The sequence below is a fragment of the Nilaparvata lugens genome, chromosome 6, assembly GCF_014356525.2.
Source record: "Nilaparvata lugens isolate BPH chromosome 6, ASM1435652v1, whole genome shotgun sequence".
Taxonomy (NCBI): domain Eukaryota; kingdom Metazoa; phylum Arthropoda; class Insecta; order Hemiptera; family Delphacidae; genus Nilaparvata; species Nilaparvata lugens.
The window spans coordinates 39,049,299-39,121,387 of record NC_052509.1 but is presented as its reverse complement, the minus strand read 5'-3'; the positions used below and the strand labels follow the sequence as shown (position 1 = coordinate 39,121,387).

At 34.0% G+C, this 72,089-nt stretch overlaps 2 protein-coding genes across 2 annotated transcripts; both read left to right on the top strand.

Annotated features, from left to right (window-relative positions):
• Positions 1 to 14,759: 14,759 nt before the first annotated feature.
• On the top strand, positions 14,760 to 48,041 carry LOC111063399 (mitochondrial-processing peptidase subunit beta). Its single transcript, XM_039430769.1, has 8 exons — positions 14,760 to 14,891; positions 28,408 to 28,626; positions 29,565 to 29,736; positions 30,528 to 30,684; positions 42,867 to 43,048; positions 45,156 to 45,439; positions 46,550 to 46,753; positions 47,655 to 48,041. The coding sequence occupies exons 1-8, from the start codon at positions 14,823 to 14,825 to the stop codon at positions 47,793 to 47,795; spliced, it is 1,428 nt and encodes a 475-aa protein (XP_039286703.1). The 5' UTR covers positions 14,760 to 14,822; the 3' UTR covers positions 47,796 to 48,041.
• Positions 48,042 to 54,821: 6,780 nt separating this feature from the next.
• Positions 54,822 to 62,493, top strand: LOC111061424 (CDP-diacylglycerol--inositol 3-phosphatidyltransferase). The gene is made up of 2 exons (XM_022349113.2): positions 54,822 to 55,073; positions 60,133 to 62,493. Exon 2 carries the CDS (start codon positions 60,152 to 60,154, stop codon positions 60,803 to 60,805), a length of 654 nt encoding a protein of 217 aa, XP_022204805.1. The 5' UTR covers positions 54,822 to 55,073; positions 60,133 to 60,151; the 3' UTR covers positions 60,806 to 62,493.
• The last annotated feature ends 9,596 nt before the right edge of the window (positions 62,494 to 72,089 follow it).

Below are 72,089 nucleotides of genomic sequence, written 5' to 3'. Positions count from 1 at the left end.
GTATCTGAGGACAAACTGTTGGCATACTCTTTCATTCATAACTTCTAGTTTCCATTTCAGCCTTATTTGGAATCTCTGCCTATCTTAACCAGTCATCGTTTTTTATTTTCAATTCATTCTTATCTGCTAATTTCTCATGATAGTCATAAATTATGGTTAGCTACTATCTACCCTCTTGAATAAAATCAACATACAGTATGAGTAGGCTAATTTTTAGCTGTTATAAATGCTTTATAACATTCAGTTATCAGTTATAATGCATAAATATAATGATAGATTAATATGTTTAGTTATTATAACATAAAGAAATGAGATCAATACAAAGATTCTACATAGATCAAGTAAATCTCATCTATGAAATATCTAGTCTTCTGAGTATTTATTTATTTGAACATTTCGGTGTAGAGCCAATCTTCATAGCGAGTTATCATAAATTTACTATTCCAATATTCAATAGTTTTCTATTGTGTTCTTTACCGCAACGTTCTACTCTCAGTGGAGCTCATGGAACTATAATATGATATGCATAGGCTATCAATATGTATATTTGAGAAATCAAAAATCTTCGTTTGGCGTCTCATATTCAGAAATGTTCAAATTTATTATGAATTCAATTTCATCTTAATGCAAATCTCATATTGATTTTTGCATTGCAAGCTATTTGACTAGCTTTGTAATAAATTTTACACTATTCAATTGATAAGCCTTGCATTTTATTGGCATTGTAACTTGAGAGCTATGAATAGCAAAAATAGAATTATTCATATTAAAATATTAGTAAGTATTGATGGAATCTATTTATATCGTGTCTCCTGTTTTAATTTATATATATATATATATATACTGGATAAATTGAGTTATCCAATTTCCTTCAGAGGCTGAACCTTCAGCTATATATATATATATATATATATACTGGATAAATTGAGTTATCCAATTTCCTTCAGAGGCTGAACCTTCAGCTATATATATATATATACTGGATAAATTGAGTTATCCAATTTCCTTCAGAGGCTGAACCTTCAGCTATATATATATATATATATATAATATATATATATATATATTATATATATATATATATATATATATCAGTATATATCTCAGAGCTAAAGGTTCGGCCTCTGATGGAAATTAGATAAATCAATTTATCCAGTGAACATGAGCTTCATTTATATCTTTATAATTTGCTGATAAAATTAATGATTGAGTGAGCATATATATATATTACAACATTAAATCAAAATATTTCTTTCATCTGTGTATCCTTAGACATGTAAATGTGATATAGTTCTTAATTAGTAAAATACATTTTTTGTACCTTTCAAGACTTGCACAAGTTTTATATTAATTTCAATATTTATATAACCTTTTGACGAGCTAGCTTTTTAAATCTTGTTTCACTCGAAGCACTGAGGGCGCCCTAGATTTATATATTCTCGATAATTATCACTCACATGCTGAAATTCACAAGATGATGGTGGCGATCCGAATTTCCTGTCATCTTGGGTTTTCTGGTGGCTGAGGTCGTCTTCTCCAAGGGAATAAATAAATATCTGAATGACTTATGCCTTAATACAGCATCACTAAGTCTTATGAAAATTAATTGATGAATTTAACTTAAAATCTTTCAAACGTACAATTTAACAAAAAAGGGACTTCTACTCTATAAATTTAGTGGCATTCCATGGTGGCATCTGGCAAGCAAGCAAGTGGGCTCTGATCTACCCCTATTCTCTATGAATCCTATCATACATAGAGTTTGCATACATTTAAATATTCAACTACTACGCCATTATATAATCAAATAGTCCATGCCAATCTGCTAGGCTATTACCTATATCTTAGGTATTACATTTTATAATTACTTGGATTACACCTTATACATGAACTGAGTAGTGATAACTTATAAATTCTTATCATTTATATAAATACTGATGGTTATTTTTGAATCGGCTTGTTATTGCCGCCCATCAACTACTGCAATTTGATTGGTTCATCTAAAAATTACAAATGTATCCATGCACCTAATGAATATACATACTTCCTCAATATTTTTATTAATTTTATGTATTTTGTACATGCTCATTTCATACAATAAATTTTTATAAGCTTTTTAAGTTGTTTTTCCATTTACAATAGCATGCCATGTGGTTACCAAATCCTCTAGTTGAATGCTATTTGTTTACAACAGAAATTTGCCAAAGGTGTCTGGCTAAATTTCAAATTATACGGCTTGATCGATCATTTAGGTTGCTGACCATTAAGTATTATAGCCTAACCTCGAAATTCCAATATTTTATATAATTCAATAAATAGCAAATAAAGTTATTTTCTATTTGGCTGTTCTAATTGTAGCCAGGATACCCGTTATTATCTAATCTTCCAGTTGTTGCTATCGCACCCGGCGATAATAGAGCAGCTGTTTGCTCAAGACCTATAAAATCCTTTTATTAAGCAATTTTGCTTGCCTATCAAAAATAATTTATTACATAATGTCCCCGAATTTGAATTCAAAATATTTTGAGAATCAACTATATTTTTAATACAAATTCTTCCTTCAACACATCAACATAACCTAAAAATATCCACTGAAAACACTTTCAAAACTCCACAACAACTTGCAGACTCTTTCTGCATACACCCCCCTAACTCTAATCAATACAATAACAAATTCCTCCTTATCAACATAAAAATATCATAAATATAACATCTTAATTCCATTTCTCCCTTCTCTAACAATAATACAACATTTTCAAATCTGCCGCTTGGCAGTGATACCAACCCACTTTCCAAACAAAAACATTGATTCTTACACAATAAATCTCTTCTAAATACTTTCGAGTAACATTTTTGGGCTCATACTTCATTTACAATTTTCAGGTCTCTTATTCTAATAATATTCTCTAGATACAGGTACAATTTTTTGTTTGCTATTCTTGGTTTTGGCTTCATATGGTAACTGGTTTCATTTGAGGTTTTTTGGTAACAATGTGTTAATGATAATGATAATAATATAAAACATCTAAATAAAGATATATAACATCAACTGATAGAATAAATAACATGAATAGTTTTTTGGGAACGTTCACTTTATCGACATGGGTTTAACAGGCACTTTATACGACATTTGTTTAACAGGGCTCTGTGCTTTTGATTTGGTGGGCCTTGGCTACGTTTACACTTCCTTCATCATTAAGTCACAATCTCTAGATTTCTATTTCTGGTGGTTCAGAATTAACCTAACTTCTGCAATTTCCACATTTAAAGGTAATTATCCTATTTTATTCTACATATCCTATCTTGTGGCCTTTTTTAAACGATGCTTAGAGAGAAAACACATAATTAAAAATTGTTCTTCGGTTTGTTACAGGCCTCTATCGGTTGGAGCGAATTAAAAATCAAATTTGGTGACACGAGGTGAAGATTCAATACTAAATTTATTCAGGTAGGTCAGTATTTGGTTGATAATATTGTTTTTATTTGTCTTCTTATCAAATTTGCTTCAAATTCTATGATATGATGTAGAAGTTTTGTGGTTTTCCAGTATCTTCTTGTATTTCTGCCTGTAGATATTGATGTAGGCAGTCTAGGCTATCTGCTATCGATTGATGAGGCTGTCCTATTGATAATTCATCTTCATAAATTTAAAGCCCTGGTATCTGGTGTACTTTTTTAAACACTTCATTTGTCCGGTTTCTTTCAACTCATTCAATGTTTTCCTTCCATATCTGCATTGTGGTTTTAGTTTGTTTTTCCCTTCATTTTCATTTAATATTTCCCACTCAGTTTTATTATAAATCATCATAATCATAACAATAAGCAATTCAACAATGCAGGATTTCCAATTGACAATAATACCTTCTTTTAACAATAATACAGCTTTCATCATCACATTATTAACAAGCATTAAGTAATAACACACATTATTAAGTAATAACACAGCCATAATAACAATCATAATACAGTTACCCAATACATTTAATATCACTTTCATAGCATATCCTTTCCATAGATAACAATCAGGTGCTTTTATTTTGACTAGATTACTCTTTATTTCTTCTAATTCCACACAACATTTTCCATCCATCAGTTTCTCACAGTACTCTCCATCGTTTTCATTCAGGTAACCATCATTAGTTGCAATGTTATTCCGTTTATTTATTTCCCAGTAGTGGTCACATTGATAAGCAGCTTTTTTGAACCATATATGCCATGGATGTATGCCATCTCGGTCTCCGTATGTCGGTCGTTCAGTGTCCGGGTGTCCTTTCTCCAACTGTCATCCAGATCCTTGGCGTCCCTTGGCTAGTGTATCCATTTGTCTATTTTTAGTCCAATATTGTTCCAGGAAAGCAGCACTGAATTCTTGATTATGGATCTGGAAAAACATCGGTCAATCGGAGTCGCCACATATTCCAAGAGGTGGGTGTTAGGGATTGTACCAATTTTACTTGATCTATAAATTGTTTAGGTTGAAGATAGCGGTCTGTATTATCAAAATGGTCTAATCCATTGAAACCGTGTAATAAATCAAACGTTGCTATGGGGATAGGCTCTACATTCTCATGCGGAAATTGATGTACCTGACTCTAGAGTTGTATCAACTTCTCTTGGGCCTGTTTCCAATGACCAGTAGCTTCCGTTTCATTATCTACTACTTCGGCATTTAATTTAGATAAAAATGATTGCTGTTCCCCAACGGCTGTCTCCAATGAATTAAATAGTACTTTGTTTTGATTGATATCAGTATTTAGATGAGTAGATTTAATATTCTGTTGTTGATTTATGGAAATAAGTTGACTATTGTTCCTATTTACTATCAAGCTTATGTCCTGTGTTTTAATTACTATTTGCTCTTGAATTTCTTTTTGACAATGAGCTCCAATGCTTGTTGCTATTTCCTGAATTTGCGAGGTGTTTCGTACTGTTAAATTATCTATTATTTCATTTAATTCACAAGTAACAGTATCTATTTTTGCTGCCAAGCCTGTTGCAATTATTTCCTGATTTTCATTTTGCAAATCTATCATTACCTTTAATTCTTCCCTATAACTTTCTGCCTTGCTGTCAATAGCATCCAACTTATGTTCTACTGCTTGTATGACCCCTTTCATATCCCTACTCATCCTTACCAACATATCCTACAATGACTCCTGCACTTCCTTCATTTCCACCTTTATGTCCTTCTTCATTCTGGCCATTGTATTTCCTAAACTTTTAGAAAATGACTTGAGCATCCCCTCTAATATAATCCTCCTTCTTGCTTCTTGAGAGATTTCTAATGATCTATCACTGTTCCCAGGATTCATAACGGTGACTGGAGATATCTGGGTAGTGGACTCAATTGCGCCCCCCTCAGCTTTGACTACCACTACTTCCGCCGTTGGCAGTGTGTCTGCTATCTCACTTTGCGCGGACAAAGAGAGACTCATTTTAAAAGGATAATGTGTCAAAATTTTAAAAAAGTGAAAGTTTGGCTAACAAGGTCTTTATAGGTCCACAAGATAGAACTGTACAAAAGTGAAGTGTTCAAAAAGTTTTCCACCAAGGATAACTCACATAAACAAACAGGTACGCCAATTTGAAGCTTATTTTGTTTTATGTCCTATCTAGATCTGTCAATTTGCTCTGTATGCCTGTATTTATAACTATTCGGCCTTCTTTTACAAATAATACTAGCCTACACTGAAATAGATCAAAAGTCAATTTCCAACTAGCTTATTGATTGTAGCCTATAATATTTTCAAACTGGCTTATATTTAACTTATTAATGACATGATAAAATTCAGCAATTTAGGCCTATAAAATATTCTAAAATACAGTTTCAACAATAATAAAAATTTATAAAAAATAATTTCTTCTTTGCTTGAAGCCATTGATTCCCAAAAATAGTTTTCTACAATGCTTGTGGTCCTGAGTAAATTCTCATTGACTATCAACCATTCACAACAAATCTCAATCTGTATTGACTTGTCTGTAATTATCTGTGATACTCAGCCTTGATTTACTCTCAATAATGATTTTATGAGCTCTGTTCTCATCACCAGGCCCACATTGAATGCAACATTGTCTCATCACTAGCCCCATGTTGGGTGCCATTGTGTCACATTATTTTTTTCAATAATGGGTTGCCCTGCTTGGCTGCAGAAAATAGAGCATGAGTAATAATATATATCACCCTTGTTGTGTTTTTTAGAATATATATAATACCAATTTCTTACTGGCTCGACCAGGAGCTCCCACAATTCTCTGCTCTAGCCGGTTACTGGTTATAATTTAGAACCAAAGCCTGTTCAATAATTTTTCTTCACACCAGCCAATGTGTGCAAGATCACAAACAAATTGTATTAAATAATAGCAATATCGTTATAAATTATTGTAATCTATTATTTAATGTAAAAGTATAAATAAAAATGCAACCAAAAATATATTATTTGTGTTAAATTGCAAAGGAAATATGCATGTTTTGAATGTTATATAAATGTATCTCTAAAAAACTCAAGGAAACGAAATCCTTGTCCTTAAATATGGAATTTATTATTGTTATATCAGAATATTATGAAATGTTATTCAAATCAGCAAAAATAATCTTAAAAATACAGTATTTGTAATCAGCATTGATAAAAAAATAAAAATCACATCAAGTGTAACCCTGTTTGTACACAACCTACCAAGCGTACAAAAGGAATTGCTCGAATCAAGCGGTAGACAATTGTTAAGTCACCAAAGTTAATCATGTTCTCACCCAAATATATGTAAAAGCCCAGACAAAGAGTCAAAACCTGTACCACCAAATAATGAAAATCTATATTTGTTTCGAATATCGCTAGAATCCTGAGAGGATAATATGTTGAATTTTTTGTTGTATTTGTTATAGTTGTGGGTCTGCTCATAAGCTACCCTTGAATGGAAGTTGTGAATTTGTTTTAATGAAGGATCCAAGGAGACCTCATTAATTGTATTTGGATTGTATTCAATGAGAGGAACAATCAATTATCTATTTTTCTCGTAGCCAAAAGTGTACGATATATTGTGAAGTTTGTAGAAGTCAGGAGATAAAAATTGTGTATTCATCACAATATCAGATTTTTCAAATAGTCATTGTTTCGACTCGTCTTCCAATAACCTATTTAAAATATCCTGAGGGCTTTTGTGTGATAAATCTTTTGAGTAAATCTCATGAAAGGAGAGAATTAACTAAAAAAAATCGTAATTACCCTTATAGAATGAAAGATCTGCCAAACGAATAGTTAGCACCCGAGCGATAAGGCTTCCTTATCAACAGCTGGGTATAAGATAAGAGTACCGTTCTGTACTATGCATTTTTTCAGAGAATTATTCAATAAAATAATAATTATTTTGCAAATTAAGTGCAAATCATTTATGAATTACTCATTGAACTTTTGGAGGTTACACTGTTGTTTACAATTGATCAGATGTTTTTGTAGCAGCTCAGACACAGCTGACTGACTCAATATACTATAAATGTCATACCAGGTTCTCATGGGATTTTGAGATTCTTCAAATCGTATTTAATGATATTGGCTAATTTATATAAATCTCTTGAACGTATTATTTCCAAAGATTTGATTATCAATGCTGTATATCGCTGTCTTAACCAACTTATTTGGTGAAGAATATAGAAAACTATTATTTGTGCTTAAAAGAGAATTTCAACTGTAAGCTTCAAAAAATTATTTAAGATTGTGTCTTTAGATATGAATTTAAAAAGAAGTAATAATTAAGTTTGCTCTTTACTATAATGCTATAAAATTTGATATACTTATTTGGGCTTTTTAGGGTGGGGTGGTGTGGATTTGAAATGAGGAAAATTGAAAATTCTAAATACAATCTTTACCTGGCTCAGTCAATTCCCTATAGGATAATTGAAGTCTGAAACCAAAAACTCACTCCTACACTGTCCAAAATCCAAGAGACTAAGAGAGACTCACAGCAACTAACTCTGCAAGACATGGCTGCCTGCATATATACTAGCACCACAATTTTCCACCCCTCATCACCCTTCGCCCTCTAGCTCCGCCTACACTCAAACTCTTCAGCTAATATTCTGATTACAAACTGGATTCATATATCAATTTAAATTTACTATAATGTTTATTATGTTATGTCATTTTAAACTATGGCTCCCCTTCATTATTAAAACAAATGATATCATACATTTTATCAATATTTAAACTCTGAAGTTTGGATACTGACATTTTGAATACATTCTCATTGAATTTGATTAATACAGTGATCAATCTTATAAATCTAATATGGAAAATACTTCAATAATAAATACATGAAATGAACAAAATACAATGTCATACAGTGCATAATTACAATTGAATTGAATAAATCAAATTAATAAGATACCAATTAATTACCACTTAATTAATTAAGCTTAATTAAATAATAACTATATCAAAGACTTATGGAGAATAAACAAGGATAAAGAGAGGGCTCCAGTGCTAGTAAAATTCAACTCAATGGCAATAAAAAGTATTGTATTGAGAAGAAAGGGAAAGCTTCAAAATGGAAACAGTTTTAAGAGTGTTCAAATCAAGGAAGACTTCTCTCAAGTGACCAGAGAAATAAGGAAAAACCTCTTCACGCATCTTTTGAGGTTGAAAAGCGAGGGTAAAAGAACTATCATGATACAAGACAAGCTAAAAGTCGAGGGAAAACTGTACACACTCAATGACCTGGAGCAACAAGAGGCCAAATCAGCCAAACGGGCTAGAAGTGAAGAGCCATCTCCTAGAAACCAGGATGAGGGAAGTAAGATTTCTTATGTAAAGCAGTCTGTGAAGAAAGGTAGAAAAGGGGAAAATAATAGAGGCATCGAAAGTTTCCTAACTAAACGCGGTGATGCTTGCAAAGAAGTGAATCAAGCAAATGAACAAGGACCTATGAATCAAGACAATGATTTGACTGAGAAAGCGGGGAAAAGAAAAGATGAGAGTCAGAGAGACGCAAATAACCAGACATAGCAAATACAGGAAATTAATAGGACCGGATCAATTCAGGAATTATTAAAGAACAGCTCTAATAAAAAAGATAAACTTATACAAAAGAATAACAAAATATTGAAAAGGAAAACTTTATACATTGGAACGTTCAATGCAAGATCGGTCTGTGGAGAAGATAAGCTAATGGAACTTGAAGAGGCCATGAAAGAAATAAGTTGGGATATTTTAGGATTAGCAGAAATCAGGAGGAGCTACGAAGAAGTAGTAGAAAGAAAAAACGGACATATATTCTGTCATGCAGCGGCCACAAGGGGTCATAGGGGAGTTGGATTCTTCGTCAACAGAAAACTAAAAAATGGTCTTTCAGAGTTCCAGGCTGTCTCTGACAGAATTGCATTCCTGCGAGTGACAGTCAGAAATTTGAAATTATTCATTATTCAAGTGCATGCACCAACATCGGACAGCACAGAAGAAGAAACTGATGGATTCTATGAGAAGGTGGAGGAGGTGATGATAATGACGAGAAATGGAGAGCGATTGTTAATAATTGGAGATTTCAATGCAAAAGCTATTAGGAGAAGTTATGGAGATAGGAGTAGCAGTAGATATGGTGATGTGGAATCTACAAACGAAAAGGGAGAAAGACTTCAAGACTTCGCACTGATTAACAATCTGAAAATAATGAATGGTTTTTTCGAAGGAAATATAGAGGAAAGATGGACATGGAAGTCTCTAGTAGGTGGTTTGCACGAAATAGATTATTTCATTGTTAGGAAAAACAATGATATGGTCAGAAAACTGGAAATAATTGAAAATTTCAATTATGATTCAGACCACAGATTATTGATGAGTGAAATGTTACTCCACAAGAGAAGATTTTACATCAAGTCGAAACAAATAAAAGTAGATGAGCTGAATGGGGAAAATTTTATGGAAAATCTAGAAGTAGAATTTAGGAGGAGACACATAATGGAAATAAGTGGTATTGAAGAAATGTATGAAAACTTGGTGCAATCCATATGCTCTGCTTCTGACAGATTGGCGAGAGAACAGCGAGCGAACAGAGAAACAGGGAGAAGAAGGAGTAATAGGATTTCATCAGAAACAAAACTTCTAATTGAAAGGCGAGAAAGACTGAATAGAATTGTAAACAAGACTGAGGAACAAAAGAAAGAACATCAAAATCTAAGAAAAGAAGTGAGGAAGAGAATAAGGGAGGAGTTAAGAGAGTTTGAGGAGAACATTATAAACTCGATCATTTCAGCAACAGGATCGACCAAAAAAGTGAATCAACAGCTTAATATGAATAAAAGAAAATGGATTCCCAGACTTAACACTGAAGAAGGAATGGCAACCGAAAGATGGCACATAGTGGAGGAAGTAACTGCATTCTACGAAGACCTTTATAAAGCAACAGAACAAGATGAAAGATGGGTAGCAGTCAATGATCGGCCTATCGAATTTCACGAACCAGACATTCTAGAGGTAGAAGTAGTAAATGTAATTGGAAATCTGAAAAAAGAAAAAGCTCCAGGAACCGATGGTATCACAAATGAAATACTGAAAATAGCATTAGACAAACTAGTGAAACCACTTACACTACTATTCAATAAAATTTTGAGAAATAAAGTGATTCCTAAGGACTGGAAAACCAGCATGGTGATAATCTTGTTCAAGAAAGGATCCCGATTAGACGTAAGAAATTACAGACCAATAACTCTCTCATCCGTACTATACAAAGTTTTCGCCTCAATTATAAAGAATAGAATCATGATTAGAGTATACGAAAACCATCCTACTGAGCAGGCAGGATTTAGGCCCGGCTTCTCCACAATGGACCATTTACAGGCGGCTAATCAGCTGATTGAGAAGTGCTCAGAGTACAATAAACCTCTGTACTTGGGGTTCATCGACTATCAGAAAGCATTTGACAGTCTCAGTCATCGCAAAATGTGGGAGGCGCTAGAAGAGTCTGGAATAAGTAGAGATTACATCAAGTTGATGAAGAGCCTCTATGATGGTGCAGAAATTTTTATCGAGTTGGAGAGAAGAGGAAGGAAGATCAAGGTAGAGAGAGGTGTTAAGCAGGGCTGTCCACTCTCCCCTCTTATCTTCAACTGCTGCCTGGAGTATATTTTTCGAAGGCTGGAGTGGGAGGACCAGGGGCTTCGAGTCAACGGCTTCAAACTCACCAACCTGCGATTCGCCGACAATGTAATGCTAGTGGCAGAAACCACCTCACAAATGAAAGATATGTTGAACGAACTGATTTCCATCAGTGAGAGCATGGGCCTTCATCTTAATGCATCGAAAACAAAGATCATTACTAATGCCGAAAAAGAGTTAGTGGAGGTATCCTGCGGTGAAATTGAATATGTCAAAGAATATGAGTACTTGGGACAGAGACTCTCTTTCACAAATAGAGCTGTTAGCGAAGTGAATGCAAGAATTAAGAAGGGGTGGGGAAAGTACTGGTCATTGAGGAATATATTTAAGGGCAAGTTTTCCAATCAGCTGAAATCCAAAGTGATGACAATGCGTGTATCCGGTAATTCTCTATGGGTCGCAAACATGGGCGCTAACAGAAAGATTGGACCAGAAGCTGGAGACAACCCAAAGGAGAATGATGCGCAGCATACTTGGAATCAGACTTAGTCAACGAGTGAGAAATAGAGAGGTGTTGAGCAGGATGCAGATTAAGTACCTACAAAAGGAGGCCCACATCCTGAAATGGAATTGGGCAGGACATGTGGAAAGAATGTTGGACGACCGCTGGACCAAAATCTGCACGGAATGGATCCCAAGAGACCAGGTTAGGAGAAGGGGACGACCACCTTGCAGATGGCGGGACGAGCTGATTCAGCGGGTTGGCCATGCATGGCCCACTACAGCCTGAGACCGAAAGTGGTGGACCAGAATAGTGAGCAGATTGTGAAAAGACATTGAAATTTACAACATATTATTCCTGTGAACTGTACCAATATAGTTGAGGATAGTCAATCTCAAATTTTTATTACCTCATACAGAGAGGCTTTTGTTCATTATGGATGTTAAATAAAGCTTTATTATTATTATAATTAAGCAGGTTTCTTATACCTACTCATTGTCAACATGTTTCAATCAAATATACCTAATTTATTCTATTCACAAATTTGTCCTTAGCCTATGAATTCGGATTCAACTAACATAATTAGCTTATAATAATTATTAAATTATAATTCATTGTACAACATTATATTTGTTGAATACTTTATACATATAGCCTAATCTACTTCATGCCCTAGTTTTTATAAACATGTACTCAGTTCATGTTTATGGTTTTATGTGATCACCATTCAAATAATTGATCATCAAATAATTGCTTCAATAATATTCATATGCTGACCACGTGGTAAAATTGTAGCATATGCTAACCACGTGATTACATTGTAAACTACATATCTATATTAACTTCTCTCCTAACTATATATCTATATTGCTATACACAATCTTCATTTACCTGCCATCAACTTATGCTATAGATATACAAGGGTTAGCACAAAACACAGTGGGCCATGTGGTTTCTATTGTAGACGTGTCTCTGACTGACGTTTAGAATACTGTTAAGTTTCTAGGAAAGAATGATTTTGTTTCAAACTATTTTGAAAAGAATAATGACCCCAATCATCTGGCTAGGTAGGCTATTCAAATGCATTCTCAATAGTTTCGAGAAACGGTTCTTCTTATTATTCTAGCTCTTCGAGCATTCATATTCTTACAATACAATATGTTCAGAGCACGTGTTACAACAAATAACAGAAATCTACAATTTTTAAATTTTAGGAGAGCACGTGGTCGCCATTTGTGGCTCAAACAAAAATTTGCCAAAGGTGTCTGGTTAAATTTCAAATTATACGGCTTGATTGATTATTAAGGTTGCCGACCAGTTAGTATTATAGCCTAACCTCAAAATTCCAATATTTTATATAATTCAATAAATAGCAAATAAAGTTATTTTCTATTTGTCTGTTTTATATTGTAGCCAGGATACCCGTCATTATCTAATCTTTCACTTGTTGCTATCGCACCCGGCGATAATAGAGCAGCTGTTTGCTCGAGACCTATAAAATCCATTCATTAAGCGATTTTGCTTGCTTATCAAAAATAATTTATTACAAGTTGTAGAAACAAATTTGTATGTAAAGGTATAAAGGTTAATTTTGTTTTTCTTTTTGTGTAGTTGAGAAGTTGATATTGTGGTAATTATTCTTATTCAATGAAAAAGACTAAGAGATTGTCAAAAAACCACATATTTATTGATACCGTACTTAGAAAGACCGGTTTCGGTGATTACACCATCGTCAATCTCTGATAAACTCTGATGACGACCGAAAACGGTCTTTCTAAAGCTGCGTTCACACCAAAGTTATTAGCAAAATGTTAATAACTTAATCCTTATAGATTCTATTAGATTGAACATAACTTATCATACACATGATGAACATATGTGTTTGTCAAGTTCCGTTCAATCTAATAGAATCTATAAAGATTAAGTTATTAACATTTTGTTAATAACTTTGGTGTAAACGCAGCTTAAGTATCAATGAATCTTTAATTTTTTGACAATTTCTTAGTCTTTTAATTTAAAAGGTAAAATTTGTATGTATTTGATATAAAAGAACCTCATTGATAAGTCCAGTGTCCCTTCAAACAGTGTCTCCAGCACTTTCAATGGAAAAAACAATACCGTCTTAATTTGTTTTATATTGAACAAATATTTAAATCTATAAAACAATATTTTAGAATAATATTATTAGATTTTCTTTTTTAAATTCGATTAAATATCAATCTCCATTGCTGAACGTCAAATCTGATTACTTACAAACAATTTATAAACTTTCAGTTTGGCTGCTGCCAATCAATAATATTTCTTCATTGTTAACTATTTATCAAAAAGTATTTTTGATTAAAAGTAAAACTATTTATAGAAAAGGATATTGATTTTCAATATCTGAGTCACTCTAAGGTGAAAAATAAATAGTCTAATAGTCTACATATAGTCCAGTCACTATATATATTGGTGCATGCAATTTAATATTGTAGTTCTGATTTTTAAATAATATATTATTTGGGTACATAAGAGAAGTCCAGAGCCAATTTCTTCATGAAAAATTTCCCTGTGCTAGATACAGAGTGGCCCAAAAACCTAGTATTTTCAGCTATTTCTGCCAAATCTCGTAATCGAATAGAAAAATTTGATCTCGCCTTTTTTTAGATTATAAAGCTCTGAATAAAATGAGATCATTCGGAACTCTCTATCTCCTATGAGTACTTAATTATTATTTTCAAAAATTAGTGAAATTTGAAGAAAAAATCAATTTTGATGAATTTTAGTTTTTAATCAACAATATCTTCTGATTGTTACCATTTAGATGTATAATTCAAAATCACTCGGGCGTATTTTTGTGCTCTACAATCTGAGATCAGGTAGAGCGCTCTATCTCATTTCATACTGAAAGTCGATGAAGCCAAAATCTACTGCCATTTATCGTCTACTGCCAAATCGGCACGTCAGCATCAGATAGAAAACTAGAGTTTGTTTACATTGTTTTCCATAGCAGATTGTGTCTATTTCAGTGGGGCGCAGCTGGAGTTTACCATTTTAATGAATAATAATTTACATGCTTCTGAAATAAACACAATCTGAAAGTTTTCTATCCGATGATGACGTCACGATTTGTAGATATGGCAGTAGATGTTGGCTTCAGAGGCTAGACTTCCCGGCTTGTCTATTCTATAACTGGTCTAATGTTTGAGATTACAGTCGCAACTTCTGATGTTCTGATTCCTTGAGTGACCTAGACAAAAATGGCGACTCGTCTGCTACGACTTTCATCCACTGTTCGGAATCTTCCCAACAGGAATTCCTTATCCAAGGTAATTTTTTGGATTCATTAAAAATCATATATTTTCTTGAATTACTATTTTATTTCAAATTGATCCTTGTTCATTCAAAATGGTTTTCTCGTTCGGCGTGAGCCCGTGTAACCTGCAATAAGTTTGCCTGCTTTGATTTTTCTATTATTTCTTTAATTTTTTCAACAGCTAGCGTTTAAATTAAGTTATATAAATTTAATTTATTGAGTGTTGAAGTAGAAAAAACAATTATTTTTTTTATCTAACATTTACAACCTTTTAAATGAAGTCCTTTGTAGGTCTAGCCTACCCTACAAAACATTTAGATACCTACACCTATAACTACAATTTGAAAAAAAAATAAAATTCTTATAACACTCGTGTAGTTCAATTCCTAACGGTGTATTTCTTTCACTTTCGAAATTAATTATTCAAACAAACAAAAATAGTATAACTTTATATAAGCAAGCAGTCAGATTTATCCAATGTCAAATAGGTTACATAGGCCTAGTCTGTTAAAGAAATTCAGACAGTAGAATTGTACAAACGATTCAAATAATATATATCCTTCTAAAATCTTCAAGATGAAGCAATTTGTTAAAAATTAGCTACTGGCAAATAATTTGAAAAATATAATCCTGCTGATCTAAGAGATTTCTTGTCATAACCTATCTATAACCTCAAATTTTTATGTGTTTTTAAAATGTGTTCTGTCATTAATGAAAACAAGCAATGTGTTTCATAATTTATGGTTCGTAGTCTACATTTTATAAATGTCTAGAGAATATGCCTTTATTTTTTTATGTGTTGAACAGCTTTAATATTTAAATAGGCTCATTCGTAGTTTGCATATTTCACTCAACTTTACTTATATAGTTTTTTTAAGAAGAATAGCATTCAAGAATACTCGTATTACATTTGGGAACCAGAGGCCCGTCAAGTGACTAAGCGAGTCGAAGGGCATTAAACAGGTCATTTACTAAATGATTTGTTGTCCAAATTGTGAACCAGCATTCAATGTTGAATTCGACTCTAGACCGTGAATGGAGTTGGAAATATTAAACAAGTTGGATCAACTAAAGGTCCAACATCCGATTAGACTTTGTTTTTCATTGACTAAACTTTGGTGACAAAATTGGAGAACAAGTCGAAGCATCCATCAGTTAGAGCATTAGCTAGTAGAACATCCAACTGGTGTTCCAACAATTTTGCACCACTATTTGGATAGTGAATGGTCTGCTTTATTTCTTATTGTGCTTATGACAGTATGGTCGCCAGATACTTGCTACTAGCCACTAGATTTTGGTGACCCGGTAGGTGTCTCACTTGGGTCGCCAGACTGGCACCCAATCCTGGTTTCTCAGTTTGCTTTAGTTTAAACTTGGCCCCTGTAGTTGCTCTGGTGACCCACTGGTAACCAAATAAAGGAAGTAATACTGTACAAGTCTACGTGTCTTAGTTAGTTACCTTACTTATTAGAGTGTTAGTTTTGCAATGATTTGTAGGTCAGTTGTTGCTTTTAATAACTGTCTGCTGACCTTTTCATAGTACATTATTTATAAAGAAGACTACAGTCTCACTTACCTTGAGATATTTAAGTTTTATCAAAATATTTTACAAAAAGTCCTATTATTATTTTATAGGCCCAATTTTAATTTTTTATTTAAAAACTCATTGGACAGCTATATCCTCCTTCAATTCATTCTTGCTAATATCAATATTAATACTTTGACTTTTATAGATAAGTACCTAAAGAAGACTGAATAATCAGGTTATTGTTCCACATCACTAGCAAAAGTTGTAATAATTTTGGTGAGGATGTGATCGCACCTTTATTATTTTGTGTCCCTTGAGAAGACTAAATTTGTAATTGATTAGGCTACTTGAGAAAAAATGAAGCATTTATCGAAAAGTTATGAAGAGCAATCATACTGAAAGAGTATCTATATTATAGCTCATAATATCATCTTGATTTTTTGTAAGTTATTCTGTGTCAATTGAAGTGAGAATGTATCACTTTTTGGCTTTAATTGATGGAGAGAACCAAAACTTGTTGCACTTTGTCCTATAATCAAATAGAATATCAGGGCATCGAGCTTCGCTTGTTATTTATTTATTGATAAACAGAGCACAATTCCTTAAAATGATTGGGGAAGGACCAACAGGCACAGCCCAAAACTGTTTCTTTCCCGAATTTTGATTTATACACTATAAATAGTCCAAAAAGTAGGCTATGTTAAGTTCCATACACTTGAATTCAGGTCCAATTTTTATTTAAAACATTTGAAAACAGAAAAGTTCTAATTTAGATTGTTTACAAACCAAATTGAATAACAAAATAACACTCACTAATCACTTGAAACTGTAAAATAATGATTAACTTTGAAAATTATGATATAGGCTCTAATTTAGAATGATATATGTCATGTCAACAAATCAGATTATTTTTATCAAGTCGATTAAAATTTCTAAATGATATTTTTCGTGAAATAAGCTGATGGAAAGTCTAAGAACCCCCAGCAGCTGAGTGCATCTGCTAAAAAACGTTTTAGGGTTGAAGGATTAGAAGGAAATTTTACTTTTTTGATTTTTTTTTTTTCATAAACCTACTGTGTTGCAAATTTTATCAAAATCGTTAGAGCTGTTTTCGAGATCTGTTGGACATGAATACATCTTCTTCTATATACTAAGAGAGAATAGGGTTGTGTTTGTTTGTTCATGTGTTTGCATCAAAACATGTCAACTTGTGGATTGCATACCGTAAAAATGGGAATTATTTGGATCTCCAAATTTTGCACATAGATTCTAAAAATATCAATCTCATGCACATCGAAGCCCAAATTTCAATTTTTCTTCTAGATTTTTCAGAATTAATGTTCAAATTTCATCATGGAAATAGTTTCATAGTTACGGCATTGTTGTAAAGTGTGTTTGTATAAAGGAAGCTCATAGAGAAATTAATACGCTGGTAGCAATGTGTAGCAATATGTGTAGCTTCCATACAGGAAGCTCATTGTTTCGATACAAAGTTTTTGATACAAGTTTTGATACAAATGCTTGCAGCCTATGCAACAATGATACTAATAAGATGTTAGAGCCTCACCACCAGTTGCACGTACATCGGTTAACGTTTAATCATGATAAAATGCTATACTTTAATCGAGATCAGCGCTAAACGATGCATTTTGGTTGCACAAAACACAAATTTCAAGCGATAACGCCGATTAAACTAACCGGCGTAAAAATTGTTTAATTCTGATTTGTTGACACCATTTTAACGGCGATTAGCTGAAATGAAGAAAATTTGGTTGCACAAAGGTAAAAATCGAAAAATAACGCCGGATAAACTAATCGACATAAATAAAATTTTAACAGGCTATTCATGGGGAATTAAATCTATCTAACGCCGATTAGGTACCTACTGATAGCTGTCTTCCAATTAGTTTTTGGTAAAAAAACTACAGAATTCAAAGTATGAGCTAAATATATGAATGAATTTCATCTGTTAATAAAATAGAGAAAAAGAGTATTTAGCTGATATTAGCATTCAAAATTAAATTTAGTCCTGGCAATGAATGCTCAAAAAAGGGTATAGAAAGAAATGTTTGGAAGACAAATTTTGACCCCGCAGTTCTGTTTAGGGTAGTAAGGAGGTAAACATATCAAAAGTCCCCACCCCTACCCCCTGTGCTAAGGGGGTGGGGGTGGTTCAAAGGTACCAGTTTTTGGTTTCGTGCATATAACTCGAAAACTATGTATCGTATGGACATAACTGTTACATACAAAATTGAAGCTTACATCATTTCCTACAATATTCATCTCACAACGTTTTCTATATCTCCTCTAGTTTTTTGAGATATCCGCTCTTGAAGATGTGACATTTTTGAAAAAACACGTTTGCCTCTAATTTTTTTAAATTTATGCTCCAATAACTTTTTAAAAATCGATAGGAAAATTCCATGCTGATTATGAGCTTATAGAACATTGAATTTTCTTCAATTTTATGTTTAATGTCACACTTTTACGAATTTCCCTACACCTTTTGCTGTAGCTTTATAGTGTTGAGTGTGAAATCTCCATTTTTGCAACAATAGACCAATTGACAAAGGAATTTGGAGGGAATGTTTTGAACACAATTTTTGACTTTGCAGCTTTTTCTTGACTAGTTGGGAGAGGAACATATCAAAAGTCCCTATTCCTAACTCATGTGCAAAGGGGATGAGGGTGGTTTAAATGTTGCATTTTACAGCGTTTTGCTCTCACGCTCATATCTTGAGAACAATGTGTTCAACTACAAAACTACCAATTCAAAAATGAAGCTCAATGAATTCTCTAGACTTATTGTTAAGTGAAGTTCTGTGAAATTCCCAACTGTTCCCGAGATATTCGCTCTTGAAGGTGTGTAGTTGTTTTGTAGATGCGATGCAAAGTCAAAATTGAATCAATAGTCATCTTTACATGGGTGGAGGCTGCAGATCGCTTTTTTGATTACCATATTCAATTCAATGAAGATCTAAATTTATTGGTAAATCAAGAGCTGCAAAATTGCTCTTGAAAGCCTTCTACCGTATATAATCCTAATATGTTAAGCCAGTAATTTCTGTATTTATATACAGGGTGTTTCAGAAGTAGTGTCGAACATTTTAGGGTATTGTTCCTGGATGATAGGAGACTACAAATGTCGTATTTTAAGTGTCCAAAACTCAGCGGTTATCCTTATAGCTGCTATTTTGTTTTTTCACTTAAGAATTTTTATCTCAAGAACGAAATGTTGTATTGATCTGAAATTTGGCATGAATATCTATGCTATAAAGACTCAACTTAAAAAATAAAAAAACATTTCTATGTAGGTTTTCAAAATGGCAGCCATTTTAAATTTTTGACGGTAAATTTCACGAAAACCGTTCACTTCACAGAAAATTTACAAGAGACAAAAAAGTAAGCAAATTTTATCAAGAATTCCTCATCTTTAAAGATTGGTCGGAGAATAACAGAGAAACTAATTCTTTTCGTATCGCATGCATGACCATTTTTCACAATTTAAACATCAATATTAAATTTTCAATTCCAATTGTATTTAAGACTAGTAGATAACCCGTGCTTCGCAAGGGTCTATTTTAAAACTGCAAAATGAAAACTTGACTTAATTAAAAATTTGAAATTTGAAAACAGGCCTATAACCATCCTCGGTTAATGAAGAATCTTTATGCAAAATTTCAAATCAATCAGTCCAGTAGTTCAGACGTGATGATGTGTCAAACATAATTTTCCTACATCACGTACGTGTATGAGCCAGCTCTTTCCATTATTATAGTAAAGATGATGAATAGATGGATGATTTATCAGTATCTTTGAATGAGAATAACTTTTGAACAGTTTGAGAAATTGGTGCGGTTTTGATGTGACAGAAAATCAGTTATTTTTATTCGAATAGGATCCTCAATCATACCTATCATCTAGTGTCCCTTTTAAAAGAAATGTTCAGCGGCTTCTATACAACTGGAAGCATGACAAATTGAAAACTTGACGTAATGAAATCTTGAAGAACTGAAAATAGGCATAAATAACCATCCTCGGTTAATTAAGAATCTATATGCAAAATTTCAAATTAATCAGTTGAGTATATTTCAGATGTGATGATGCGTCAAACATAATTCTCTATTCCTTACATGTATAAACCAGTTCTTTCCTTTATTATAGTATAGAAAACTGAAGAATACATAATACTTGAAAACCTCACAGAATCATATTGATTTTTCCAATACATGAATAAATTTTAGTTCGATTAGGATCCTCCTCAATTTGAATCAGGCAGCCTTTTGTTTTCCCAATTTCAAACAAAATACCTAAAATACTCATTTCACTGGGAATTCGTGACTGATAGTACATTATAACTGACAAATATAAATTATTACTTATTTTATTGTGATCTATTCATGTTTTTCTTATGAAATTCAATGATAGGCCTACAGCATGAAGACTGTCCAATTCAATTGTACTGGTGGCAAAATTTTACATTAAAAATAGTTATTTGTTAAAATCCAAGTTCAATTGTAATGAAAACAAATTCCTTCAAAAAATAATTGTTTATAATACTTTTCGCGGGAAAAAGTTAACAAAAAAATTGGGAAGCATCGGGATTTGAACCGAGGAACCATTCATTGCTCCGTAAGCTAGCGTTTTACCATTGCGCTACACGGTCGTTCGAAAATGATAGTCTTGTAACAGCATTATAACATCCTCATAAAAAACACACTTTGGGCTGCAACAATGTAGCCTATGGAACTTCATGTACGGTAGCATAGATGAATTTGAACATTAATTCTGAAAAATCTAGAAGGAAAATTGAAATTTGGGCTTCCAGGTGCACGAGATTGATATTTGTTCAAAATTTGGAGATCTAAATCATTCCCGTTTTTCCGGTATGCAATACACGAGTTGACATGTTTTGATGCAAACACATGAACAAACACAACCCTACTCTCTCTTATTATATAGATGAAGCTTTGAAACTTGGTATGGCCATCCAGCTGATTTTACAATGTTTTTCAGATGATCTTGTTTGTTCATGATCATGCATGCAGTACAAAAATGATTAATTTCTCTGTTATTTTCTGACCAATACATCAGAGAATAGAAAACAACGAGTACTGTGGATGACTGAAGATATACTTAAGATGATGGGACGTAAAGACAAAGCACATAGAACATTTAAAAAGACATTTGACTTGGACAGTTTGATAGAGTATAGGAGCCTTATAAATAAGAGTTAAACAGGAATTATGAAACTCAAAGATTAGGTACTTGAATTCGTTCATGACAAACAATAGACAAGACTCTAAATCACTTTGGCAGAGAATAAAAGAATTCGGGCATGGCAAACAGAAATCGAATCCCCAAAATGACTTACCATTAGACCATTGGACAATATAAATGACCATTTCGTTTCACACTCTAACCAACGTGACAAAGTTGTCATTGCTAATCATATCAATGATCTTGAAGAACAGGTTACAAACTTAGATATACCTATTACTGATGAATTTCATTTCCATCCAATCTCAGAAGAAGATACTTTCAAAGCAATTCAACATATTCATAGTTATGCTATGGGTGTAGACAAAATTCCTTTTAAATTTATCAAGAAGATGTTATTTGCTGTTTAACCAACCATTACATACATTTTCAACAAGTCACTTGAAGAAGGCAATTTCCCTGAAAACTGGAAGTTTGCTCTGGTTCGCCCTCTAAATAAAGTTGCATCACCCAATAAAGTTGAGGATTTCAGACCAATCAGTATTCTACCTGCATTGTCCAAAGTGCTAGAAAGACTTATTCATGCTCAAGTTCTACAATTTTTAGACAACAATAGAAAGCTTCATAACTTTCAATCAGGCTTTAGGAAATTCCATTCAACTGAGACAGCTCTGCTTCGTGTCACTGATGATAATATAAGGTTAGCTATGAACCAAAGAAAATGCACCATACTCACCCTATTTGATTTTTCTAAAGCATTCGATACTGTTGATCATACAGTCCTTTTGAATAAGTTAGCTATTCTTGGTTTCAGTCACAACTCGTTAGTTTGGTTCAAATCCTATCTGTTAGGTAGGAAACATTGTGTATCTGTCGGTGACAACAAGTCAGGTTGGAAAAATGCTATGCATGGAGTACCACAAGGTTCAATTTTAGGCCCTCTCCTCTTCACTTTGTATGCTAATGACCTTTCTTCCATTATCAAATTCTCCAGTTTCCATACTTATGCACACGACCTTCAAATTTATTTGAGCTGTCCCATTACAAAAATTAATGAAACAGTTGGAATAATGAATCAGGATATCAATTCGATAGTTGAATGGACAAAGAAAAATGGCCTCAAGCTTAATCCCATCAAAACACAACCCATTATAATCATATATTCTCGTCTTATAAACAATATTGACCTTGAATCGATTGACAAAATTAGTGTAGATGGTAATGACATTCCTTACTGTAGCTCAGTTGAAAATTTAGGCATTATTATGAATAATACTCTTGACTGGTCAGAACAAGTGAACAAAACTTGTAAAAAGGTATTCTCAGCCATGCACGCATTGAAGAAAATGCGCGATATCCTCCCTAGAAACATTAAATTACTATTGGTTCAATCTCTTATCTTCCCACATTTGATGTATTGTAATTCTGTTCTCAGCGATATGCAAGTCACTCTGAATGATAAACTACAGCGTTGCCAAAATTATTGTCTACTCTCTCCAACGCCATGATCATATCACCCCAGCCCACATTGCTAGTTCAACATGAAAGCTTCCCGATCAAAGGCTTTTTCGAATAGTCAAACTTGTTAGAGATATCTTGAAATACGATAATCCGAACTATTTTGAAAATGATTTCAAATTTATCTCTGAAGGTAGGAGGATAGATGCTACACATACCAGAACCGGAGAAAGTACTTTAAGGATACCCAATCATCGAACTACTATTTTCACAAAATCCTTTCTTGTTAGTGCCTGTCGTGCATGGAATCCACTTCCCGTTATTGCCAGGTCCATCGAGAGCCGAGCGAGCTTCATCCTGACTTTGAAAAAACATATTTTGGAACAAATGACTGAAACTGTCCAGCCCTAGAACAATAACATGACATTTTTCCTTCACCCATCCCATCAATATAATCCCATTATAGAATCAATTGTATATAATCTCATATTGTTTAGAATATCCACTGCATTACTGCTGTATATTACTGAATATTGATTACCCTGATCCACCATTAGTCTACTCCATTTCAATAATTTTATTTTATTTGATTACATAATTACATCACTTTATTAATCATATGATTTGTTCTTAAATTTTGATTTATATTATAAAACTTCTACAAAAAATGTTTGTGGGATATTTTTAATATTATTTCCAAAGAATGGACATTGATATGTCCAAAGCTCCGCCAATTTATGTAGATCCATTACAATATTATCTTGTATAGTTATTCCAAATTGCTTTTCTTTCATATCATTGTACAGTTCAATAATTATTTTCTTAGTTTATGTTATGTAAATTCATCTAAAACGTTGCTGTATTGTAAGCTATTGTATAAGTGAATAAGCCAGTATTATTGTGATCTACATAAATAAAGTACTCAATCAATCAACCAATCTTAATAAATAAGGTATCCTTGAAATCTTGATAGCATTTGCTAACCTTCTTGTCTCTTGTAAATTTTCTGCAAAGTGAACGGTTTTCATGATATTTACAATCAAAAATTTAAAATCAAATCAAATCAAATCAAATCAGTTTATTTCCACATTTGGTACATTAAAAGAATATGTAAAAGTGCATACATTTCATTGTTTTTACAATATTTCAAACAGGTTATTAAAGATTTTTTTTACATATTATACACTATTACCATAATACATTTATAGAGTGGAATTCCCCCAAAAAGACTGTTCGTCTGTGGTTGAGGGAGAGTTCTTATCAAGCAAGAGTAATATGTATCTCATCAAATAATAATATACTACAAACATACTTAATTAATAAGATATCATTTTGTCTACATCAGAGGAGAAAAAACAAGACAAAACATTTTGTTTTTGTTAGTTAGCGCAGAGTGATCATAAAAGTAAGATACAGAAAAGTGAAAGAGCAAAGGGATCAAGACAAGCGGTGATGCAAATGTAATATTAGTATATAATCAATGCTGGGATGCTACGTGTAGGGTGAAAGAAGAAGTTGTTCAGCTCCATTCCAGCCCAAGCCAAAGAGCCACCCCACCAACCTCCTTTTATACACCACATCGCTGCAACCCTCGGCCTCCCTCATGTCTTCCGGCAAATTCCTATAGATAATTTGAGCTAAGTAAAACGGTGATTTAAGTTCTATTCCATGCATTAATCTGGGGATAGAATAGCCATGGTTATTTCTTATCTAGTATGGTAATTGTGCTGTATGTTGGCAAGAAGTTCTATTTTATGTTTCCTAATATATGTAAGAATTGTTTTAATAAATAGCTGTCTTAAATTTAACACAGGGAAGTCCGAGAAAAGCAGCGACGTGGGGTACCTGGGTTCTTTTTTCAGGATGGTCTTCATGATTGTACGTTGGGTAACGGCCAGTGGCTCCAGGCATGTGGATGATACCCCTCCCCATGCTATTATGCCATACTGCAACACTGATTGCACGTAGGCATGATAAATCCTCCTACACAACCTGATGTCTAGTACATTACTGAGTTGAGACAGACCATAAAGCAACCTCCTAACCCTCTGTTTCAAATTCTGTACATGAGGGACCCAACTCAGATGATTGTCAAAAATAACCCCCAAGTATTTATATTGGTCGACTCTCTTGATTGACCCACATGCACATGCAGTAGATTCTATATCCCTACAGGAATGCATTTTTACTTGCCTAGAACCTGGATCAGATTGGTTCCTGGTCACTATAGGCATATACTTTGTTTTACTCAGATTTACTGTTAAACTATTGTGGTCAAACCAATTTTTTATTCTAGCGAGATCATTTGTGGCATTTCTATAAACTTCCTCCCATTCTCTACCTACAGAAATTACAGCAGTGTCGTCAGCAAATAGAAATATTTTACTTGTTGTGTTCAATTGGGAAATATTATTAATATATACCAGGAACAATGTTGGACCCAGAGTGCTTCCTGAATTACTCCAAAGTCAATATTGTCCATTTCACTGGATTTTCCTTCAATTTGAACAAATTGCTGGCGCTCCGAGAGATAACTCCTGAACCATTGCAAGGCGGTATTTTTAACTCCAATGGCCTCAAGTTTATGCAATAGCTTATCTCTATCAACTGAATCGAAGGCCTTGGCCAGGTCCAGGAATGTGATAATAGCCTTGTTTTTCAATTTAATTGACTCTGTTATATATTTAGTTACTTCAAATAGGGCATCGTCAGTATTTTTAGATTTTTGAAAACCATATTGATTTTTTGCTAAGATGTTATTTTTTGTTAAATATTTTGTCAACTGTATTTTAACGCACTTTTCAATAATTTTGGACAAAGTAGCAAGAAGAGAAATAGGTCGGTAGTTAGTTAGTTCGTTTTTTGGCCCTGATTTGTAAATTGGAATGATTTTTGAAATTTTTAATTTTTCTGGAAATTGACCTGCATGAATGCTTAGATTTATTAGATGATGAATAGGGTTAATTAGTGAATCTATGTTTTCTTTGAATATTCTTGTGGGTATGAGGTCATGCCCAGGGGCACTCTTTCCTTTGAGACTGTTTATTACCACCCTAAGTTCCTCTTTGGTAACATCCTTAAACTCAAATACTGTGTTAACTCCATATTCGTGATCATTAATTTCTGGTTCACCAACCGGGCTTAGGGATCGAGATAATGAAGCTCCAACAGCAGTGAAATATTTATTAAAACTATTACAAAGATCATTGACATCTTGGATTTGTGCTGAATCTCCAGTTTTAGCAAATGCTCCAATTGGGAAAGGTTGATGTGCTGTAGCTTTTCCAGCAATTTCTCTCACAACGGGCCAGAACTTTTGTGGGTTGTCTGATACTTCATCAACTTTATTCTTATAATAATCATATTTAGCTCGCTTAATTGTTGAGTGTAGGAGGTTCCTGTATTGTATGAATTCGTTTTTTAAAGCAAGACAGTAAGGTTGTCTGTTGAGTTTTTTCTTTAATTTATCGCGGTGGCGGATAGAGTTTACCAAACCTCTGGAAATCCATGGTTTTATTTTTGTATTTTTGGATGATATTTTACTTTTGATGTCTTATTAAGGAGAATAGTCTGGATAGTATCAATGAATAAATTAGTTGAAAGATTGATATTATTTTCATTAGTAACATCGTCCCAATTCTGTCGAGACAAGGAATTCTTAACACCGTTCCAATCTATTTTGAATAATATTCTTCTTTTACAGGTGGTTTGACAAATTTTTGAGTTGTTAATTTCATGCATATGGCATAATGGTCAGTAATTGCAGTTTGGAGTACAGTTGTTGCTACATCAAAAGAGGGCGGTAGTCTGACAAAGTAATGATCGATGCAAGTGTTGCTGGCCGGTCTGGTCACCTTGTCGACACAAGACACAAGGCCCGCCTCGTTCATTACATCCAGGTACTTTTCTTCCAGTGTATGAGGATTAAGATTCAAAAGGTTGCAATTTATATCGCCAGAAAATATTTTTAAACACCTATTGTTATTTACCCGTTCATTAAAGTATGACTCTATAGATTCTACAAAAATATGAAGATTTGAGTTGGGGCTGCGATAAATTGCCAGAATTTCACACGGAACACCAGCCCAGTCAAAGTGAGGGAGAGACATGTGGCTATACCCCCCAATTGAAACTCGCAGCACGATGCAGATATTTCATGGTCTATGTAAACGACAACTCCATCACTTTGATTAAGATTGTTAAATGACCTGTACAAATTATAACCGGGAATTTCCATCAAATCGCTCTCATCGTTCAGCCAAGCTTCCGTAAGTATTATGCATGTGAAACGATAGGCCAAGTTCTGCAATACTACAAGGAATTCGTCAATGTTTCTTCTATAACTTCTAATATTTTGTTGGATTACAGTAAAATTTTGTTGATTCGCATCACCGCCCCTCCCAAGCCCTCCGCTTTCAATAAAATTACTACAAAAATTCTTAATATCTGAACACTCTGTGCAATTAATTGTTGGAATATCTAATAATTCTACAGCATTTCTAATCATAAGAAAAGAAAAGAGCAGCAAAAAACCTAAACAACGGCAAGCCGTCCGACCAGACGTGAAAATAAATATAAAAAAGAGGGGGAAAAAATATATAGTATCAATTGAATACAGGAATTCTTAAAAAATGAATAAAACAAAATTGAATGCCAGTACAGAATAATAATAGATTCAAATGGCTGCCATTTTGAAAACTTACATAGAAATGTTTATTTTATTTTTTAAGTTGAGTCTTTATAGCATAGATATTCATGCCAAATTTCAGATCAATACATCATTTCGTTCTTGAAATAAAAATTCTTAAGTGAAAAAACAAAATAGCAGCTATAAGGATAACCGCTGAGTTTTGGACACTTAAAATACGACATTTGTAGTCTCCTATCATCCAGGAACAATACCCTAAAATGTTCGACACTACTTCTGAAACACCCTGTATATAAATACAGAAATTACTGGCTTAACATATTAGGATTATATACGGTAGAAGGCTTTCAAGAGCAATTTTGCAGCTCTTGATTTACCAATAAATTTAGATCTTCATTGAATTGAATATGGCTATCAAAAAATGCGATCTACAGCCTCCACCCAAGTAAAGATGATTATTGATTCAATTTTGACTTTGCATCACATCTACTAATCGAAGAACAACACATCCATCAATTTACCTTAGCTCCCAATTAAAAATTCTTTACCTACTCTAATGAATGAATTGTGGTTTCAGTTATATCACAGTTATAGTTACAGTTGATAACACATCCATAATTCACCTTAGCTGCAAATTAAAAATTGGTTTCTCCAATGAATTGATTGTGGTTTTAGTTACCAAAGAAATGGCGGTCGACAGCTGCCGCCCACGCCGAGGTGACAGTAAACTCGCCGCCCACCACGGTGACCACCCTGGACAGTGGACTGCGAGTCGCCACCGAGGACTCGGGTGCGCCAACCGCCACCATTGGCCTCTGGATCGATGCCGGCTCCCGGTTCGAGACCGAGAAGAACAACGGAGTCGCTCACTTTCTTGAGCACATGGCTTTCAAGGTATGTACAGGTATCAAGTATTTGTTATAAATGCATTCCAACTTACTCGTACATCAAATTCATTATAGTCTAGCAGTCTTTCAGTGTATTTACACTGGAGTATTGATTCCTCGTTATAACGAATTTATAATGGATAGCTTTTCACGTACTTGTTCATAGGAATCATTGTAGGAGTATCCCCTTTTGGGAATGCCCTAAGATACTATCTCATGTTTCCTTGTATTGTTCATTTGTTTTATTGGGGGTTGACATTAATATATATAGTAGTATTATTTGTTAGAATTTGTACTATTGTATTGAAATCAATGTGTAATAGACTCTTCTAATTTATACTGAAATGAACATTGGTCTACCTTTGTCCTGTCTTTGTCACGTAATTCATTATATTTTTCCGATTAAATGCCATAAGAACCAATCAGATAAGTCATCTATTAAAAACCTATTCTGATTGGTTCTCGTGGAATTAAATCGTCATTAAGATTTAACGAGTTTTCTTCCAACCGGGCCTTTGTATTTAATAGAATTAGAATATCATCCTATTGGAAGATAAAAGTTGAAAGACAGTTTGAATATCGAAGTTGGAAGTTGAAGTTGATAATTTTTAAGCTTGCTGTGGTTTATTCTCTTTTGGGAAATCCATCCATATTTTGTTTTTTCTGTTAGTTACAATTGGACGTCATGCATATGTTTAAGACAGATATTACTCTTATACTTATCGTTGAAAAATATAAAATATGTTTATATCAAATTTTTCTTTTGTCTTATTGTTGCGGTGTTATATCAATACTTCACCATCTTGACCTGTTCAGTTCCCTGTGTAACAAATTAAGCTCTCACAATACCAGATTCATGTTTGTATCTGAAGTTAAATTTCAATTATTTAATCCAGAGATGTATCGAATGTCATATAAATAAATAACTGTATTTGAATTTTTCAGGGTACTTCAAAGAGGAGTCAGACCGACATTGAATTGGAAGTGGAAAATATGGGTGCTCATCTGAATGCTTACACATCTCGTGAGCAGACCGTCTTCTATGCCAAGTGTCTCAAGAATGATGTTCCAAAGGCTTTGGAAATTTTGTCTGACATCATTCAGAACTCAAAATTGGGTATGTAATCTTCATTTTCAGTTACTGCATTGTCTTACACAAATAATTACGCAAAGGTGTCCTACACTTGCGGTATACTTTAATTTGCTCCAGCGTGCAGCATACAAGTGGTTGACATGCAATCAAATCCAATAACAGAACAATTTCATATTATAAATGTCATGGAATTGAATTGATGCTTCCTCCAAGTGAAGTCAGTTTTCACCTCCGATTTGTGATGAAAAAGAACTACTCACTCTTTGTCTTTGTAACATTGCAAACAACACAAATATGCTTTAACGCAGTTAGGAATGTTTAGTGTAAAATATTATCAGGGAGACTGGATTTATGGATTGTATTTGAATAAGGTAAGGATCAAGCAATGATTTTGTTAATAACTGCTACTATTACGATTATATGGGTAAGTTTGATTCATTTTTTTCTCATAAATTGTGATTTTCATTTATGTTCACATGAAGTTTCTAATTGAAAGTGAGTTAAATGTAAATGTGTATAATTATTTCAATGAACGGTAAATCAATGCTCACACTAATTATAGACTACATCAGTTAAAAATAAAGTTATTTTGATGCTATCACCTGGGAGAATGGGGCATATATTCTATGCTTTGGCTTGTTAAAAAATGTAGACGACCTGGTAAGCAAAAGGAGGAATGTTGTAGAAAAATTCGATTTGTTATCAGAATGCCCTTTCCAATGTCTGAGGCTGTTTGTTGGTCATCTAATGGAATAGTATAATATAATTATCATTTTAGTGATTTGTAGTTTAATAGTTGTGTGTGTGTTTTGTAGGTGAACCAGAAATCGAGCGCGAACGTGGCGTTATTCTGAGAGAGATGCAGGAGGTTGAAACCAACCTTCAGGAGGTGATCTTCGATCATTTGCACTCAGTTGCATTCCAGGGAACACCTTTGGGACGCACCATTCTTGGACCCACTGAAAATATCAAGTGAGATATATTTCATAATAGTTCAATAGAATTTTATTTAAGGTTTACTGGAATTAAAATGGTATTTACTGCCTTTCCCGGCCCTTGTAATAGTATTTTTTTTTTATCAAAAATCATCTTTATATTCATGTTATCAATTTTGACTTTGAATGTTTGGGCTTTATTCTCAATTTGACTGACAGATTCAATTAATGGCAGTGTATATTTTGAATTGGTTATCCATCCACAAAATGTATTTTAGGGTATATCATATTTTGTTTCAAGAGGGGCAAATTGATTATTTGAGAAAAATCTTGTTTTTCCAATTAAGTCTATAAAGAATTTAATTTTGAAATTAGCACTTTCCAATAATAAATACCTAGAAATGTTCACTTGATATTATTTATGTTGAGTTTTACTGGAAATACCAAATAATGTTATTAGAAATTAGACGAAGTAATAATGTTCATGACGAAGAGAAGAGTGGCAGACCGAGCATTGTGAGTGATGAGCTGGTTGCAAATGTCAATAAAATAATTGGGAGATTTTCCCTCATCCACCCTACAGTCCGGACCTGGCACCTAGTGATTTCCACTTATTCCCGAAGATGAAGACTTGGCTTGCAACACAGCGCTTCGATGCCGACACAGATCTCCGCGCGGGCGTTACTGACTGGCTGGCGTCACACACGGCGCAATTCTACGACACGGCAATTTCAATTTGTTTGGCGATTATATCGAAAAATAGTATTTAGTTCCTCTTTCAAAATAAATAAATAAATGTATATAATAATTTTTTTCTGTACTTAGTTTTTTTATCCAAAAACGTAATCCACTTTCTGAATAGCACTCGTATTTCTTAATTTTGTCTCATATCGTCCAAATATTATGTAGAATAATTTATGTCCATATTAATTTTCAAACCAAATCATTAATCTTAAAATTACAAATGAAAATTTGACACCTCGATTAAGACAAATATTCAATGAAACAAGACTGGCAGCAAAGAAGAACAACTTCAAATTCACCTGGATAAAGACTGGAAAATTTTTCGTCAAGAAAAATGAAGCTTCTCGGACTATTCGTATACACAACATCCAGTCACTGAAGGAGTTATCAACCGATAACACAGAGGAAACAACAGCTGACGACAAGGAGGCGAGTGGATAAAAAACCGGATAAAATGGTATCTATTATCGATCTAATAATCTACAATGAACAGTTTACTGGAATTGCATTCTCTTCTAGAAAATGATAATGAACTTTCAAATGTAATTGATGATTATTTTAACTATACACCTGAAGGATATGGGGTTAATACAAAATACTTTAATATTTATGTCATGAACATACGAGGTTGAGTAAAAACTTTGACAGCTTTGTATATTGTCTGGAAAATTTAAATTAATATATGATATAATAGTACTAACCGAAAAATGGCTTGAAAATTATGAACCCACTCTATTCAATCTAGATGGTTATCGAGTTGTAAACAAAAACGCTAAATATAATAAATGTGACGGTATAATAGTTTATATAAGAGAAGATCTATCTTTCACGAATATAGATTGTGATATCTGTGAAGCAAATGCAATCAATATAATTGTGAACACCGGGCTAGATAACTATATAAACTTTGTTGCTATCTATAGGTCTCCAAATAGGAATGCGATAAGATTCATTGAAAGTATTGATGATTACATCCAGAGAATGCCACAAAATCATAACATCTGTATAGCAGGAGACATTAACTTAAACTTGTTTTCTAACGATAATATTGTAACGTCATATATTAATACTCTAAATGGAAATGGCTTTAGATCTTGTATAAATGGCAGCACTAGAGTTACAAATCGAACAGAGTCGTCTATAGACCATATATTTCTTAAAACAACTGATAATGTATTTGACAGTGCGGTAGGAAACATAAATTTAAAACAACTATTACTGATCATTACTCAGTGACTTTACATTTAGGATTGAGTAATTTTAAACAAGATAAAAAAATCAACTATATAAGCAATAAGAAAATAATTAACTACACAAAATTAAAGGATTTATTGAGTAATAAAAAATGGGATAGTATTTATGAAAATCAATCCAATGACGTTAACGATTTGCTAAAAATATTCTGTTCGGTTTTGACAAGTGTATTGAAAATTCTAGTCAGGAAATAAAAATACCACACAGATATAAGCCTTTGAAGCCATGGATTACTTCTGGACTAATAAAATCAATAAGAACTAAAGATAAATTATATAAGAGATCAATAAAAGAACCTTTCAACACAAAACTGAAACATGATCTTAAAGAATATAAAATGTATTAAATAGATTAATTGATGAAACAAAAACAAACTATTATCGATCAAAAATAGATGAATGCAGGAGTGATAAACGTAAACTATGGAATTACATAAATGAAATCATTGATGATACAAAAAATAAACATGATGAACCAGAAATAGATTCAGCTGAATTAAATATTTTTCGCAAGTTGGTAAAAACTTGGCTGCTCAAATTGAACAAAATACCACCACATCAGATTTCCCATATAAGAGAACCAATGAATTGAATGCATCTTTTTTTCTCAGTCCCGTAAATCCACCGGAGGTGATAGAAACTATAAAAACTCTGAAAAATAACTCTTGTCCAGGTCCTGATAATATTAATAATAGAGCTCTAAAGCAGATAGCAGATCTAATAGCTGAACCCCTCTCTTACATTGTAAATAAATGTTTTGAAACAGCTGTATTTCCTGATTCATTTAAAATAGCAAACATTAAACCGATTCTTAAAAAAGGTGATAAAAATAATCCAGGTAACTATAGACCAATAAGCTTAATTAGCAACCTTGCCAAAATATTTGAAAAATTATTTAAAAACGAATAATGAAGTTCATACAAAAAATAACATTATTAATGAAAACCAATATGGCTTCCAACCTAATAAAAGTACTGAGGATGCGCTAGTGTATTTGTAAACAATTAACAGATATGTTAAATTCCAAGAAAAAACACTTGCAGTCTTCATGGATTTATCTAAGGCTTTCGATACCATACCACATGATAAAATTTGCAACAAATTGGAGAAGTATGGTTTCAGAGGTCATTCATTAAAGTTTATAAGAAGTTACTGGAAGATAGATTCCAAATTTTAACAATAATAACAATAAAAGTATAGAGAAACTGTCATCTTACGGCCTGCCCCAGGGAACTGTTCTTTCACCAATATTTTTCATTCTTTATGTAAATGATTTGCTGAATATTAAGCTAAAGAATGGGAGAATTTCATCTTTTGCTGATGATTCAGTGATTATATTTTCAGAAAATAATTGGAATGATACTTTCATTGTTGCAGAGCAAGATATGAAAATTGTGAAGAACTGGATGGACTCTAATGCTTTGAGTTTAAATGTAGAAAAAACCAATTACATAGCTTTTTCAGCAAATAGAGAGGGTAAACCTAACAATCAATATAAGTTAAAAATCCATTCAAACTGTTCTTCAATAAATCAACCAAACATTAATAGATGTTCCTGCCCTGTTATTAATAGGAAATCAAACCTCAAATATCTTGGTATATGGATCGATGAGTGTCTCAAATGGGACATCCATGTTAACTTCCTATGTAAGAGACTAAAATACCTATCTTATAAATTTTATAAATTGAAAAATGTGCTATCTTTCTCAGAATGCAAACAGGTATATACGGCACTAGTAGAATCCCTAATGCGATATGGTTAATAGTTTGGGGTGGGACTTTCGATACCCATATTAAAAACCTTTTTCTAATACAAAAATTCATCATAAAGACAATTTTAAAGAAACCTAGAACTTATGATAGTAAGATTTTGTTCAGTGAATTGATGTTAAAACTATACGACAGTTATATCTTAGTTGCATAACAAATTACAGTTTTAAATACGAGCATAATTTCCCTCTAGCCGATGACATAAATTATAATCTTAGACCTAATACAATAAGAAAATATGAAATATATAACACCAACTCAGCTCTTCTTAGAAGGCAACTTTACTACATTAGCAGTAAATTCATAAATATACTAGAAAGTGAATTTCCACTTAATAATTTCCGAAATAATAAACTCAGAAAAAGAGCCATAGAGGCATGGCTAAACTTGAATTATTTCCAATCGTTGACTTTTATACAATAATCAACTTCATATTATAAATTATATTTTCGAACACTTCATACGCTAGATTCAAGTTTATATATTACATCCCTGATTAAGCTGATTTACGACTCACACTGGCGCACAAGGAATCTTCCTTTTGTCGGTGTTTTTGCCTCACCTACTGTACTTATGCATGTAATCATAAATTGAATTTTCATTTTAAAACTATTGTTTGTAATGTAAAGGATATCATTTCGTTATTATATCTAATTAAATAAAGGTATGTATCTTGGTTTAAGTGCAGTAGCATATATACTTATATTTATTTTTTGTAAAGCTTTTGTGTTTTGTTTTTGGCAAATAAATTCATTCATTCATTCATTCAATTAAGTCTATAAAGAATTTAATTTTGAAATTAGCACTTTCCAATAATAAATACCTAGAAATGTTCACTTGATATTATTTATGTTGAGTTTTACTGGAAATACCAAATAATGTTATTAGAAATTAGACGAAGTAATAATGTTCATGACGAAGAGAAGAGTGGCAGACCGAGCATTGTGAGTGATGAGCTGGTTGCAAATGTCAATAAAATAATTGGGAGATTTTCCCTCATCCACCCTACAGTCCGGACCTGGCACCTAGTGATTTCCACTTATTGCCGAAGATGAAGACGTTGGCTTGCAACACAGCGCTTCGATGACGACACAGATCTCCGCGCGCGCGGGGTGTGCTCACTGGCTGGCGTCACAGACGGCCGAATTCAAAGCTAGTTCACCGATATGACAAATGTCTAAATTTGTTTGGCGATTATATCGAAAATAGTATTTAGTTCCTCTTTCAAAATAAATAAATAAATGTATATAATAATTTTTTTCTGTACTTAGTTTTTTTTATCCAAAAACGTAATCACTTTCTGAATAGCAATCGTATTTCTTAATTTGTCTCATATCGTCCAAATATTATGTAGAATAATTTATGTCCATATTAATTTCCAAACCAAATCATTAATCTTAAAATTACAAATGAAAATAAAACTTGTAAAAATATAATTTGTAAAAATTAGGGCCGGTTTATGAACTCCGGGTTATCTCCAGTCCAGGATTAATAACCGGTTTTTGCGCTGCGGTCTGAAAATCGGCTTTATGAGCTCGGGTCTGGTTGAGCTGAGGCGTAAAAGGCAATTATCGCAGGGATAAACCTGAGGATTAAAAAATTGGGCTTATGAGAACAACGACGGCTTAACCCCGGTCTGAGAGATAATCTCGGTGGGCTTATGTGTCAAAGTCCGAGCTTAAATCAGATAATATTGGGCAGAAAAAAGATGTTTTTAGACTTCAACTTAGACCTGCTAGAGGGTAGGTTTAAGTCCGGGATTAAGCCAATAACTCCTTATTGTTTCGTTTTTGACAAAAAAAAATGTTATATTGGGGATCGTCTTTGAATTCTGAACAATTTCCAATTTCATTACCCTCAAAGACATATTACTTGTTTCACTCATGTCTAACACAATACCATCAGAAAATGCAAAAATGTGGTGTGGCGCACTCACACAACTTTCCTTGCCGTTATGAAAATTGATCACCTGACGCTAGTGTTCCCGCGCATCTCAGGTCTACTATTCAAAGATTTGAGCCAGCTGGTGACAGGGCAATAACGCTTGAGACAAGAGGTTGCTATCTCTTCATAGTGAATCATATAATAGAATCAACAGTTGCCAACAGTTTGCAATAAATTATTGGATAATCACATTTTCTCGAATTTCGAGCTTATTTTTAATTTCAGGTGAAATTAAATTGTAGAGATTCTCATGCTCAATCTTTTCCATTCGAAATTTTTTGTTTAAATTGTATCTGAAGCCTGATAATAGAGAATCTAAAATCAAACTTTGCATAGATGGTGCGGATTTCCTGAAATTTCTACAAATATGGGACTTGTGGCAGTTGATAGAGCTTATCGATGACTATTTTAGGTATAAGTTTAATCAAAAGGAGCCGTTTTTGAGAAAATCGCAAAAAACCTTGTTTTTGACAACATTTTCGACATATTAGCCGCCATCTTGAATCGCATTTGATCGAAATTGTTCGTGTCGGATCCTTATATCGTAAGGACCTTACGTTCCAAATTTCAAGTCATTTCGTTAATTGGGAGATGAGATATCGTGTACACAGACGCACATACACACACACACATATATATATATATATATATATATATATATATATATATATATATACCAATACCCAAAAACCACTTTTTTGGACTCAGGGGACTTTGAAAAGTATAGAAATTTAGAAATTGGGGTACCTTAATTTTTTCGGAAAGCAATACTTTCCTTACCTATCAATGGTAATAGGCAAGGAAAGTAAAAAACAACTAAAATTATTTCCATGATATTCATTATATATTTACTAGAGACACCCTGGGTTGAAGAACTCGCTCATAAAGTTGTATTGATCTCTGAGATCCGCAACTTGTAATATTATACAGATTTGGTGAGAAATATTATGGAAACAGCTGAATATATCTTTTACAAGTATGATATATTAATAATAATAATAATATCGTCATAAGGATCTAGCTTCATTTCGAATCCAACTTGATTTTTCCAAAAGAAGGTGGTCATGTGATACATGATTTCGATACAGAATTTCAAAGCTAGTTCACCGATATGACAAATGTCATATCGTTTGGCGATTTATCGAAAAAAATAGTATTTAGTTCCTCTTTCAAATAAATAAAATAATGTATATAATAATTTTTTCTGTACTTAGTTTTTTATCCAAAAACGTAATCTACTTCTGAATAGCACTCGTATTTCTTAATTTGTCTCATATCGTCCAAATATTATGTAGAATAATTTATGTCCATATTAATTTTCAAACCAAATCATTAATCTTAAAATTACAAATCAAAATAAAACTTAGAAAATTTGTAAAAATTAGGGCCGGTTTATGAGCTCCGGGTTATCTCCAGTCCAGGATTAATAACCGGTTTTTGCGCTGCGGTCTGAAAATCGGCTTTATGAGCTCGGGTCTGGTTGAGCCGAGGCGTAAAAGGCAATTATCGCAGGGATAAACCTGAGGATTAAAAAATTGGGCTTATGAGAACAACGACGGCTTAACCCCGGTCTGAGAGATAATCTCGGTGGGCTTATGTGTCAAAGTCCGAGCTTAAATCAGATAATATTGGGCAGAAAAATGATGTTTTTAGACTTCAACTTAGACCTGCTAGAGGGTAGGTTTAAGTCCGGGATTAAGTCAATAACTCCTTATTGTTTCGTTTTTGACAAAAAAAAATGTTATATTGGGGATCGTCTTTGAATTCTGAACAATTTCCAATTTCATTACCCTCAAAGACATATTACTTGTTTCACTCATGTCTAACACAATATCATCAGAAAATGCAAAAATTTGGTGTGGCGCACTCACACAACTTTCCTTGCCGTTATGAAAATTGATCACCTGACGCTAGTGTTCCCGCGCATCTCAGGTCTACTATTCAAAGATTTGAGCCAGCTGGTGACAGGGCAATAACGCTGGAGACACAAGAGGTATGCTATCTCTTCATAGTGAATCATATAATAGAATCAACAGTTGCCAACAGTTTGCAATTATTGGATAATCACATTTTCTCGAATTTCGAGCTTATTTTTAATTTCAGGTGAAAATGTTACTGAACAATGTTACATAGAGATTCTCATGCTCAATCTTTTCCATTCGAAATTTTTTGTTTAAATTGTATCTGAAGCCTGATAATAGAGAATCTAAAATCAAACTTTGCATAGATGGTGCGGATTTCCTAAAAATTTTTACAGATATGGGACTTGTGGCAGTTGATAGAGCTTATCGATGACTATTTTAGGTATAAGTTTAATCAAAATCGTTGGAGCCGTTTTCGAGAAAATCGCAAAAAAACCTTGTTTTTGACAACATTTTCGACATTTTAGCCGCCATCTTGAATCGCATTTGATCGAAATTGTTCGTGTCGGATCCTTATATCGTAGGACCTTACGTTCCAAATTTCAAGTCATTCCGTTAATTGGGAGATGAGATATCGTGTACACAGACGCACATACACACACACACATATATATATATATATATATATATATATCTATATATATATATATATATATATATATATATATATTTATATATATATTAGGTGTGTGTATATATATACAGACCAATACCCAAAAACCACTTTTTGGGACTCAGGGGACTTTGAAACGTATAGAAATTTAGAAATTGGGGTACCTTAATTTTTTCGGAAAGCAATACTTTCCTCACCTATCAATGGTAATAGGGCAAGGAAAGTAAAAAACAACTGAAATTATTTCCATGATATTCATTATATATTTACTAGAGACACCCTGGGTTGAAGAACTCGCTCATAAACTGTTGTATTGATCTCTGAGATCCGCAACTTGTAATTATACAGATTTGATGAGAATTATTATGGAAACAGCTGAATATATCTTTTACAAGTATGATATATTAATAATAATAATACCGTCATAAGGATCTAGCTTCATTTCGAATCCAACTTGATTTTTTCAAACAGGAAGGTGGTCATGTGATACATGATTTCGATACATAATTTCAAAGGAAAATGAATGGCGAAACCAGCACATTTCAAACCGTTTCAATGATCTCAACATTTGAAGATACTAATGAATTATACAAAAAATTAAAATTAAAATTCATCCATTTGCCATAAAATAATACAGATTGTTAAAATAAATATTCTAACTTACAAAATGGCACTACCGGCAATGAAAACTTGTGCGCTGGCAGTGAGTTCGAACAACTAGGTACAGTAAACATGTTAATAGAAAGAAAAAGAGCTTATTCAAACCACTAGAATAAATAAAATTACGGCAACCAGGTCACATCTCAATACTTACAAACGATAAGACAAAGTAACAAAATTACAAGCAAATGACAAACTCAAAAAGACCAATACAAGGAAGCCATAATTTTTTTTAAATTTATAACACAAGAATGAAACACTACATAATGAATATAGATAATTTAAAATAAACATTTATCCTAATCCAATCCAATATAAGATTCATTATGGATTTTGTAGTTGTATGAAATGAAATGAATGAGTGAGTACCTATACATTGAATAATCAAGTGTTAGTGAAAACTAATAGGAGCTTCTACTCACAAATTAAAAAATCTGGTGTGGTACACTCACACAACTTCCTTGCTCATATTTGAAACTACGATCAGACTACTGTATATGTGTATACATAATTGTTTTCAAAGTACTTTTTATTTTGTGAATAATTGTGAATTCGATGATTTTTTTAGTCGTCATTTTTTTTAAAGTCGTCAAAACAGCTGCTCTACAGATGAAATATCTCGACTATGTGTTCTTTTTATGAACTGCGCTACCACCTACCTACTCATGCACGAGAAGGAGGTTACTAAGTCCATTTCCCAAGGATGGGGTGGACCCCCCATTGGTTTCCAGAAAGGAGACTCATGCCAGTTGATAGAGCTGATAAATAAATATCCATGGTTAAATTTGAAGAAAATCGTTAAAGCCGTTTTCGAGAAACCGTGAAAAAACATGGATTTTTAGTCATTATCCGCCATTTTTCTCAAGAATATTACGGAGCTCATGGATATTTCCAGAAATGAGACTCATGCCAGTTGATAGTGCTTATGAATATCTATCCATGGTATGAATTTGAAAAAAATCTATAGAGCCGTTTTCGAGAAAACCGTGAAAAACATTGATTTTTTGTCATTATCCGCCATTTTTCTCAAGAATATTATGGAGTTCCTGAAATTTTCTCAGAAATGAGACTCATGTCAGTTGATAGGGCTTATAAATAGCTATCAATGGTATAAATTTGAAAAAATCGTTAGAGCCGTTTTCGAGAAAAACGTGAAAAACATGTTTTTTAGTAATTATCCGCCATTTTTTCCGCCATCTTGAATTGGATTTTATTGAATTTCTTATTATCGGATCCTCATGGTATAAGGACCTTAAGTTAAAATTCAAGTCAATCGGTTGATTAAGAATGGAGTTATCGTGTTCACAGACATACACACATACACACACACACCTACACACACACAGACCAACACCCAAAAATCATTTTTTTTGGACTCAGGGGACCTGAACGTAATAGAAAACATGAAATAGGGTCCTTAATTTTTTTGGAAAGCAATACTTTCCTTACCTTGGTAATAGGGCAAGGAAAGTAAAAATAGCATGCAAATAGTTCCAGCTGACTGATAAATGATAAATCAAAACATTTTTTTCTTATGCACTTTCAATGTTATTTTTATATCCTGAAAAAGGACGAAGGAGTGAGTCAATTTTATTCTCCAACGAACTGACCTGTAAAAAGGTTCAAAGAATTCGTGTTAAAAATTTGAAGATAATTGATCAATTCTCTCTTAAGTTCTTGTTGGACATTCAAACAGACAGAAAACGACTTTGGCCTTCAGTAAGTCGAAAGTGAGAACTTCGCTAACGCTCGTTCAATGACTCATATTCAATATTATGTATCACAATAAGATATTATAAGTTTGTTGCATTATTACAATAAACTAGTTCGCCAGAAAGTGAATAACTATGTAGGTAATAATCTTTTATATTGAAATTACTGTTTAGAAAACGTTATAAAAGTACCTTCTTCTAATAATAGAGGTAATACCTTTTAAGAAGAATACCTTCTTCTTAATACGGTACGGTACTGTATAGGTAACTTCATCGGATGTGCGAACATGTGGATGATTTCAATGTATAAGCTATAAGAAAGTGTGGTATGATTATTGATAGAATTATTGAAATGAAATGAATGAGTGAGTACCTATACATTGAATAATCAAGTGTTAGTGAAAACTAATAGGAGCTTCTACTCACAAATTACAAAAATAGCATGCAAATAGTTCCAGCTGACTGATAAATGATAAATCAAAACACATTTTTTTCTTATGCACTTTCAATGTTATTTTTATATCCTGAAAAAGGACGAAGGAGTGAGTCAATTTTATTCTCCAACGAACTTGACCTGTAAAAAGGTTCAAAGAATTCGTGTTAAAAATTTGAAGATAATTGATCAATTCTCTCTTAAGTTCTTGTTGAACATTCAAACAGACAGAAAACGACTTTGGCCTTCAGTAAGTCGAAAGTGAGAACTTCGCTAACGCTCGTTCAATGACTCATATTCAATATTATGTATCACAATAAGATATTATAAGTTTGTTGCATTATTACAATAAACTAGTTCGCCAGAAAGTGAATAACTATGTAGGTAATAATCTTTTATATTGAAATTACTGTTTAGAAAACGTTATAAAAGTACCTTCTTCTAATAATAGAGGTAATACCTTTATTAAGAAGAATACCTTCTTCTTAATACGGTACGGTACTGTATAGGTAACTTCATCGGATGTGCGAACATGTGGATGATTTCAATGTATAAGCTATAAGAAAGTGTGGTATGGTTATTGATAAAATTATTATTGGTTATTATTATTATAAATAATTATTGATTATTTTATAATTGAAAATGTTAACTATAATATAGTTACAATATTATTGTCCTTGTCGTAGTAAGCGAATAGACGAATGTTCACAGCGAACTTCCAAGTAAGAAGAAAGACAAAGACAAACATAATAGGTGAGAGTGCTTCCAATCACCTGTTGCCAACATTACAACAAAAATTCCCTGTGAATTCTACAGTTGCTCCGTGGTCTAAAGTTGCGCTGGCTCAAAGATAATCCGCGCTTACGCCCTGTCTCATAAGCCCATTTTTCAGTCCTGGACTACGTTACGCCGCGGATTACGGAATCCTAGGACTACGAAATCCCGAGCTCATAAACCAGCCCTTAGAATAAGAAATAAAAAAACAGACAATTCAAATTTAGATAGGTTGGTAATAAGTTTTTTCGAAAACAAGCTTCAATTTTACAGAATATAGAATAAAAACACATAAATGTCATACATTTTGAGCCCGATAATATCACGTTCATAGTTACTGAAGCTTATTAAATTATCGAATTAGAAGGAATGTGAGAGTGTGTTGGTGTTGTAGATCGATCACTCGCCAGGACCTGGTGGAGTACATTAGCAGCTACTACACGCCGAGCCGCATAGTACTGGCTGGAGCTGGCGGAGTTAACCACAATGACCTGGTCAAGCTGGCAGAACAGCACTTTGGCAAAAGCCAGCCCAAGTATGGCGTGCCTGCCGAGCCGGCTGGCTGCCGATACACTGGTAAGCCTCCTATTGCATATTTTAATCACAATTAGAACAAAATGCAGCTGTCCTATGTTATTGACATTGTTTTCAATCGACAACTCTTAATCAATGAATGATATTTGCCAGAGCATACATCACCTAATCAATCAATGACATATGTTATTATAGAGCATACTTGACTGAAAAAGGACAAAATACATAAGTCGTACAAATACAATACATTACCTGTAATCATTATGTAGTCATGAATGTGATGTTTGTTTAAAATAAACTTTATATTTTACTAGCAGGTTAACCCTTAGCTCCACAAGAGTCTATTTGAAAACTTGACGTAATGAAATCTTGAATAATTGAAAATAGTATAACCATCCTCGGTAAATTGTGAATCTATATGCAAAATTTCAAGTTAATCAGTTCAGTATTTCAGACGTGATGATGCTAGCAATTGCTAGTTCTAAGTAATTTCCAAGCAAATGCTAAGATTCGAATCAGCTGTATAATCTTTGTATGACTAGAACTACAGTAACTATATTACCCACAGTATGGCCATTGACTGTCACGCTTCTGATTGGATAGCCGGTCACATGGTACAAATCCGCCATTAAGATTCCAAACAAACTTTTAACTCCTATCTTATAGCATTAGAAATTTGGAACTTATCACTTCTTCTACCGATTGTAAACATATTTTGAACTCACGATGAGTTTGATATATCATTTTCGAAGGGAAATTGATTAGACTTGAATATAGGCAATAAAGAAAATTTTAAAAACACTAATAAAGCTTGAAACATTAATTTTCCTTCCTTCGGACTCATCGCAGACCACTTCTAGAGCTTTTCAACTTATTGGGAACCAGTGATCTAGATGAATATAAGATAAATTTTAATTTTATTATATTTCCTCATCCAATTTATTGGATCGAACTTCAAATAATTCAATTTCAAAATATTTTTGCGGCTCAATTAAATATAACATTTTATGAAATTTTTAACCGTGATTAAGTGCTGATTAAGTAAATCTTGACTTCTATTATTGATTCTCTTCAGTACTGAGTACCCTACCCATAACATGTTCAATAATTGGTCAATAGTTATTGATATAATATGGATTTAGAGTTGCATTCCCACGAGCTTAAAATTTGAAATATCACTAAATGTTAATAATCATGGTTATGTTTATAATAAATGGGCTATGTGTTTTCTTTTTCAATTGCTTACATATTAATTAAAATCATTAAGTAGAACTATTGGCTTTTTCACAGTTTATATCCAATGTTGGGTTTACAATATTTTCGTCAGACTTATTGGCTGTCAACTAATAAAACAAAATATTTGAATGTTATGGAATCTATTGTGATGAGAATTCCATCATATTTCTACAAATAGATATGAGAACTTCATTATTTTTTGTCAATGGAACAAAATTTATTACAATATCATGACATATTTCAAAAGTTTTTTGGAGATTCAGCTTTCAAGTTACGTTACCTACCTTTCATTTTTACTCGCTATTATCTAAGAATCACTATTTCAAGTTCCAAAACTATATTGGGAATATAGAAAAAACCTTAAACAAATTATATCGAAGTTAATAATCACAAAAATATGTTTTAATAAGTAAAGGCAAGCGATTTTACTTATAATTGCCTATAAGCTCCATTGTAAAATTCAAATATTTGGAATCTTCATGGCGGCGGCGGGAAAAAAAATTCCAATGGCCATACTGTGGGTAATATAGTTACTGTAACTAGAACTAGTGACTAGTTGTTAGTCACTAGATTCTAGTTTTTATTCAATCGACCAATTTTGTACTATTTTTTGGTTGCTTATCTTTTGCTTCTTTGGTTCATCAACTGTTATCTTTGTGGAAAATAGATTGGCTATCACTAGTAACCTTATCTCTGTCTCTGTGTTCTTATTTATAGTGGTTTATTGAGATTTGCCGGTGTTGATATAATGTTTGAGGTTATTCAACTGGATATTGTAGAATGTGTTATCACGCTACATTAGATGATTTCTTTATTTATGTATGTTTTAATATATAGATTTATACACTAATTTACATTAAATGACAGTATTGCAACGATGCTTTCTGAAAACAATAATGTAATTTGTGATTAGGATCTGAGGTGCGCATTCGCGACGACTTCATGCCTTTGGCGCACGTGGCGGTAGCAGTGGAGGGGTGCGGCTGGGAGAGCGCCGACAACATCCCTCTGATGGTGGCCAACACCCTCATTGGCGCCTGGGATCGCTCGCAGGGCGGCAGCGCCAACAATGCTTCAAGCATTGCGCGCGCAGCTGCCAGTGAGGGCCTCGCGCACTCCTTCCAGTCCTTCAACACCTGCTACAAGGACACCGGCCTCTGGGGCACCTACTTTGTCTGCGACCGCATGACCATCGAAGTAAGTGTTCTAATAAACAGTGCAATTTTACAGTGTTTCCATTCATTTTGGAGCTCCACAATATCGAAATTGATTTTTATTTATTTAATGACATCACTTACATAACAAAATACAAGTGACTTACCAATAAATAAAATAAATGACACTGTAAAAAATGTTTGCTGAATTTCAGTCGCGACAAGCTGGAAACTGTGTACGACCCCATGTTGTAAAGCTTTGCCACTACTCAGTCTTGTATTTTGCTTTATTCTCCCTTTGTTTCCAGATGAATATATATTTTCATTAATATACGTCCTCTATTTCCTAATAATTCACTTATAGTAGGTCATTTGAATAAAAGCCAACAATATTGTTAGATCTATGTTATTTTCAAGCAAATGATAGGATTCCAGTCAGCTATTATAATCTTATTTGTATAGATATAACTAGAGTAACTATATAACCATTATAGTTATAACCATTGGTTACTATACTTAGAACCAATGACTAGTTGCTAGTCACTAGATTCTAGTTTTTACTCAATCGACCCAATGTATCCTCGTACTAATCTTACAAACTTTTGGTCATATTATTGTCTTTAATTCTAAATCATAATTTTTAATATTAGTGCTAGCCTACTTGTATTTTCCCTCTATTTTTGTGTTACATTTTATTTAGTTTTTCCTCTGGTTGTCCATCATGCGGACGTGATTTATTCACTTACATGATAGATTATTTCGGCGTTTATAGATGATACACTACAGATGTAGGTATTTAAAGGAGACGCTATGATTATTTATTTTAACTACTGTATTTAGCATTCCATAGTTAATATTAAGTGTTCTTCTTCAATCTCCATGATTAGCCCCCTCCTCTTCCTCTCGCTTTCATCCTTCTCCATAGCCTCCATTATGTGTACCATCCACAATTCGTAGTAAACGTCAACTACGAATTATAGATGCTCTGCTGTATTATTTTTTATTTTGTTCACATATTCCGATAAGTTAATCTATGTTATTTTAACATTCTCGATTGTGTAATTACCATTCTATTTTTATTGTTTATTGTTGTAGGTGCACAAGTTGTCTGTATTGTTTGTATAATAGTTTGTTGGGAACTTGTGTTGTGTAGGATATGTTGGGTGAAATACACGACGAGTGGATGAAGCTGTGCACGAGTGTGACCGAGGCTGAGGTGGCCAGGGCCAAGAACCTGCTCAAGACCAACATGCTGCTGCAGCTGGACGGCACCACGCCCATCTGCGAGGACATTGGCCGCCAGATCCTCTGCTACGGACGCCGCATTCCCATCCACGAGTTGGAGGCTAGGATTGATGTCAGTACACTGCACACTCACACTCTCTATTATTATTAACATAATTAATGTCCTCTAATAATAATTACAATTATATTTGTATTGAAGAACTCAGTTCTATGTAGCTCTCTAGTTGGGAAAAAGAACAGTCAAAGAGATGAAATTTTATCCTTTTTCGGAAATGATTTGAAACAATAATTCTAGAACTCCAACATGGGAGCCTGATGTAATGCATTTGTTTCAATTCAAATAACTATATGCAGAGCTCTCAACAACAAACATGATATTTCCCATCACTGGTTGTAGCATGCTTTTGGATCAGCCAGGATCCATTTTCTACTGTTTTCTGAAAGGTTAATGATTTCTGTTTATCTGTCATGTTTGAAAGCAAGTATTGAGACGTTAGGTATAGTGTTCAACACAGAGTTAAAAATACAAGAGCTTTTCAATATAATAACCAGTGTAATACTAGTAATATCTCTATGTGGCGTAAATACACATTCTTGAAGTAAAACTTCAATTAGAGTTGATTTATAAAGGTAGAACCTACTAATCCACTAAACACTACTGCTTAATCTCAACTATCAATAATAATAATTATAAATCCTGATATCAGAAACCACTAGCTCAGGTAAGCATTATCGATTATGATGATTTGTTCAATATTGATTAAATATCTAATCGTAAGAATTTTTGAATGAGAGTTAATAAATAAATGGGAGTTAATTTATAGTGGCAGAACCTTTAATAAAGCAAAAGAGATGGAGCGAAGAAAGAAATCTAAATTAATAGCTGATAGGCAGACAAATGAAATACCACTAATAAAATTCAAAATAAATGGTTCATTATTTCACTAATGTTGTTTCACTCTGGAATCTGTTAGGACTGATGATGTGAAGATGTTGTGATTTGCTTGTTTTAGGCGGTGACGGCGAGCAATGTGCACGAAGTGTGCATGAAGTACATCTACGACCGGTGCCCCGCCGTCGCAGCCATTGGACCCATTGAGCAGTTGCCCGACTACAACAGGATTCGCTCCCGCATGTACTGGCTTAGGCTCTAATCACACATTCATCTTGTACAAAGCTCTATCAAATTATCCTAGTTCAATAACCGTACTGTATTAAATCAGAAACATGAAAATATTCATCGATTGCTTTCATTTTTTCTAAATTCCTGCTGCATTTCAAGTAGAATAGTAGTCAATAATATTGATTATCTTTACTCGTAAATTTCACGAAATATTGTGTCATTTTGTGTTGAGTTGTACAATAGAATTGTTAAATAAAGTTATTCTATGTTCACTGTTTTTTAATGAGCATTCAATTGTGAAATCCCGTCTATAATTGATAAATGTGACAAATGTTATCTGATAAAGATAACTCATGACATAGAAAAAGTTAATCTATGCTCTTTCGATTGTGGAATAGCGTTTTTAATAGAAATACTATCAAGCAATAATTACACTTGCTTCTTATTACATACAGTATACTTTCTTGGAACGTGCAATGATTCACAAGTGGGATAATGAATGAATGTAGTAATAAAGTAGTGTATTCACCGAAATGACGGAGTGATGTAAAAAATTTTGGTTTTGCATGTCATCTTTTTACGAATGATAGCCCAAATTGTAAATAATGATTTTAATTATATTATTTTTAAAGTCATTTATTTTTTTAATGATAATTTACAATCAATAAGTAAATAATTAATATAACTTTTGCTTGACGAAAGTAGCTATGTGAATCATTTTCATCATAACTTATAGTTCTTAATGGTAATTTGTGACTCAGCCTCAAGTTTTCTCAAGTGTTGATTTCACCATTCAAAACAAAGATTTTCTTTACACCACTCTGTCGTTTCGTGAACGGTGAATACACTTACTTTACTTTACTTTCGCTGGCTCTACAGTCCGGTGTGGACCTTGGCCTCCCTCACGATTTGCCTCCATGCTTCTCTGTCTCCTGCCTTTCTCCTCCACGACCGCACTCACATGATATGCAAGTCCTCCTCCACATCCCGTAGCCACCTCTTCCTTGGTCTTCCACGCTTTCTAATCCCCATCATTTGTGCGTTCATCAAGTTGTTGGGTAACCTGTCTATTCCCATTCTTGTCACGTGACCAAGCCACCTTATTCTTTGCGCTTTGATGAACCGCACAATATGCGGTCTTCTTCATTCAGGAACATGTTCACCTCTGCGTTACTCCTTGCTCGCCAACCTTCCACTGTTCTCACTGGTCCCAAAACTCTTCTTATAATCTTCCTTTCGAAGATGCGCAGCGACTTCATTAGTCTTAAGTTGGCGAAATACGCTCTATTGGTGAATACACTAGCATGCGACAATAATTTCAATGGAAATCCATCGCAAATCTGTTCAGCTCCGAAGTGAAAATACCTGCAATTTTAGGCCTGTAATACATTAGAACAGTAGTTGCCAACTGGTGGTACGCGGATCCCCTGGGTCCCGGGAGCTGTGCTAGAGTGGTCCGCAACATGCAGTTACTGTAGAATGAAAAATGTATTTCATATATCTTATGATAACATATCATTCTCTTCCTGCTTGTGCAGAGCTATAATGGATGTAAACTTCAGCTAATTCTAGCTTCTTCCCGTGTAGTACACTTGAAAGACCAACACTCAGTTTTAAATTTCCAGTTCATACTCAAATTCATTTTTTTCAAATAGATTGCTATACAGGGCTGGGCAATGAAGTATGCAGGAATTGGGATAGCTGCTACATACTCATTTTTCAACGGAACTCAAATTATTTTTTCACAGTATGTACTTTGGATGTTGCCATTTTTATAATTAGGGAGGAAAAAATTGTAGTTTAGTTGATTATGTTCGAAAATAAAATCTGTTAAATGGCGTCCGTTTTTATCCATACAGTTTTGTAGACATTGTGAGAAGCTGTCCATACTCCTCTGAAGCGTTGCACGTGTTATCGATCGAATTTCTTGTGTCACTCAGGGCTTCAAGTGTACGTGTTCTTCATGTATGGAAATACATTTTATTAGCTAGCAAATAAAGAAAATAGTCACAAGGTCCGGTAACCGAAGATTCCATTCCACATTTCCACAGAAAGAGATGAGGCGTCCTGGGAAGGTGTGTCTTAAAAATTCTATAGTTTTTCTGGATGACATGTTGGAAACATTCAATATTGTGGGGTAATCTCAATTACGGCAGAAAAAATCACACAGCATTACTAGATAAAATAAAAATCTGAATTAGCTGTGGCGTTTTATTGACGAAGGCCCATCATGATGTTTCGATTAAAGCCTCATCAAATCGTTAATTACTTGATATTGCTACAAAAACAGCAATTACAAACAAAAACACCCAATCTTTCACCACCAAGGTTCCCTCCATTGCAGAAAATTATGGCAAGATTATTTCCTGCACGGCACTCTCACCAACTTCTTACAACGTCTACAGGAGTGTTTCGGCAAAAACGGCGCCATCTCGTACATAATTAATTTTACTAATATTTTTATTAAAATGGCATCATTTGAGGTTCAAACTAGATAAAAAATTTGATTTTGTTCAAAAATGAGTTTGCTATAACAATTCCAAATCCTCCATATTTCATTGTCAGACAAATATTTTAAGCATTACCTTAAATAAAAATTCAATAATAATTAAACTATGACTGAATTAAAAATTTTAAGCTCAATAATAGTTTTCGAGTAATGAATATGCCAAAATATTGTTGCCAAATACCAAAACTTTAAAAATACTCGTAATTTGGATTGTCAAGGAATTGAAATTAAAAAGTACCAGTCATGTACCGGTATTACATTAGCATCCATATAATATGTTTCTAATCACATTTTGATAAGGGGGTCACTTTTTAATTTCAGGATTCATAGGTGTCCTTGTCACAACAGAGGCTGGATAAGGGGATTTTCGAGAAAATTTTGTTGGGAACCTCATTGATGTTTCATTGAGGGTGTCATAATAGCCTACACTTGCCTTTTAAGAGAAGTTAAGGCTCTTTAAGAGAAGCTGAGGCTCCTAAGAATAAAAATAATTTTGTTAAAACATATATATTCAGGGCTACTTAATTTCTTATTTGTAAAATTGCACCAAGCACCATAAATATATACTGTAGTAACCCTTTTGGGGATATTTTAATATAAAATAAAAATACAAATTAAAATAAACTAGTTCCGATGCTTACATCATTTTCAAGTTTAAAAACTACAAATCTACAATGAGCCTTAATTTTTATAATACAATGCATTGTTGGAGAATTATATGCCCTGAAAGAGCAAATAATTGGATAAAAACCTGTTATTTTAACAGTTTCTCACTTTCAAGAGCGAATATCGCGAAAGCTGTTGAAAATATTACAAAACCCCACTGGACAAAAAATGTAGATAATTTTTCAAGCTTCATTTTTAAATAGTCATCTCGATTGAACGCATGTTTCCCAAGATATAAGCGTAAAAGAAAAAAGCTATAACATACAACTCATAAACCACCCTCATTCCTTTAGCACAAGGGCCGGGTAGGGATGAGGACTTTTCATATGTTCTCCTAACTAGTCCCAACAAAGTTGCAAAGACAAAAATTTTGTTCAAAACATTCCCTCCAAACTACTTTGTCAATTGGTCAGTTCTGGAGATTTCACACAACACTAAAGCTGCTGCAACAGTCGTAGGGAAATGCTTTAACTTGTGAATCATTCATCAAATTGAGGAGAATTCAATGCTCTATTAGCTCATAATATCAGTATGGATTTTTTCAATTCGGTTTCAAAAAGTTATAAGAGTACAAATAGCAAAAAATTGGAGGCAAAAGTGTTTTTTTTTTCAAAAGTGTCACACCTTCAAGATTGGATATATCGAGAACTATAACCTTTACCACCTCTCTACCCTAAACAGAACTCCGTGGTCAAAAATTGTCTTTCAAAATTTTCCCTCTACACCCTTTTTTGAGAATTTATTCATTGCCTTAGATACTGTCGTAATATTAATCGAATCAAAAATGTATTGTCATATAAGTAATCTCAAGTTCTTGAAAATAGGATAATATTGCTGATATTCAAACGTTAATATACTATAATGTATTTCAATTTTTGGCTGAATATGAAATGTAATGTATATATTTGGTTAGTTGAAACCCGGTTAAATTTTATTTAACTTATTAATTACACGAGAATCAATCAGAGAAGGTTTTTTGAAAAGACGGCTTATCTGATTGGTTCTTGTGGAATTAATCATGGTTAAAATTCAACCGGCTTTTGTGCAACTGGCACAAATTGAACAAAATGCACATAACAATATTCACTTACGTCTATGAAGGACTGATAATAGTTATTTGTTTATCTAGAGTGAAAAGTGCTGTTTTTTCTACCTGAGGGAAAAGTTTGAAGCCCGAGGCGAAGCCGAGGGCAACAATTTTCCTTAGGGAGAAAAAATATTTTTCCTCCACCTACTGGCTAAAGTACTTACTTTACTCCCTGAAACATAATACTAAAGTGTCACTTTTTCGCTCTCGGTAGTAAAAAACAGAAAAACTCCCTAGGGAGTAAAAGTGACTCCATTTAAATAACATGGGAAGCATCTCTATTTTAAAAACTTACATTATAATAGGTTAGAAGGTCTAAGCTCAGAAGAGAAAGCATAAAGAGGTGTCTGTCATTGAGTCAACTGAATTCAATACCACAACCAGAGATTTGATCAACTCATGAAATATATGTTTGTATGATATCATATTCTTAATATTAGTAGACGATAGAAATTTATACAATTTTTAAAATATCTTATTCTATTCAAAATACCAGCCAACAAATATTTTTGATCTGCAATTCAAATCTGAACCGCGTGATCTGGAGTCAGCCATTTTTGGTAGACACCCAGCTGATATAATTGTTACAACTTTTGCTAGATAGCGCAATCGGCAGTGTCAATCAGATCCAGATGGCCGGTTTTTAGGTTTTAGATTTTAGGTTATGTTGTTAGGAAACATTGTCACCAATATGTAAGTTATTAAAATGATTTTATTTGCAGTTTCTATAAAAAAATGTAGATGGAGGAAAAATGTTGTGTACATCACGAGTGAAAAATACTTTTTCTCCCTCAGGAAAATTGTTGCCCTCGGCTTCGCCTCGGGCTTCAAACTTTTCCCTCTGGGAGAAAAAGTCGTACTTTTGACTCTAGATATACAAATAACTATTTCACTCTTGATACACACAACATTTTTCCTCCACCTGCATTTTTATAAAAACGGCAAATAAAATAATTTTCAAAAACGTATGTGACCAAACAATGTGTTACAACATAATCTAAACAGTAAACAGCTGGGCTGGCAATCACAGTTCTCCGCCGACAACGCTATCTGTCGGCAAAAGTTGTAACAACAATGGCTGCCACAACTACAACTATTATGAAGTTCCCGTTTCAAATTTGATTAGTTAATGAGGAATATTTCTCTCCCTGTGGGAAAAAGTTTGAAGCCCGAGGGGAAGCCGAGGTCAACAATTTTCCTGAGGGAGAAAAGGTATTTTCCTACAGTTACATTGAAAAGTGGCCATTGCTGCACTGATTACAGAACGCAAAGAATCACTTTTCCGCTCTAGTGTGGGAAAATTTTTTTCTGCACTCCAGATTTGCAACATGGCAACACAAAATACTTAGTAGGTTATATGGAGAACAGTGCAGCAAAATCAAAATGAAGTTGGTAACGGTGACTGGGCTGCTATAGTGAGCAGAGGTGCACATCATAATAATAACGAAGGACAATGAGGACGTTATTAATTATATATTATAACAGAGGACAATGAGGACAGCGACAGCCACCACATTCAGCACACAGCCACCTCTTCATTCAAACACTACTACATTATTCAATTTGACAATAAATTAAGGTTTTTATTAATAATAAAATTACACAGAAAAACATTTGATAGATTTCAGGCAATTTTACCCATAATTACCCACTTTTCATATTCAATGGTAACTGTAGGAAAAATTTAATGTGAAATATGTGCGCAAAGTTCCTCTGCTGCACTCAACAAACGTTTCTTTCGGTGCAGCAAACTGTTACTTTGCGCACTAGTTGCACAAATAACTATTTTCGCTTGTGATGTACACAACATTTTTCCTCCATCTACATTTTTTAATAGAAACTGCAAATCAAATTATTTTAATAACTCACGTTATTGGTGACAATGTTTCCTAACAACATAACCTAAAATCTAAAACCTAAAAACCGGTCCTCTGATTGGCACTACCGATTGCGCTATCTATCGGCAAAAGTTATAACAATTATCAGCTGGGCGGCCATCAAAAATGGCTGACTCCAGATTATGCGTTTCAGATTTGAATTGCAGATGAGAAATATTTGTTGGCTGGTATTTTGAATAGAATAAAATATTTTAAAATTTGTATAAATTTTTATCGTCTACTAATAGTACCGGTAAGTATATAATGTCAACTGTTCCAATAGCTGACAGATTAGTTATATGCCTTAAATATATTTATTTATTGCCACTGATAAACACTCAACAATTTGTATCAGTCACGTCAATATACAAATAATTTCAGTCAATATCAATAATCAACAATCACAAAAAACATACTGTATATCACAGTACCTACAGAATTCAATATCAACATCAACAATTGGAAAGAATTCAAGCTAAGAAAAGAAACCCATTATTGGTATAATTATTCATTCACATCATGAATTTTTTCATTGTCATATAAAACACAGAATAGGTAATACAAACATATATATTTCAAGAGTTGATAAAATTTCTGACTCAATGACAGACACCTCGTCTATTATTATGCTTCCTCATCTGAGCTTAGACCTTCTAACATATTTCAAATTAATGTAAGTTTTTAAAATAGAGATGCTTCCCAAGTTATTCAAATGGAGTCACTTTTCCTCCCTAGGGAGTTTTTCTGTTTTTTACTACCGATAGCCAAAAAGTGACACTTTAGTATTATGTTTCAGAGAGTAAAGTAAGTACTTAGACAGTAGGTGGAGGAAAAGAATTTTTAAAACTTGGCGGTTTTGACCTCATCAGAGCTCTCTTTCAGGTTTATGTAGAAACTGTACTTTAAAATCAGCTGTTCAATTTCATGAATCACGGCTGTTCCTCTGTTCTCTGTTCCTGTTATGTTGTCTGTTTCTGTTTTACTTTTGGACTATTGGACTTGGTATTGATCTGAAGTTGTTTTGTTATGAGTATGACAACTGACAAGAACAATGTTTTTACATTTCTCCAAGGAATATAATAAAGTGTTGTGTTTTAATTAAAACCAGAGCATTAATAGTGATTTCTTATAACTTATAATTATAATCCGCCACTTTTAAAAGCATTTAAGGTAAATTGAATTGTGTTTTATTCAATCAAACATAACTTAATAGCATAGTTGAATCAGCTGTTCAATGGAATTTTGTGGTTGTTATAAAATATAACAAATATTAAAGCTTACATGATTTCCTACAATATTCATGCCACAACTTTTTTATATCTCCTCTAGTTTTCGAGACATCCGCTCTTGAAGGTGTGACATTTTTGAAAAAAAAAAACATGTTTAGCAGAGTGCCTACTCACTTCGAAATGCCCTCGAAGTCGATGTTCCTCGATGGCTAAGTAAGTCTCAAGGGGGCATTTTAGTATATGGGCTGCGGAATCTAGCATTGAGACCTACATAGATCGATAGAGGAGGTCAAGACGAGATCAACCATGTATAACATTGTTATCGATTTCCAAGGATTGGGTGATTGGCGGAAAGTTCAAAATTTTTATATCACTTTTTATTTTTTATAATTTTCTTATGGCTACAATAGGTTTGAAAATGGTGCAATCTTATGTAAAATTTGACGAGGAATCCAATGAAACCCATTCAGGTTTGTATCTCCTGTAGTTTTTGAGATATTGCAAGAAAAGTGCAAATTTTTTGCTTTAAAAGAGGTTAACCTGTTTTCATGGTAATTGATAGGTATTTTAAACTATTGGATTTAGTGAAATCATGAATTCTAAAGAAAAAATGTTCAGTCATTTGATAGCCTAAAGTCAAAATTGTTTGAGATATTTTGGAAAATAAAAAAAAATTGCACACTCAATACTTTTCAATTTTCATATTTAATCATTTTTTTTTTACTAATTTTAGTGACTAAGCTTTCCCTAACCCAAGCTTTTCCCGACCCTAGCTTCTCCAATCCTAAGCTTACCCCCATCTAAGCGTTTCCTAACCTAGGCTTTTCCTAATCCATGTTTCTCCTAATCCAAGCTTTCCCCAACCAAATCTTTTCCTAACCTATGCTTTTCCTAAACTAAGCTTTTCCTAACCTAAGCTTTTCCCAATCCAAGCATTTCCTAACCTAAGCTTTTTCTGATCAAAGCTTCTCTTAACCTAAGCTTTCCCAAATCTAAGCTTTTCCTAACCTAAGATTTTCTTAGGTAGCAAATAATGGAGTTGTAATATTTTTATTCGCCCAAATATCTTGAACAATTTTGACTTTAGGCTTTCAAGTGACTGATTTTTTTTCTTTAGAATTTATTATTTTACTAAATCCAATTGTTTTAAATAACTATCAATCACCATGAAAACATGTTAACATCTTTTGAAGCCAAAATTTGTACTTTTTTGTTCTTTTTTCTGCAATATCTCAAAATCTACGGAAGTTATGAACCTGAAAACGGTTTCAGTGGATTTCTCGTCAAATTTTACATAAGATTGCACTAGTTTAAAACCTATTGTAGCTATAAAAAAATTATAAAAAATGAAAAGATATAAAAATTTTGAACTTTCCGCCATGTTTTTTCACCCAATTCTTGGAAATCGACAACAATGTTATATATGGTTGATCTCGTCTTGACCTTCTCCATCGATCTATGTAGGTCCCAATGCTAGATTCCGCTGCCCATATACTAAAGTGCAGCCAGGCTCGGCTCAAAACTGTTCCGAATATCGCTATTAAAATGTTTAATATGCTACCTCCATTGTGCGTCATTCGAGTGACAGTGAGTTTAAGAGGAGACTCAAGTCCTGGCTGCCTGCCAGACCATACTACTCCTTGAGTGAATTTTTTCAGGAGTCTATAGTTGACATTTAGCGGCCATCTCCGTGTTTAACCATCTATGCCATTACAGTATGTTTTAATTTTTGACGTGACAGTGTTGTCAAAAACTTTTGTGTGAAATTGTATATTGACGTGATGACCTACCCAGCTCATCTGGCTGGCTAATGGTCCTACATATGAAGATTGAAGATAAGTTGCCCCACAGTTTTACTCCATAAATCAAGTGTGAATGGAAGAGACCAAAGTATATCATTTTAATTACATGTAGGTTTACACAATATTTCAGTCTTCTTAAGAGAAATGTTACTCTAGAAAGCTTTTTACATAAATTCACTAGGTGATACTCCCAGGAGAGTTTACTATCTAAATATATTCCTAGTAACTTAACAGGCTTGAAAGAATCGTCATTCAAATTCAGATTACCAGTACTTACATCGTTGAGAGAAAATATTATTTGCTCTGTTTTGCTCTCATTCACCTTAAGTAAGTTGGCATTGACCCACACCTTAGACTCATCCATAGCCATTCCAAGCGTATCCTGAATAGTTTTTGTATCAACATCCCTATGTACCAGGGTAGTATCATCTACATATAATATTGAAAAGACAGAAACATTTTTACTAAAATCATTAACAAAAACTATCAACAGAAAAGAGCCAAGGACTGGTCCTTGAGGAACCCCCACAGTCACATCATGGAAATTTGAGTTTGTGCCATTCAAGCAAACCATTTGTTTTCTATTGTTCAAATAACTCTTGATTAGCTTGAGCTCCTTATCTACAATACCATATTTTGTCAAGGTTTTTGCAAAGTATAGAGTGAGAGACACAATCGAACGCCTTAATCAAGTCCAATAGCAGAGATCCAACTGGTTGCTTAAGTTCAAAACCATTCAAAATATATTCAACAAGTTTTTCAACTGCTTCAATAGTACTATGATTCGGTCTAAAGTCAAACTGAGAAGGATTAAACAGCTGGTTGTCAACAAAATATTCATTAAGTTGGATTACAATACATGTCTCAATGGGCCATATGAATAAAGTTGAGCATTTGCTTATACTTCTAAAATATTGAGCATTTGCTTCATTTTATGAATAAACGTGAGCATAACCTTTTGCTCATGCTCATTAAAAAAATAGTTTGAGCATTTGCTCAAAAGTAAAAGCTTTTGCTCAAAATTGTATGAATAAACTAGAGCATTTGCTCAACTTTTGAAGCAAATGCTTCAAAAAAGGTGAGTCTAGTCTAGAGCAGCTTATCACCTTTTGATCATAGTAAAATGGCTCAACTAATTCGTATGAGGAAGAGGAAACTATACCAGATACGATCACAACCAATAGTTGAGAACTATAAAACTCTTGTTAGATTCAACGATGATATATATCACCATTATCCCTACAAAAGAATAAATACAAAAGATAGCTGTACCTGTTATAAAGATAGCCATCACAAAATAGGAAATAGGCATTTAAGAAGATGAGAGGGTAGACCATTATAAGAAGGCTATTGATATTATAAAAATATGCTAAAGATTATTATAGAGATGACATTTTTTCACGCTATTATTTCAAAATTCTAAACTGAACTAACCTAAAACTCTATTCATAAATAAAAAACAGAGCAGACGACGCAAACACAAGCGGTGCACCCTACTTGCATATTTAGCGCTTCCGTGAGCTATAAAAACAAAGTAAGGCTACAAAAGCGAATCAGCTGATGAAAAATCTTTAAAATATGTGAGCATTATTTTGCTCCAGAGTTCAGGAGCATAAGGTAAAGCTTATTCATATAAAAATGAGCGAATGCTTTTGCTTTTACCTTTTGCTCATGAGCAAAACCTTATGCTCCATGCTTTTGCTCATGAGCATTTGCTCTTGTTTTATTCATATGGGCCAATGACTTTCCTTAGTATAGGTACACTTGCAATTGGTCTAAAGTTCTGGGGTTTATTAGGATCCCCCTTCTTATAAACAGGTGTAACTTTGGTAACTTTCAAAAAAACAGGAAAAAATCCTTCACTCAATATAGAATTTACAATATAAGTTAGTTCAGATATAAAAACATCAGCTACATTTTTACTTTCCTTGCCCTATTACCATAGGTAAGAAAAGTATTGCTTTCCAAAAAAAATTAAGGTACCCCAATTTCTAAATTTCTATACGTTTCAAGGTTCCCTGAGTCCAAAAAAGTGGTTTTTGGGTATTGGTCTGTGTGTGTATGAGTGTATGTGCGTCTGTGTACACGATATCTCATCTCACAATTAACGGAATGACTTGAAATTTGGAACTTAAGGTCCTTACAATATAAGGATCCGACACGAACAGTTTCGATCTAATGCAATTCAAGATGGCGGATAAAATGGTAAAAATGTTGTCAAAAACAGGGTTTTTCGCGATTGTCTCGAAAACGGCTCCAACGATTTTGATCAATTTTATACCTAAAGTAAGGCGGTGTGACTTATCATTTATTTGAATGTAGGGAAAGATTTTAATGACCAGCGCATCCGTACAGCTAAGTTTTCCGAGTCCTTCCCTAGTTGTTATACCGCCAGCGATACTGGCAGTTGTCGTTGTGACAAGGCTTAACTGTTCGTTTATGTTTAAAATTATGAATCATATTTTATTCGTCATGAAAAAATATTTTCAAATAATTACTAAATAATCCATTTTATATTATTAAGATTAAATATTTTATTAATGAATTATATTGCTACATTGTCAAAAAACGATCTAGAACCGTTGTGAAGCTAGAAAAGGATAGTGCTATCTGCCTTGGCGAATGATGGACAAGGACAGTAACACCAATGTTAATCAAATACTGTCATTATAACGTGTACTTCACTATACTCAGTCTATCAATTCAATTGAATAATGAAGATATTTGTAAAAAATTACTTTCTCACAAGTCTGTCAATTCGATTGAATATTAAATATTTTTGTGAAAAAATACTTCCTAAAAAGTTTTTACTTATACCATCATTATAATTTGCGATTGGCTCTATCAAACCTTCTTTTCTATTGCCAAAACAAATAATTATAGTTTAGTCCATTTAATATTTTTAATTGAAATCATTCCAGACAAGTGCTTCTTAGAAGTCAATTTTTTAGCCAGTTTACTATTAACATCGATAATATCAAAACATTAAGAATAAAAATGTTCATATTCCTTTAAAGCAGATTACCAGGGCAATTGGAAACTACAATAATTATGATGAAGTGATGGAGACATCGAATAACATTCCTATAAAATGACATGGAATTACACATAATTCCATTGAATACTAATAAACTCTAGACTAAACAACATAACATAAAGTTTGACTGCTGTGTGAGGTGATCTTCCATTTGATTGCAGCTCTAATAAGACTTCCACCATGGAGAAGCCAAAAGAGAACATTTTCCTTTTCGTGCCAAACTTGATCGGCTACTCAAGAGTGATCTTGTTGATCGCTTCGTTCTACTTCATGCCGACTAACCACGTGATCTCGTGCTGGCTGTACGTCATCAGTGGTCTGCTGGATGCAATTGACGGTCATGCGGCGCGCATCTTCGACCAGAGCACCAAGTTCGGCGCCATGTTGGATCAGTTGACAGATCGGTGCAGCACGACGGGTCTGTGTGTCACACTCAGCTACTTCTACCCACAATACATGTTCTTCTTCCAGCTCAGCTCGGCCATCGACATTTCCTGCCATTGGATCTACCTACACTCGTCCATGCTCCAGGGTAAAACCAGCCATAAATTTGTCGACCTCTCAGGTAACCCGATAATGCGTCTCTACTACACAAACAAATTGGTTTTGTTCTCGATGTGTGCAGGCAATGAGGCATTCTATGCATCCCTCTACCTGATGCACTTTACCCCCGGCCCTATAGTGGCTGGTATTGGTCTCTTCGATATTGTTTGCATAGCTACAGCCCCAGTAGCTTTTGTGAAAACCTGCATTTCTCTTCTGCATGGCTATGTTGCATGCCAGAATCTGGCAATCATTGATCAGGAAGAACGATCAAAGGCAAAGAAAAACTAATAAGTTGATATTTTCATTCCGTTTACTTCAAAATTACAACCATCACTCTCTACGAATTGTGCACTATCCTTTCTATTAATGTTTTCCAAGTACAATTTAGTTAGTTGTATCCAACAGCAGCTATTCAAACCGGTATATTAATCCGTTATATTGTAATTAACATGGGTAATTTCCTGCTTTTGGAAATGTCACTGGATGGACACTATTGATTCAATGAAATGAAAAAATACCCCAACTATAAAAACCTAATATTATACATGTATGTTTGTATGTCTTTTTCAAGTACTATTGACCCATATTTTAACTCTCGGACTTTATCAATGTTTTAGCTGGATTACAGTAGTATAACTTATATGTCTTTGTTATCACAAGTGTTAGATGTTTAGATCATTCAATCTAGTCATTCCAAAAAAATTAGATTGATGCAATCCATGACTGAGTGCAAACTGTAGTGTATAGTTACCAAACCTATGAGCAATCTAAAAAATAACATAAGATGTATGTTTTTATATTATTCTTCCTATGCCTTAGCAAAATACGTATTCCGTATGTAATCATGTATTCAAGCTTTTTCAATGAATTTTGGAGTTGCTAAGTAGAAAGTAGATTGGATGTCACTACTATAAAATTCGGTTCTAGAAACTCCAATGTTATTGTGAGATAATTTAATTTTGATTCATTTATAGATCTGTTTTTATCAAATCCATTCCAAATTAGAATTACAGCATTCCAGTCGTATTTTCCAATAAAATGCCAACTTAATTTTTATGTAAAAGAATTATTGAATAATCCGAATTTAAATGTTCTATATTTTGTTTTGATAACACTGATTGAATATTATTATGCTTAGTTTCCTTTCAATTCAACTACTGTAAAATTAATATTATGTATGACCTGTCGTGTTCAAAGTATGAAACCTAAATAATTTGCACAGACATATGATTATTCTAAATAATTTGAGAATTTCATATGTTGTGAGTTGTAGGCTACCTATAATATTATATTATGAGATAGTAGCTGGTGTAGTACTTAAAATTCATGATGCCAAATCTATCACAATTTCATATTTTTTAACATTGATAGTAGAGGTCACCTAGTATATTTTTAGGATACTATCAATTTCAGTAACTCATGATTTTTCCAAACATGTTGTAGTATTTTAATTTAAGGCTTCTGATAAAAAAGTTGTTTTAGAGTACCTATAAATGTTTAGTTGATTTCTGTGATTTAGGATTTATTTATTCCAATGTGTTGTCATTAGATCTAATGAGATTAGATTAAAAGGTGTTTTCAATTTCATTTTAGTTTTAATGTTTGATGGAAGATGGATCTTATTTTATTAGGAAACAATAAATTATCAACGTACGGTATGTAAGAAAAAAACTATGAAAAGTCTTTTGTAATTTAGGTGTTAGATTTGAGTATCCTCCAAAAATAAGTTCAGTAATGATAATGAATCAATTACTTTGAAAAGTTGAAATGAAATGTTGTCATTGTAATTTGAACATTCTGTAGTAATTTTTTTCCAAGTTAATTATGTTCCATCATTGTTTGTTGATAAATTCTCTCAAAAATTCCTATTATTCACAAAACGGTGTTGTAATAAATTAAGGAAAGGTGATAATTTATGTTGAATATTGATGTGTATTATGTTTATGTCAAAGAGAATATATTATATGTTCCATTCATATTGTGAATAATACATTTTTGATACCACCTTGTGAATTCCTACTATATAGTCAACCGCAATTTGATGGTAATTTGATGAGATGCGTGCAACGTTGCCAAATAAGAGTTGATCAATAAGAATAAGAATTATTCAATATTTTTATAATACACCTGACGAATTGGCAACGTCTAAGGGGGGAGGGGGGACCAATTATCTGTTCCAATTTTTTGGACTGTTTTCGTGCGGTTGATCATAGAGTACGGTAGGTCTGTATTTAGGATACAGTACTTAACAGGTTCTTGAAATATTTTCACTTTTGACGTTTTTCAATTTTCTCATCAAACTACCAGAATAAAAAAAATGTCTCAGAAAATTATCTTCATTTTAATTTTTAGGTTAACCACTACTATTTAATTTTCAAACTTAAATAACAAAAGATCCTCGTTTCATGGCTTAACTTCAGCTTTTTTGTTAATCCTTATATGTGAATTAGAATTTTTTGTGAATTACAAATTGGATAGTGTGGTTGGCAACATTTACTTTGTGCTTTTCTTTATGGAGAAACGAAACATCACTCAGAATACTACTATAATTTTCACTTCTCTGTCATCTATACTTGATGTGAGAACTTTAAATAATATTATACAGTAAATTTGCAGGTTTCTTCGTTTCTTCCTCTTGTTGATCAAATTTTACTCTTCCTATCCCCACTCCTAAAATCTCTCGCATCGTTAGCCATACACCCTTCTGACCTTACCAGAGACCAGAGAGAATAGTAAAATAGGAATTCAGTACCGGTAGTTGTATTTTCTCTGGTCCTGGACCGACTTAACATCTTCCCCAAAACATGTCATCTCTTTTCCACACTCTGAGACGGTGTAGTGTACAGTATAAAAACATATATTTATAAGCATATATATATGTACGGTAGTATGAGCATATAATTATTATGGATAGAAGAAAATACAGTTAGAAGAAGAAGTCTCCCCACTAGAAATGTAAGGTCAAATATGCAATATTTTAATTTGCTTAGTGTTTGTTGGAAGCTTTTATCTTGTATTATGAAATGGTATTTCTATTATGAAACTGGCCCCTTTTCCTTAATAGGTAGCCTACCGCACCGTGTACAGTAGGAGTAGCTTACTATCCCACAGAACTCCGGATCTCATCAAATCCAACCTTGATGAAAAGTTTTCAGGCCACGAAATAAAATGATCATCACATTCAAAAGAATGGATCATTTTGAGCTTTCTATGCTCTCACTGGCAAAAATAGAAATTCTCAGAGTACGGTAAATACGAGAGCAGGGCTTTTTTGAGACACGTCTTTATCGAGGAATTACATAAATACTGAAAGAGATTTGATTGAGCTCCAACAATATTTAAAAGATAAACGACAAGAAGACGAGAGAATACACTTCAATAATTGCTAAATTTTCCCAGTATTAATGGAGGTACCAAAGACAGCTAGCCAGCTCTTATGAAAATTGGAGAAATTGTGCATATATTAAAAGGTAATCTCATATATAACCTCTACATCTCAGTTGCACTTCCACCTTCCTGAATCTTGACTTATATTTAGGTACTCTGAAATAGCCTACCGTACTCCTTTGGTATGATGAATAGTCTATAGAAGTTGAACTTTTGGATACTTTATTCGTACCTTTTTCGTCGGATTTTTTGCCGTTGCAATTTTAATATTTGTGCTATTCAATTTTTTAGAATTTAATCTTGTCTTTTGGCATCTTACCTTTTAGTTATTTGCCACTTTTTCACCAAACGTTTGTGGACGTTTCACGTACGTGGCTACATTTCGCCTTCTCGTTTTTGTTGCTAGCGTTTTTAGCTTTTCCTGTCTATCTATCATGGAGGTCGTCGGTATGCATCTCACGCCGGTCTAAACCTTTCATCTGAATTCATCGGACTTACAAAACCTTTTTAAAGTGTGAATTATTCTTCAATTAATTCGTTTGTTCCATTCTTCAGTGTGATTCAATTATTCATCGAGTTCTTCACTCAATTACTCTGTTAAAATTGGATAAACTTTGTCTAAAATTGCAACCACGTGTGAGCGTTCATCGCTATTCATTTGATCTACAAACCTTTTTAAAGTGTGAATTATTCTTCAAATTAATTCGTTTGTTCCATTCTTCAGTGTGATTCAATTATTCATCGAGTTCTTCACTCAATTACTCTGGTAAAATTGATAAACTTTGTCTAAAATTGCAACCTCATGTAAGCTTCAGTTGCCATTCTTCTACAATTGGTTTCACCTCGTGAACCTCAAACTTTCAAGTGCATCATCTCTACTGTTTGGAAATCAATCCAAAAATTCCACAATTTGAAGATCGGATTATTCGTTTGGAATTCTACCGCTCCAGCCTACTTTTCCATTGGGGGATTCGCCTGCTGTAATGGACGTTTCCATGCTTGTCATCGCATGGCCTAATCACTTCATCGCTTGCTGATGTCCTGTTCCTGTGGTATTGCGGAGTCGTTGCCTGTCTGCCTGGCTGCATCTCCTCTTCAAAATTTTATTCAGGTTATGTAATTCGTTCTTTTCAATTTTCATTTACGTATGCACCATTATTGTTTTATTAATGTCTATCTTGACATTCAACTCACTGAGGCCACTGACGCCTACTTGTTATTTTGTTAATGTCTATCTTGACATTCTTCCACTGAGGCCATCGACGCCTATTTATTTATTGGATTTGACAGCTACCCTTGGCTTTACAAGTGATTCATTGAAGGCCACTGGCGCTATTATTATGTCTATCTTGACATTCTTTCACTGAGGCTACCGACGCCTACCTATTGTTTAGTTAATGTCTAGCTTGACATTCATTTCACTGAGGCCATCGACGCCTTTTATTTATTGGATTTGACAGCTACCCTTGGCTTTACAAGTGATTCATTGAAGGCCACTGTCGCCTATTATTAATGTCTATCTTGACATTCTTTCACTGAGGCTACCACGCCTACCTATTGTTTAGTTAATGTCTAGCTTGACATTCATTTCACTGAGGCCATCGACGCCTATTTATTTATTGGATTTGACAGCTACCCTTGGCTTTACAAGTGATTCATTGAAGGCCACTGTCGCCTATTACTCGTTCCAATTGATGTCTGTCTTGACATTCAATTCATTGAAGGCCCATGTCGCCTATATTCAACCCGGACTGTCCTCATTGTATTTATTAGCTACCCTTAGCTCTTAAGTGATATTTTTAAGGCCAGTAACGCCTATTAATTGTTAGGTCGAAATCTATTTTGACATTCAAATCACTGAAGGCCTATGCCGCATATATTTTTATGTATGTTATTTGCTGAGCATTTCTTACAGCTTATTGTCATTTTTTAATCATTATTATTGTACCTTAGTAATAACTTTCATTATTGCACTCAAATTATTCATTTCAGGTATCATTATTAATACCTTTGCATTTATTGCAATATCATTAATACCAATATCATTAATATTTAATATCATTAATGCCTTTGCATTTATTGTCATACTTCAATGGTCATTAATGTCATTGACCTAATTTCTTTTAAATGTTGTAGTTCTCTACATTATTTCACATGTTGTAATTTTCCCAAGATTTGACTCATTGTTTTTGTATGTGGCCATCTGCCTATTATTATTTAAGGATTCAAAGACTTAACCTACTTACAATTGCCTTTGTATGTGGCCATCTGCCTATTATTAATTTATTGATCTCAAATATTTGATTCAATTGTTTGTATGTGGCCACCTGCCTATCATTATTTTATTGATCCCAAAATACTTGATACAATTGTTTTTGTATGTGGCCATCTGCCTACTATTATCATCTTATTATTATTAAATCTTATATTGTTGATTCATTTAGTCTTTTATTGGCGTACTTACCACATTTCAAGCTATCAGTATTTTTATGTACAGAATTCAAAGATTTATTTGTAGGTATTTATACCAACTATCATCCACAGTCCACTGCCCTGCCCTTGGATTCTGTCATAAAAATTGGTCCTCCAGCCCGTTCATTTTTGACCCAGTGTTACCTAGGATAATTGTTAATGGACCAATTATAAAAATTGGTCCTCCAGCCCGTTCATTTTTGACCCAGTGTTACCTAGGATAATTGTTAATTTTTATTACCCATTTCTTGGTCCATTGAACCTTGGGGTTCAGTGACCGTGTGCCTAATAGTCTAGCTTGACGCCAATGATTAGGTCCCACTCTAGTGTATATTTTATTTCATTGTACCTTTGTATGTTTATATTGTTTAATATTAAGCATTCACACACTTGTTTCAAATTTTCAGTACTGGCTGCAACTCAAAGCACGCTGCGACGTGTATGCACCAGCTATCAACTATCTTGTACCCTGAGAGACTGAACCGCACTGAACTGGTCACAGACGGCTATTGCGCATTGAGAAAACAACACACGGCATACCACACCGCCTTGCGAGCTCGCTACTGACTCGCCGCACAGCAAGCTTGATAAAACTTGCCTCAAACCCACAGGCGTGCCTCTCTGTGTACTGGACCAGCGCCCAAGGTTGCTTATTGGCGCAGCAATCGCATTGCTACAGTGCACTATTGTGTCATTCACTCAGGTTTTTCTGTTAATTTTTAAGCATGTCTGATCATGAGGAAGATTCACTTCCTGAGCCTTCTGCTCTTTTCAATGCAAGAGACAATTTACACCAGGAAATAGATTGGTTCATAACCAGCTATAACGATTATGTTGTGGACTCTGAAGCCACTTATTATCAATTATTGACTGTAAAAAACGAACTAGGTTCACTTAGAATTAAGTATAATAAGATACACCAACAACTATGGAATTCAGAGTTGCAAGCACAGAACACTTCAACTCATTTTGAGATACTCAATAAGTTTATCTCCATTACCTCTAAGGCAAATGCTGCATTAACTGCTTTTGAAAGCAGACAACGCATCAATGAGGCCACTGCTGGTGCTTCCCAGCGGCCAACATCTCAAAACGCACCTTTGGCAAATTTTCAGTTGCCTCAGATACCGCTTCCACGCTTCAATGGGGAGCTTTCAAAATGGCAAGCATTCTCAAGTGCTTTTACTAATATTATTGGTAATCAAGATAACATTAATGATTCATTGAAATTTTTCTATCTTCGTCAATCACTCAGTGGTGAAGCTCTTGCTAGAGTGGAACACATTGAAGCTGACGAAAATGGTTTTCAGCTTGCATGGAACCTCTTAGGGAGAGGTATGACAACAAGAGATTAATTGCTGCCAGGCACGTCACGGCAATTGAATCTCGCCTACCATAAAGCATAACTGTCCGCAATCATTACGGGCATTCATTGACTTTTGCAAGTCCCACATCACCGCGCTCGAAGCGCTTCAACTTGGAGTCCAAATCAAGGACTTGTTGTATATGCACAAAATGTTGTTGCAGTTGGATACTGCTACTGTTCGAGAATGGGAAAAGAGTGTTGGTATACACGACATTCCCACCATTGATAAATTCTGGAATTTTTTGGAATCACAATGCAAAATCATGGAAGCTGTTGCTTCAAGCTCAGCTAACCATCATCAAGGAAATGTACAGCAAAGTACATCCAACTCGGTTGGTGCTCATAGCAAGCCGAAGTTCAATCAAAGTCAATCAAATGTTCAAGCTAGGATGCAGGTTACTACCTCTTCTATGTCACCTTGTAGTTTTTGTAATTCTGTTGGTCATTTTCCAAATCGTTGTAATGAATTATTGAAGTTACAGGTTACTGATCGTTGGAATGCTGTCTGTGACAAAAGGTTATGTTATAATTGCCTCAAGCCTTTTGCACCCAATCATGTTTGTTCGGACAAATCGTGTACACTTTGTGGTAAGAGTCACCACACTGTTCTTCACAGGTCGTATCCTCAATCACGGGACACTCAGCCTACTTCTAAGGATAAGGTAACTTCAAATGTTATTCATTCTCAATCTTTGCTCCCTCCAGGGGCAAGAATGCTGTTTTGAATTCCGTCATGGTTCAGAATGTGGAAACAACTAAGCAAGCTGTTTCTCATGCAGAACAGCCTCAGAAGAACTCTCATGTCACAATGAGCTCCACTTCGTCTCTGTGTTTGCAACAGCAATCAACTGTCGCCTTGTTACCTACTGCTGAAGTTTTGGTTCAATCTTCTAGTGGGGAATTTATTAAAGCAACCGCGCTTTTAGACTCTTGCTCTGATTGTAATTTGATGTCAACTAGGTTGGCTGAAAAATTGTCACTTGTTACTTTGTATTCTGACACTTTGATTCATAGTGTAGGTGAGAATAAGACCAAATCATCTATTTCTCATTCAGTTTGCTTGTCTTCATCTGATCGTTCGTGGTCGGTTGAAGAAAATTGTATTGTAGTTGATAGCATATCATCTAATGTTCCTAGTGTGAACATCGATCTCTCCAAAATTTCAATTCCCGTTGAACTTAAATTAGCGGATCCATTGTTTGATCAATCTAAACCTGTAGATTTGTTACTTGGTGCTGGCATATTCGCATCTATACTTCAGCCTGGTAAATTGTATCTAGCTCAAAACGCTCCCATCCTTCAGAAAACCAGTCTAGGTTGGGTCATATTTGGTCCTTGTAAAGCTATTCGTCCTATTGCAGCACCTCGTTCGTGCCTCCCCGCTTCACCTGTGGCCGCTCCCCGTAGGGTCACGTCGAATTTCTAACTTCAAATGATGTCTCTCATCAGTTTCAGAAATCAGTTCAGGAAAACAGTTCTCAATCAGTTCAGGTATTAGCTACTGCTTCTTCTCGTAATGATGTTATTTCAGGTATAATCAATAGTTGCTCCACCTATCACAAAATTGTTCGTACAACAGCATATGTTCTACGGTTCATTCATAATTGTAAAAAACAAAATTCAGTCACTCCGCGTTTGGTCAATTAACCATCTCTGAAATTTCAGAAGCTGAAAATTGTATCTTCAAATCTATTCAAGAAGAAGCTTTCTCTGCCGAACTTAAGGCATTGCGTCAAAATCAGGAGCTATTGCCTAATAGTTCTATTAAAGCCTTGTCACCATTCGTTCATTCAGATTCTCTGCTCAGAGTTGGTGGACGTTTGCAAAACGCAAATGCTTCATTTGATTACAAACATCAAATATTGTTGCCCAGCAATCACAAATTCACTCGTGCATTGATTGTTGCTCACCATCGTCGTATAAGTCATGCTGGGGTGCAGGCCACCATGGCCAGTGTAAGACAACGATTTTGGTTTCCCTCCACCGTCGCACCATCAAAAGTGTATTGCGGCATTGCATATTGTGTTTTCGCTTTTCGGCTCTTCGCTCTGAGCAAATCATGGGTAGTTTACCAGCGGCCCGCGTTCAGGCTAATGTTCACTTTCATAATTGTGGTTTGGATTACGCCGGTCCTATTTCCATTCGTGTAGGCGGCCCCAAATCTCGTACTTTCTATTAAACCACTCTTCAGAAAAAAGGCAAATGGTTAAGCAATTATGAAAATTTGAAGGTCGGTACAGTTGTCATCTTGAAGGATCCTGGTTCCGCGCAGTCCACTTGGAAGCTGGCGCGCATTACTGAAGTTCATCCCGGTAAGGACGACAAGGTTCGAGTTGTCACTGTTCTCACTCCCTCCGGCACCTTTAAGAGAGCTATTTCGAGTTTAGCACCTCTTCCCATTGATGAGGATTCTAGTTAATCCCCTTGCTCTTATGGTTCATGTTGAATTTTCAGGTTTCATTGTTCTTTTCCCCTGGTTCTCACATGGGGCCCAGTTTTCAATTTCCAATTGCCTTGCCAGATTTTACATATTTCTTACTTTTCTTATTGTGCCATACCCCGTATGACACAAGGGGCCCAGTTTATGTAAAATCTGACAAAGCATTATTGGAACGGTTTCACTTGTTATTCGTTCCGCTACTACATAGACATCATGTCGTCATCATGTCTGTCTGTCTGTGCGCTGTGTCTTTTGTGCGTCTGCGCTGTCAGCGACGTCTCAGTCGCGGTTTTTTGCCACTCTCTAACCAGCTGTTTTTCTATACTTCTATTCGTACCTTTTCGTCGGATTTTTGCCGTTGCAATTTTAATATTTGTGCTATTCGATTTTTTAGAATTTAATCTTGTCTTTGGCATCTTACCTTTTAGTTATTTGCCACTTTTTCACCAAACGTTGTGGACGTTTCACGTACGTGGCTACATTTCCGCCTTCTCGTTTTTGTTGCTAGCGTTTTAGCTTTTCCTGTCTATCTATTCATGGAGGTCGTCGGGTATGCATCTCACGCCCGGTCTAAACCTTTCATCTGAATTCATCGGACTTACAAAACCTTTTTAAAGTGTGAATTATTCTTCAAATTAATTCGTTTGTTCCATTCTTCAGTGTGATTCAATTATTCATCGAATTCTTCACTCAATTACTCTGGTAAAATTGGATAAACTTTGTCTAAAATTGCAACCGCGTGTGAGCGTTTCATCGCTATTCATTTGATCTACAAAACCTTTTAAAGTGTGAATTATTCTTCAAATTAATTCGTTTGTTCCATTCTTCAGTGTGATTCAATTATTCATCGAGTTCTTCACTCAATTACTCTGGTAAAATTGGATAAACTTTGTCTAAAATTGCAACCTCATGTAAGCTTCAGTTGCCATTCTTCTACAATTGGTTTCACCTCGTGAACCTCAAACTTTCAAGTGCATCATCTCTACTGTTTGGAAATCAATCCAAAAATTCCACAATTTGAAGATCGGATTATTCATTTGGAATTCTACCCGCTCCAGCCTACTTTTCCATTGGGGGATTCGCCTGCTGTAATGGACGTTTCCATGCTTGTCATCGCATGGCCTAATCACTTCATCGCTTGCTGATGTCCTGTTCCTGTTGGTATTGCGGAGTCATTGCCTGTCTGCCTGGCCGCATCTCCTCTTCAAAATTTTATTCAGGTTATGTAATTCGTTCTTTTCAATTTCATTTACGTATGCACCATTATTGTTTTATTAATGTCTATCTTGACATTCAACTCACTGAGGCCACTGACGCCTATTATTATTTTATTAATGTCTATCTTGACATTCAACTCACTGAGGCCACTGACGCCAATTATTATTTTATTAATGTCTATCTTGACATTCAACTCACTGAGGCCACTGACGCCTACTTATTATTTTATTAATGTCTATCTTGACATTCTTCCACTGAGGCCATCGACGCCTATTTATTTATTGGATTTGACAGCTACCCTTGGCTTTACAAGTGATTCATTGAAGGCCACTGTCGCCTATTATTAATGTCTATCTTGACATTCTTTCACTGAGGCTACCGACGCCTACCTATTGTTTAGTTAATGTCTAGCTTGACATTCATTTCACTGAGGCCATCGACGCCTATTTATTTATTGGATTTGACAGCTACCCTTGGCTTTACAAGTGATTCATTGAAGGCCACTGTCGCCTATTATTAATGTCTATCTTGACATTCTTTCACTGAGGCTACCGACGCCTACCTATTGTTTAGTTAATGTCTAGCTTGACATTCATTTCACTGAGGCCATCGACGCCTATTTATTTTCTCTGGTCCTGGACCGACTTAACATCTTCCCCAAAACATGTCATCTCTTTTCCACACTCTGA

What these genes read in the sequence shown, in the direction of transcription:
- LOC111063399 (XM_039430769.1), top strand. Translation starts at nt 14,823, where the DNA reads ATGGCGACTCGTCTGCTACGACTTTCATCCACTGTTCGGAATCTTCCC. An exon ending in GGCTGGCTGCCGATACACTG is followed by an intron (nt 43,049 to 45,155) that starts GTAAGCCTCCTA and finishes ATTTGTGATTAG; the next exon opens with GATCTGAGGTGCGCATTCGC. An exon ending in AGTTGGAGGCTAGGATTGAT is followed by an intron (nt 46,754 to 47,654) that starts GTCAGTACACTG and finishes TGCTTGTTTTAG; the next exon opens with GCGGTGACGGCGAGCAATGT.
- LOC111061424 (XM_022349113.2), top strand. Translation starts at nt 60,152, where the DNA reads ATGGAGAAGCCAAAAGAGAACATTTTCCTTTTCGTGCCAAACTTGATC.